General features: G+C 42.1%; 2 pseudogenes; both read right to left on the bottom strand.

Annotated features, from left to right (window-relative positions):
- Positions 1–10,392: 10,392 nt before the first annotated feature.
- Positions 10,393–18,704, bottom strand: LOC147342112 (pregnancy-associated glycoprotein 1-like; annotated as a pseudogene).
- Positions 18,705–48,951: 30,247 nt separating this feature from the next.
- Positions 48,952–57,779, bottom strand: LOC147342111 (pregnancy-associated glycoprotein 1-like; annotated as a pseudogene).
- Between the last annotated feature and the right edge of the window lie 14,310 nt (positions 57,780–72,089).

Below are 72,089 nucleotides of genomic sequence, written 5' to 3'. Positions count from 1 at the left end.
TCACAATTTGTATGGAAATAAAATAAACCTCGAATAGCCAAAGCAATCTTGAGAAAGAAGAATGGAACTAGAGGAATCAACCTGCCTGACTTCAGGCTCTACTACAAAGCCACAGCCATCAAGAAAGTATGGTACTGTCACAAAGACAGAAATATAAATCATTGGAACAAAATGGAAAGCCCAGAGATAAATCCATGCCTCTATGGACACCTTATCTTTGACAAAGGAGGCAAGGATATACAATGGAGAAAAGACAATCTCTTTAACAAGTGGTGCTGGGAAAACTGGTCAACCACTTGTAAAAGAATGAAACTAGAACATACACAGAAATAAACTCAAAATGGATTAAAGACCTAAATGTACAACCAGAAACTATAAAACACCTAGAGGAGAACATAGGCAAAACACTCTCTGACATAAATCACAGCAGGATCCTCTATGACCCACCTCTCAGAATATTGGAAATAAAAGCAAAAAGAAAACAAAAGGTACCTAATCAAAATTAAAAGCTTCTTCACAACAAAGGAAACTATAAGCAGGTGAAAATACAGCCTTCAGAATGGGAGAAAATAATAGCAAATGAAGCATCTCACAATTAATCTCAAAAATATACAAGGAACTCCTGCAGCTCAATTCCAGGAAAATAAATGACCCACTCAAAAAATGGACCAAAGAACTAAACAGACATTTCTCCAAAGAAGACATACAGATGGCTAACAAACACATGAAAAGATGCTCAACATCACTCATTATCAGAGAAATGCAAATCAAAACCACAATGAGGTACCATTTCACGCCAGTCAGAAAGGTTGCTATCCAAAAGTCTGCAAACAATAAATGCTGGAGAGGGTGTGGGAAAAAGGAAACCCTCTTACACTGTTGGTGGGAATGCAAACTAGTACACCCACTCTGGAGAACAGTGTGGAGATTCCTTAAAAAACGGGAAACTGAGCTGCCATATGACCCAGCAATCCCACTGCTGGGCATACACACCGAGGAAACCAGAATTGAAAGAGACACGTGTTCGTTAGCCATCTGTATATCTTCATTGGAGAAATGTCTGTTTAGTTCTTTGGCCCATTTTTTTATTGGGTCGTCTATTTTTCTGTAATTGAGCTGCACGAGTTGCTTGTATATTTTTGAGAATAGTTTTCAGTTGAATCAGTTTTTATTATTTTCTCCAATTCTGAAGGCTGTCCTTTCACCTTGCTTATAGTTTCCTTTATTGTGAAGAAGCTTTTAATTTTGTCCCATTTGCTTATTTTTGCTTTTATTTCCAATATTCTGGGAGGTGGATCATAGAGGATCCTGCTGTGATTTATGTCAGAGAGTGTTTTGCCTATATTCTCCTCTAGGTGTTTTATAGTTTCTGGTTGTACGTTTAGGTCTTTAATCCATTTTGAGTTTATTTTTGTATATGGTGTTAGGAAGTGTTCTAGTTTCATTCTTTTACAAGTGGTTGACCAGTTTTCCCAGCACCACTTGTTAAAGAGATTGTCTTTTCTCCATTGTATATTCTTGCCTCCTTTGTCAAAGATAAGGTGTCCATAGGTGTGTGGATTTATCTCTTGCCTTTCTATTTTGTTCCATTGATCTATATTTCTGCTTTGTGCAAGTACGATACTGTCTTGATGACTATGGCTTTGTAGTAGAGCCTGAAGTCAGGCAGGTTGATTCCTCCAGTTCCATTCTTCTTTCTCAAGATTGCTTTGGCTATTCGAGGTTTATTTTATTTCCATACAAATTGTGAAATTATTTGGTCTAGTTCTGTGAAAAATACCATTGGTAGCTTGATAGGGGTTGCATTGAATCTAACAAACACATGAAAAGATGCTCAACATCACTCATTATCAGAAAAATGCAAATCCAAACCACAATGAGGTACCATTTCACGCCAGTCAGAATGGCTGCTATCCAAAAGTCTACAAGCAGTAAATGCTGGAGAGGGTGTGGAGAAAAGGGAACCCTCTTACACTGTTGGTGGGAATGCAAACTAGTACACCCACTCTGGGGAACAGTGTGGAGATTCTTTAAAAAACTGGAAATAGAACTGCCTTGTGACCCAGCAATCCCACTGCTGGGCATACACACTGAGGAAACTAGAATTGAAAGAGACATGTTTACCCCAATATTCATCGCAGCTGTTTATACCAGGACATGGAAGCAACCTAGATGTCCATCAGCAGATGAATGGATAAGAAAGCTGTGGTACATATACACAATGGAGTATTACTCAGCCATTAAAAAGAATATATTTGAATCCGTTCTAATGAGGTGGATGAAACTGGGTGAAGTTTCATACAGAGTGAAGCAAGCCAGAAAGAAAAAACACCAATACAGTATACTAATGCATATATATACGATATTTAGAAAGATGGTAACAATAACCCTGTATGCAAGACAGCAAAAGAGACACAGATGTATAGAACAGTCTTTTGGACTCTGTGGGAGAGGGAGAGGGTGGGATGATTGGGGAGAATGGCATTGAAACCTGCATATTATCATATGTGAAATGAATCAGCAGTCCAGGTTCATTGCATGATACAGGATGCTTGGGGCTGGTGCACTGGAATGACCCAGAGGGATGGTGTAGGGAGGGAGGTGGGAGGGGGGTTCAGGATGAGAAACACGTGTACACCCGTGGTGGATTCATGTCAATGTATGGCAAAACCAATACAATATTGTAAAGTAATTAGCCTCCAATTAAAATAAATAAATTTATGTTTTAAAAATGAGTAATTTCCATGCTGGTGGATGGGGACACCACCCACAAATTGCATAGACTTGTGCAATTTGAGACTGAAGGATTTTTCCCTATAATTCAGACTAGTAGTATCAACTCTCTGCAGAAAACTGGAAGGGTATCACCTGTACCTTCCTACAGTTATCTGTATGTAGCTCTCTCCTGTGAACTCTAACTATATAGAGTCATAAATCTCTCTTCTCAGGGAGACTGTCTGTCTCCGCCTAGGTACACCTTCCATGTATGTGCTGGAAACTATTTCTAGAGTTGGGGCAATTGAAGAACTCTCCTTGTTTACTCCCCGCCTCAGGAATCCATTCTCTGCTGCCAGATATTTGATATAAAACAATGCTCTTTCATTTGTCTTTTCTACTTTGGAGTTATTTGAGACAGGAGGATAAATTTGTCCTTTACTCCTTTATGTTGACTAAAATGGAGGTCCCCCTGCAATCAGAACTCACTGAATGCCTTGTGAATGCTAGGCACTGACTTCTGTGCATGGGTGCAAACTTGAATGATTGGGGATATATGTTGGGGCCTTAGGGAGCCCCCAGTCTTGCTGGAGGAACATGCCCATTACAAATAGTATTTGCTATGTGATATGTTCAGTTAAGTTGAGTCGCTCAGTCATGTCCGACTCTTTGAAACCCCATGGACTGCAGCACGCCAGGGCTTGCTGTTCTTCACCAATTCTTGGAGCTTGGGCAAACTCATGTCCATCGAGTTGGTGATTCCATCCAACCGTCTCATCCTCCATCATCCTCTTTTTCTCCTGCCTTCAATCTTTCCCAGGAACAAGGTCTTTTCTAATGAGTCAGTTCTTCACATCAATTGGCCAAAGTATTGGAGGTTCAATTTCAACATCTGTCCTTCCAATGAATATTCAGGATTGATTTCCTTTAGGATGATTGGGTGGATCTCCTTGCAGTCCAAGGGACACTTAAGAGTCTTGTCCAACGCCACAGTTCAAAGCCATGAATTGTACATCACTCACCATTCTTTATGGTGCAACTGTCACATTCATACATGACAACTGGAAAAATCATAGCTTTGATTATACTGAACTTTTTCAGCAAAGTAATGTCTCTAATTTAAAAAAAAAAATTGTGTAGGTTTGTCATAGTTTTTCTTCAAACGACCAAGCATCTTTTAGTTTCATGGCTGCAGTCATCATCTGCAGTGATTTTGGAGCCCCCAAAAATAAAGTCTCTCACTGTTTCCATTGTTTCACCATCTATTTGCCATGAAGTGATGGGACCAAATGTCATGATCTTCATTTTCTGAATGTGAAGTTTAAACCAGATGTTTCACTCTCCTCTTTCACTTTCATCAAGAGGCTCTTTAGTTCCTCTTCAATTTCTGCAGTGAGCGTGTTGCCTTCTGCATATCTGAAGTTACTGATATTTCTCCCAGAAGTCTTGATTCCAGCTTGTACTTCATCTAGTTGGGCATTTCTCATGATGTACTCTGCATACCATTTATATAAGCAAGGTGACAATATACAGCCTTTACGTACTCCTTTCCCGAATTGGAACCAGTCTGTTGTTCCGTGTTCAGTTCTAACTGTTGTTTCTTGGCCTGCATACAGATTTCTCAGAAGGCAGGTAAGGTAGTCTGCTATTCCCATCTCTGTACGTTTTCTACAGTTTGTTGTACTCCACATAGTCAAAGGCTTTTCCATGGTCAGTAAAGCAGAAGTAGGTGTTTTTCTAGAATCCTCTTGCTTTTTCTATCATCCAACTAATGTTGACAATTTGATCTCTGGTTCCTCTGTCTTTTCTAAATCCAGGTTGAACATACGGAATTTCACAGTTCATGTATCGTTGAAGATTTGCTTGGAGAAATTACTCTGGTAGCATGTGAGATGAGGGCAACTGTGTGGTAGTTGAACATTCTTTAAAATCACCTTTTATAAGGACTGCAATGAAAACGACCTTTCCAGTCCTGTGGTCACTGCTGAGTTTTCCACATGTGCTGGCATATTGAGTGCAGCACTTTAACAACATCATCTTTTAGGATCTGATATAGCTCTACTGCAATGCCATCACACCCATTAGATTTGCTCTTAGTGATGCTTCTGAAGATGCCTTTGACTTCGCATTTCAGGATTGTCTAGCTCTAGGTGAGTGATCACACCATCATGGTTATCCTGGTCATTAATATCTATTTGTCCAGTTCTTCTATGTATTCTTTCAACCTCTTCTTAATATATTCTGCTTCTGTTAGGTCCATCCCATGTCTCTCTTTTATTGTGCCCATCTTTGCCTGAAACATTCCCTCCATATCTCTAATTTTCTTGAAGAGATCTCTGGTTTTTACCATTCTAATGTTTTCCTCTATTTCTTTGCACTGATCACTTAGGAAGGCTTTTTTTAAAATCTCTTCTTGCTATTCTTTGGAAATCTGCATTCAGATGGATATGTCTTTCTTTTCTCCTTTGCCTTTTGCTTCTCTTCTTTTCTAAGTTATTTGTAAGGCCTCCTCAGGCAACCATTTAGCCTTTTTGCACTTCTTTTTCTTTGGGATGGTCTTGATGTGGTATGTACAGATCAATAAGTGAAGATCATGGCATCCAGTTCCCTGACTTCATGGCAAATACCTGGAAAAACAATGAAAACAGTGACAGGCTTTATTTTCCTGGGCTCCAAAATCACTGTGGATAGTGACCACATTTGTGAAAAAAAAAAAAAGATGCTAGGTCCTTGGAAGAAAAGCTATGAAAAACCATGCAGCATACTAAAAAGCAGAGACATTACTTTACCAGCAAAGGTCTGTATAGTCAAAGCTATGGTTTTACCAGAAATCGTGAGTGGATGTGAGAGTTGGACCATAAAGAAAGCTGAGTACCAAAGAATTGATGCTTTTAAACTGTAGTATTGGATAAGACTCTTGAGAATCCCGTGGACTGCAAGGAGATTCAACCAGTCCATGCTAAAGGAAATAAGTCCTGAATATTCACTGGAAGGACCAATGCTGAAGCTGAACCTCCAATACTTTGGCCAATTGATGGGAATAACTGACTCATTAGAAAAGACTCTGATGAAGGGAAAGATTAAAGACAAAAAGCAAAAAGGAAGACAAAAGATGCAATTGTTTGGTGGCATCACCAACCTGATAAACATGAGTCTGAGCAAGCCCAGGGAGCTGGACAGAGAAACCTGGCATATTGCACCACATGATATAGAAAAGAGTTGGACATGACTGAGAGACTTAACTGAACTGATGTACAGAGGACATCAGGGAGCAGGCAGAAGTCTTTGGGGTCCAGTCAAGCCTGTGGCCCTGGTGGGAGTGGTGTAAGATTTAGGTAGAAGGGGAGGCTTCCCATCCTCTGGTACAGGTCCTTGAATCCAAGGCAAGGAGCACAAGATTTTGAATGTGTTACCAAATATTGTTTGCTAAAAAAAAAAAAAAAAAAAACAAAAACAAAAAAAAACAACCTAAAAATACTTCTTTCTGCAGGAGTGAGAACTTTGACTGAGTCTGTTCTCTAGATTTTACTGAGGGATGTGGAAGGAATCTGGAGTGGGCTGAGTCTGCAAAAGTTAGGTGACCACCTGCTGGAAGGCCAGGCTTATGGCAGACATTCTGCACTAGGTGGAAAACAAATCCAGAGAAAAAGTGTCTCTTTTGGAGTGTGCATGCCAATGTATCACATTGTTTCAGTAGATCAGTTCAATGGTGTTTTGGGGCAAGCAAGAAATGCATGATTGGTGGTTTGATTTTGTCAGTTCCTGTGTGTAGTTAGATGACTAAATGTTTGGTTACTTAATTGCATGGTTGAAATTATGCTTGGGAAAGAAAACTCCATCAGGTCCACACATATTTTGACATTAAACAGCAAGCATAGGATGATTACAAAGGCAACTATAGGTAATTTAAACATGAGGGGCCAAATGGGGAAAGATTCACTTAACAGGCTGAGATTGGACTGTACAGGTTGCCATAGTTGTTGCTATGAAAAGTAGCCATAACAGCTACTTCTTGCTACGCTGGAGATGTGGTAAACTCACAAGAGAGCAAGAGTTTTTACAACTTTCCTTGCAGTGTGATTTCAGGGGAGAAGCAGTTGACAAGAAAAGGCTGACTGGTAAGGCTGAGGAAGGGAGTAATCTGAGACAGTAATCATTAACTCTTATGTAAGCCCAGAAAACAGAAGCATAGGCTCAGTCAGAGTTCTGGATCAGGGTTCAGAAACAGGTCAATATTTAGCCTTGTGGATGGCAGCCATAACCTCTAAACAGATGATTTCCTTCTCCCCAGGTGGCAGAATAATTCATATTTGTTCCAGACTCAGGAACCCAGAAAGCCCTCTCAGGGCCACTTGTTCTCAGCAGGCACACATGCAATCTAGAAGGTGTAATAATCATCATGGTGCCCATTTTCCAGATGAGAAAACTGAGGTTAAGAGACTTGATCAAGCTCACACAGCTAAGCATGTGAAAAGCCAAGCACAAACCCAGGGTTACTGTCCTAAAATTGTGTGTTTTTGCTCCACACCCACTCGGAGTGGTGGATGGTGATCTGGAAGCAATGCTTAGGCATAAGTAAACAATATTCACGTTTAAATTGAAGAAAGTAAGGAAAACCACTAGAACATTCAGCTACGACCTAAATCAAATCCCTTATGATTATATAGTGGAGATGAAAAATAGATTCAAGGGATTAGGTCTGTTAGACTGAACAAATATGGATGGAGGTTTGTAACATTGTACGGGAGGTGGTCATCCAAAATCATCCTCAAATAAAACAAAGGTGATAAGGCAAGGTGGCTGCCTGAGGAGGCCTTAAAAATAGCTGAGAAAATAAGAGAAGTGAAAGGCAAAGGAGAAAGGGAAAGATATACCCAATTAATGCAGACTTCCAGAGAATAGCAAGGAGAAATAAGAAAGTCTTCATAAGTAAATAGTACAAGAATTAGAGGAAAACAATAGAATTGTAAAGAGTATAGATCTCTTCAAGAAAAGTGGAGATACCAGAGGAACACTTCATGCAAAGATGGGCACAATAAAGGACAGAAAAGTCAAGGACCTAACAGAAGCAGATGAGATTAAGAAGAGGTGGCAAGAAAGCACAGAAGAACTATACAAAAATCACCATAATGAGCAGGATACGGATGATGCTGTGCTCACTCACATAAAGCCAGATACTGGAGTATGAAGTCAAGTGGGCTTTAGGAAGCATCACTACAAGAAAAGAAAGGGAAGGTGATGAAATTCCAGCTGAGCTGTTTAAAATTTCTAAAGAATGAGGATGTAAATATGCTGCATTCAATATGTCAGCAAATTTGGAAAACTCAGCAGTGGCCACAGTGCTGGAAAAGATCAGTTTTCATTCCAATCCAAACGAAAGGCAATTCCAAATAATGTTCAACCTATCATGTCATTGTGCTCATCTCACTTGCTAGCAAGGTAATGTTCAAAATCCTCCAAGCTAAGTTTCAACAGTACATGAACTGAGAATTTCCAGATATACAAACTGGTTTGAGGAACCAGAGATCTAATTACCAACATCCATTTTATCATGGAGAAATAAGGGAATCCCAGAAAAACATTTCCAACTGCTTCACTGACTATGCTAAAGCCTTTCACTGCGTAGACCACAACAAACTGTAGAAAATTCTTAAAGAAATGGGAGTTGAAGATCACTTTACCTTTCTCCTAACAAGTCTCTTATGTAGGTCAAAAAGCAGCAGTTAGAATCAGACATGGAACAACTGAAAGATTTAAAACTGGGAAAGGAGAATGACAAGGTATACATTGTCACTTGATTATTTAACTTATATGTAGGATACATCATTCAATATGCTGGCCTGAATAAATCCCAACCTGGAATAAAGATTGCTGGGAGAAGTATCAACATCCATAGATATGAATATGACCCTGCCCTAATAGCAAAAAGCAAAAAAAGAGCTAAAGAGCTTCTTGATGAGGAGAGGAGATGAAAAAAAAAAAAAAAAATCACAGCTTAAACTCAACATTCAAATAACTATTCACAGAAAGACACTCAACATTCATGGCATCCAGTCCCAGCACTTTATGGCATATAGATGAGGGAGCAGTGGAAACAGTGGCAGATTTTATTTTCTTGGGCTCCAAAACAACTGTGGACCTTGACTGCAGCCACAAAATTAAAACACACTTGCTCATTGGAAGGAAGAAAGGCTATGAAAAATCTGCACAGTGTATTAAAAAGCAGAGACTCACTTTGCTACAGGGTTCTGTAGTGTCAAAGATATGGTTTTTCCAGTAATCAGATACAGATGTGTTATCTGGACCATAAGAAATGGTGAATGTCAAAGAATTGAGCTTTTGAACTGTGGTGCTTGAGAAGATTCTTGAGGGTCCCATATACAACAAGATCAAACCAGTTAATCTGAAAGGAAATCAACCTCTGATTCCTGCTGTCTCAGCTGAGGCATCTACTAAGGGCCTCCAGGTGGAAAGAATGGATGCTTCCACTGCAAAAGTGCCTAACCATGGCAGCTCCAATCAAACAGTTTGTAGCCCCACCCATGGAGAAGCTCAGAAAGGCTGAGGGCTTTGTGTACCCTATGTCTCTCGACACATGCATTGCATTCTCCCCAGCAGCATGGTGGCCAAGGAAGGGACATTATGGGCCCTGGAAGAGGGGTTGGCTCAGGGATCCACTGGGACCACCACTTACCAAGTAAGACTGGAAAGGACAGAGCAGGCATATGTGGCAGAGAGCTGGTGAATGGGTGTGGGACAAAAGGGAACCAGCTCTCCATGAAGTACCTCACCCAAACTCCCCTGAGGAGAAGCCCAGTGATAAGTACATATAAGATGGGATGAAGATAGTCTATTTCATTGCCTCTTATAATTCCTCTGAATGAGGATGTGGTGGAGTTGATGGGTCATCACAAACTTTTCCGTGGCCTAGACCACCCACCAGGCATTATCTTTAGGGCTGCCTCTCCCAAGCTTCAGTCATGTAGTTCTGGAGGAAATTGACAATCATGTGTGCTGCTGGGTCAGGGCCACAAGACCATGTAAAGCCAAACATAGGACCCTATGGCCCTGCCAGAATGGCTGATCTAGGACTGTACATGTGATCTGAGGTGGGTCATTCAGAGAACACCCTCGATCTCTGAGGTCTTCAATCTTTTCTTTCCTTATTGGAGATGCCTTCAGGATGTAAAACCCTTGGGTGGGTAGCTTGGACTCCCTCTCTAAGTGTAGATGCCTTAAGGAAGAAAGTTTTCAGGCTAAGACCATCAGAGAAAAGGGGTGGGAAAGAGCGAAGGTGTGAAATAGAGAACTGATGACTTCTGATTTCTTGTGTCCAGTCACTGAGATCTTTGTATTTGCTCTGAGTCTTGTGTCCTGGATTCCCAGAATCATTTCAATGAGTCTCCCCTTTCCTTGAAGCCAGTTGGAGGTGGGCTCCTCTCAACTGTGATTCAGACTTTGTTCTAGATCCTTCTCCATCATAGTACAACTCCCAGACAGAAACAGAGACATTGGATTTTTTCACCCCCATTACGAGTGAAACACTTTAATCTTTATTGAGAACAGAGTGTGCAGACCACCAAATACAGTTCACCAGCATTCTGGGCAGGAGTACCCTAAGTGTGATTTACTGTTTGCTCGGAGCCGCCTTACTGGTTCCTGAACCACACCAAGAATTTATACTGCCTGTGCCAGGCCAATCCTGTCATTTCCTCAATCAAAGACAGAAATACAGCCTCAGGAAGACATCACCCAGGATCCAGGTCTCTCTAGATGTCCTCACTCTGTTCCCTATAAAGGTAGTATAGCAGTGGCCTCTAGAATTCTGGGGGAGGCTGACACACACCAGTCAGCCTGAGCCCTTATCTGTGACTCCCACAAATATACAGACCCAGCACAATTCTTGGTTTTATTTCCCTCTTTTGGTAAGTGTCAAGGGATTTTCTCATTAGCAGGGGATATGAGAGTTCATCCACAACCAAAAAGGGCCAAGACATGAATTTGCCATGAGGTAGGGTGTGGGGGATGGGAGGACTGGGAGTTGGGGATACAGAGGAATGATAAACAACAAAGTCCTACTGAAGATCATAAGGAAATATATTAACTATCCAGTCATAAACCACATGAAAAGGAATAAGAAAAAGAATATATATTTCTCTATGTGTATAACTGAGTCAAATTGCAGTGCAGCAGAACTAACACAACACTGAAGGTTAGCCACACTTCAATAAAAATTTTAGAAAACAAAAAGAGTGTCCATAGTTCTTCTTTCTCCCTGTTTCTTTCCTTCTGATTCCTGCTCATTTTTTTCTCTGCGGAGAATGCTGCTTCTCCTCCTGCATCCCCACAATTCATACTTTATTAAAAAACTTTATTTTGTATTGGAGTATAGCTGTTTAACAATATTCTGAGTTTCAGGTGGACAGTATATGGTCTCAAACATATGTATCCATGAATCCTGGTCCCCAAAATACCCCTCCCATACAGGTTGTTATATAAATAAGCGGAGTTCCCTGTGCTACACAGTAACTCGTTGTTGGTTATCCATCTTAGATACAGCACTGCCCACAAAAGTTTCTTGAAGACTTAACTCAGGTACTCTAGGAAGCCTCCTTCAGCCCACACTCACCCTCTTTGGCCACTCCAGGCTTGGTTGGGTAACATACTCTGGTTCCCCATCTCCACTGGTCAGTCTGTAGCCCTCATCACTTTGAGTAAGTCCCCAGTTCCCCAGTGCAGAGCACCTTGGGATGCCATTTGCATGGAATCCAGTGCAGTTTTGCCTAGAACCAAGCAACCCTCCATATGGCTCCATGAGTTTACAGTTTTAGAATTCCTGAAATTCCCTCCCTACCTCAAAGTTCTTTGAGCCCATCAGCCAGCTCTGACCTCCCCTAGGGAGCTGACATGAATCCTCCACCCTGTGCCAGGGCTGAGCAGTCACTGTGAACCCTTTATTCACATTGGGATCCAGCCTCCCCACAGACAGGTCAGGTAGCCTGACTCACAAAGGGTGCACCCAACCAGAGCTAGGGGAAGATGCATCTGAGAACTAAGGTGACCATGTAATTTATCATCCAAGCCAGGAAAACTGCAAGAAGGGAAGGGAGACTGTTAATCCCTATGGTGGGACAGCACACTGGGACTATCCCCAGCCATTCTCCTTGTCACATGACATATTTCAAGGACTGCTAGAGCTGACTTTCCATGTTCATCCATCTGAGGATTCAGATTGAATTTAAGCTCTTTGAGGACTGAGGACCTGAGCATTCCCCTCTCCTTGTGACTCCCACCATGCCAGCATGGCGTGGTGTCTCCACATTTATTTCAGGATGATCAGTGTCCCAGACGGCCCTTTACTCTCAAGTGGTTTGTTTTGTGGGAGGCTCTGGCCAGCCCCAGGGCTCAGCATCTGCAATAGTGATAGATGGAGTGCAGAGTGCAGCCTCCTCCCCACAGCAGCCCAAGGGTTCCTGCAAGTTCCTATTTGAGAACCACCCCTCAGGGTTCTCCCCTCACCTTGAGGATGTAGGTTGAGCTGGGACTGGGTAGTTAATGCCATCAATGGTGAAGATAATAGAGGACAGGATATTGACTGCAAAACATGAAACGTAGTGCTGTTAGAGACAGAGGCAGAGAGATTGGCCCTGGAGATCCTTCTTGTGTGTGGAGACTGGGAGTGACCGTGGGGCATGATCTTCACCTCAGAACCCCGTGGCGTGGCACCGATGCGCTTCTGGATGTTATTGACCAGTCTTCTTGGGCCAAGGATCAGTGATGTCCTGGTATTCACAAGGGCCTCGTAGCCGCCAGAACAAGCAATAACCTTTCTTTTCATGGAGATGCTGCTAGACAGTATGAATAGCAGGGATCAAGGTCACTCTGAGTCTCCCCAGAGCTGCCCCCTTCCCGACTGTCTTCTAAACAGCCCTTTGTCGCTTGCCTTCTTTTCCTTTGCTCTCGACATGGCACCTTCCTTGACATTCTTAAATACAGTACTTGAATACAGCAGGCTCTTTTCCACCTTGACACAAGCTGGTCTTCCTTCCTAGAGGAGCCCCCTCCCCTTTGACTAGCAAATTTCTTCTCATCTTCCAGATTCCAGATTAATTGTCATGGTTTTAGGGAAGTGTTTCCCCTGGGTTTATCAGTCTCCTTTCTTGACAGTCTCTGTAGACACTTCCTCATGTCTAGCATGTACCAAAGTCCAATTCACTATGTGTGTATTTCATTTCCTGTGCATCTGCCTTCTTAGATGTGAGGGCAAGTTTTATTCTCATTGCCTCCCTAAAGTGCCTGCACACAGTGGATGCCCAAGGCTTGTCTGTTGAGTGAGTGAATGAAGACTGTGAAAATAATGAATGAGAAACATCCAGAGAGCTGTTTCTGGTGGGAAACAAATAATGGGTCAATCGCAGAGTGAAGATAGAGATTCACTGGGGCAGCAGATTCTCATAGTGATAGGAGAGAGGGGCTCCTCTGGGAGAGGGTGTCTGCCAGCACTGGTCCTACAACCAGCTCAGACCCTGAGACTCTGGCTAGGAAATACATGACTAGTCCACAGAAACTCCAAAAGACGGGTCAGCTTTTGTCTGAGGGTATCACACAGAATCCTATCAATTATGCCTCTTGTCCTCAGGTCACTCCTGGATCCCACCTTCCTGATTCTCTGTTATAACCCCTGCCCCACTGTGTGCCCATGAACATGGGATGTCTTTTTTATTATTTGTTTTCACATCTTATGACTTCAGCAAATCTCTCTACACTGCTCAGTAGTTTCTCCCTTAGAGATCAGTTCTCCACATTTGCTCAGGACTTTCCCTGTTTTTAAACAGACATTTATCTGTACTGAGAACTTCCTATGTCCCAGGTAGCCCCGGACAGTTGGTCATCTTATACCTCTGCTCAGGGTGGAGAAATTCTCCGTGATCCTCTGTTCACCACACTGTAGAGTCCTCTAACCATGCTCCACGCCTCACAGTGCAGTGAGTGCAATCCTTCCCAGCTGCACAGACCTCTCCAGACCGTTTTAGGACCCATGTCAGAGCCCTGGTCAGAATGCCTGGGGATTATGAACCCATGGGTTGTTTGTATATCTATCTGCTTGTGTTTTAGTTTGTATATGTGTTTGTATGTGTGTTTGTATGTGTCTCTGTGAGTGCTTGTGTGTCTCTGACTAGCTATGCATGTTTATATGTGTCTGTGTGTTTTTGTGTGCCTGCTTGTGTGTTTCTATGTGTCTGTGTGCCTGTCTATGTTGTTGAGGGTGGTGTATATGTCTGTGTGACTATGTGTCTGAGAATGTATTTTTGTGTGTCTGTCTGTGTCCATGTACAATAGCAGCAGCATCACTTGGGCTGACCTTCAGAGGGAGAGGTTACCAGTCCATATGTATACTCCAGTCACCTGCGTGGATCGATGGTACCCAGTTGAGCACTCCCTGGTAGTAGGATTTATCCACCCCACAAACATCACTACACTGCCTTTTTCCCAGCATGTGTAGAGAGAAGAGAAGGGAGGGATCCTTGGAGGACAGTAACAATAGCACTGTCTTAGAGCTGTGCTGATCCACCCATCAAGGCCCTAATAAGTCCCCATGAACAGCTGCAGAAATCGAGCCTAGAAGTGATTAAGATCCAGACCAAGGTCTGTTACTGGCTAATGAGTGGCACAGAGGAGGTTAGAAGCTGAGTCACCTTGCTGGGCTCCACCCACTATAACTTCTGAAGATGCCTTACCTCCTGCGACCTGAGTGCTCAGACACACTCAGAGGACACGGTGCTGAAGTGTTTTGGCTTTCCCCTTGTCCAGCTTGTCCTTTTTTCAGGAAAATCAAAGCCTGGGAGTTCTAAGGGTGTGGGTTCAGATCACCCAGAGTTGGCTCCACTGGCCTCTACTGTTCAAAGGGCTCCACACTCAGAAGGGACCCCACTTCTGCTCTCCCTGTCTTGAAATGCCTCATAATTCTTGAACAAGGGGTCCCACATGCTTGTTTTGTGTCCCACACTTTCATTTTCCCTAGCTCCTGCAAATTGGGTAGCTGGTCCTCGGCTCCCAGTGGAATGCTAATGAGAAAGGAAAGATATCCACCATCTTTCTCTTTCCTTCCTTATCAAATTCATAAGCAAATCATATTGCTTTTTCCTCTAACTTGTTTCCTGTTGCCTTCCACTAGTCTTCCTCCTCACTCACCCCTCTAGACCAGGTTACTGGTTTTGAGACCAGGAGCAGCGTTGTGCTCCAAAAAGTTATTTATAAAAGCCAGTGGTGAAGCCAGGTACAGCCCTGGGGCTATATTTATCCTGGGTTAGATTATCTCTCAGGATTATTCTTTATCATGTGTTCTATAATTTTCGTGCAACTGAAAGCATCTAAAAGCTAATTTGGAGAAAAGTATTGTCCATCTCAAACTTACTTGCTCAAGTAGAAGGCAAAAACAGGCTCAGAAATGGCACCTTGATTCTTCAGGTTGTCAAAGATGGGGATAGCTCTAAAGACAGATATGTTGGGGTACTTCAAGCCCAAGACACCATCAAAAGGTGCACCCTCACAACCATATTCCACAATGCTTGGACTGAACAGCTGATCAGTACTTACAAGGTCCCCAATCTGTGGGAGAGAAGAGTGTTCCCACTTACAGATATGTGAAGTGGGGCTAGGACTGGACTGGGGTGCATTGCCATTAAATTCTCAGAGAAGAATTGAGGCTGGGCTCTGACTTTTGTGGACCTCAGACGGTTAGACCAAGCTGGGAGGGGAATTTGGGTTCCATCTGTGAGAGGCTGTGAATGTTAAAACATCTTCCCCTCTGAAAAACACCCCCCACGTCAGTCAAATTGGCCTTGTGGCTTCTTTCCAGGTGGGACAACCAAGAGTCAGGCCAGGATCCATTGGTGCTTCCTTGTGGACAAAATGAGTCGAGAGCAAGGTAGCCTTCTCTGGCATCACTATGACCTAATGACAGGAATGGACTGAATTATCTGTAAGATTCTGTGGATTCTGCATCTGTCCAGGAAGACAGAAGCCAAAAACACAATCGTGCTGGCAGGGATCTATGAAACTACTGCCTGGGAAATTCACTTTTGGGGATATGGGTGTATTTGTGTGAGTGTGTATGAGAGAGAGAGGGGAACTACTCAAGTACTTTGGGAAGGCAGGCCATACGTTTTATGAGACTCTCAAAGGCACCCTAGAGAGAGAACTCATTTATCAGGCCCCTTGACATCTCTGGCCTCCAGTTTCCCATTATGGATACCTGAAGCCCTTGACTGCCCCCAGGGTCCCCAGTTCAGTTTTATCCTGTCCCTAAACACCTTACAGAAACTTCCATCCTGAAAAGCCAACCCAGCTCCACCATTTACCACATGTGTGACCTCAGCAAGGCCCTTGCTGTCTGCACCTCAGTTTCCTCATATGTCTCATGAGCTAAACAGACTACCTGCTGTGTGGGGTTGTTGCAGGATTAAAGCAATTATTACCTGAAAGTGCCTGGAACAGTCTGTGAATATAAAGGTGGGTGCTTTTTTTCCCCTCTTCTCACTCCAAGAAAAATGAACCTTCAACTGCTCATGGGCAGAGGAGCTGCAAGTCCACACCTCAAGCCACTCTCTGGGTTAGCTATCTGTTTGCTCATGTGTCACCACAGGCACTGCCTCCCCAGGGAGATGATCCTGTGGCTAAGATGGCTGATATCTATGGGAGTAAGGCTAGGAAGGGTCCTGCCAGATGGTCCTGTATCTGTTTTGCAAGCAGGGGTCAGTCACTCCATAGCCATTCCTGATTCAGCTTCTTTTTACACATTACACAAACAGTGTCATAAGCAAGAAATCCATTCATGCTCCCAGATCCATAGGCAACGCTGAAGGTCTTTTGGGTAGGCCGGAAGGTGGAAGACTTGTAATGTCTAAACCTAATTTGTGTAGCTGCAGACACAAGAGATGAGTGTCATCAGGTGCCAAGGGTGGAAACAGGGCAGCAGGGCAAGTGAAGGATGGTCTGGGTAGGGGGTGTCTGTACTCGCAACAGGCTGGACTGGGCCAAGAGGGAGGGCACCTACAAGTCAGATGAGCCTGAGTCATAGATAACCTGGAATTCCTGAGCGGGTGTTCCAATGGTGATGTTACCCTTATATTGCATCTACAGGGAGAAGGAGGGAGTGGTTTAGTGTAGAACTGGCTACCCTCTATTCCCACACTGATGGCTCCCTCTGGGTTCTATATATCTCTTGAGATCACTTTCCAACCACTGTGAAGCTCACAGCCTTTGATCACACAGGTGCTTGCATTTGATTTTTTTTTTTTTTTTCCTATGCTACATTGTAGGTAGGATATTGATTCTATGACCAGGCATTGAAGTGGTACCTCCTGCATGAGAAGCCCATAGACATAACCACTGGGTCTTCAGGACCGTTGGACACCCAGGGATGTCCTGGTGCCTTCATTTGAGAAACTCCGTAGTCTCTTCAACCCAGCCTTATGACCCCTTTCTGCAGGAGGTCCTTCTTGATCAACCCCAGCCACTCCCTCCAAACTCAGACCACATCCAATCAACAGGACACAGTTGACCTTTTAATTTGACATGTATTTACTCTTTGCCTATCTCTCAGACTGGCATGGGCATTCTTGAAGACAAAATAAGCCCTTTTTCTAATCAAAAAACAGTAACCACTGTGTGAGATTCTTATGGCCTTACACAGAATACGGGTTCAGTAACTTTTTACTGTTCTGGTTCTTGCACCTGTGGAAACTGAATTCCTCTGCCTGGTTATTCACAATTGCTTTGCAGTTGGTTCTTGCGGGGAGCTGCCCATGAGAACGGGGTCCTTTGTCTGAAGGACACAGCTCTGGGAGCTGCCTCAGTCCTTGAGGGTTTGCTTGCAAACATAGCTCTCTGTCCCGCCACCCCAGAGATTAGGCGATTATTTACTGCAGACACCTGGAGTTCTGTGCAAACTTCTCACGCACAGGAAAATGTTATCTGGTGTAAGAAATAATAACAGGGTGCCATTCCCATGCTCTCAAGCTTTCTTGTAACTGTTTGTAAGATGTATAGGTCAACCAAGAAAAAAGTTAACTGTCTTGTCTTTCTCACGCCCTCCTGTATAAATATAAGATGCTGAATAAAGTCGTGGTCAGACTGCTTCCCTTTGTGGAGACGTGTCTGAACCTCTCAACCCCATCTTTGTTGTAGAATTCTTTTGCTGTAGTTTTCCTTCTCAGCTGCACTGTGCACATTCTTGGGACCTGATCGACTTTGCCGGCTGGCACTGGCAGGTTCTATCTTCTGATCAGAGATGGTTCACTCTTCATCTGTAACTAGTTCACTCCCTTAGTTCAGAAGGAACTGCTGCTGCTGCTGCTAAGTTGCTTCAGTCATGTCCGATTCTGTGCAACCCCATAGACAGCAGCCCACCAGGCTCCACCGTCCCTGGGATTCTCCAGGCAAGAACACTGGAGTGGCTTGCAATTTGCTTCTCCAATTCAGGTAGTGAAAAGTGAAATCGAAGTCACTCAGTCATGTCCGACTCTTAGCGACCCCATGGACTGCAGCCTACCAGGCCGCTCTGTCCTTGGGTTTTTCCAGGCAAAAGGACTGTATTGGGTTGTCATTGCCTTCTGCTCAGAAGGAACAATCTCCCTCAAGCTAATAACACATCTTTGACACAGAAATGGATGCTTACCTGCCACATGGTAATTTCGGGGCCCAGTCACCAAGACAAGAGTTGAGGATGATAGTGTCTTCTCCTCTGTGTGGGGCCCCTTTTGCCCAGTGTTTCTGCCTCCGGCAGGAGCCCCAGCCCCAAAATCCCACATGGCATCTCCAGATGAGCCCCATTGGTAGGCTAGAGCACCAGGGGGCGCTGTGGAGCACCATCCTCCCAAAACACTCACATCCATGATGTTCCTCAGGGGGTGAATATTTGTATTTGAGCCACGAGAAGAAATCTGAGACAGTGTGTAAGCATGTTCCTTGAGGAAATTGTTCAGCATTTTTTTTCACTGAAGATATTTCTCATGGGTTCACTTTCCTTAGAGGTATTCTTTCACAGAACATTTGACAAAGAAAACAAAGAAGATGCTACAATTACCTGTCAGTGTTAAGCTATAACTGTCATTGTAATGGCACTGTGTATTTTCTAATCATTTTTATGAGTCACCTCATTATAAGAATTTTCAGCATATTCCATTGGAAAGACATACGACATACATTTGAATAAAGATTCTGTTCTGTAATGTTGGGTAAGCCATATGACCATGTGGAGTCTCAGTCTCCCCTTCAGTAAAATGGTGAATACAATGGTTCAAACCCTCTAAATAGGATATTGTGGGGATAGTGAAGTGATGGATATAATGTGCCTGATAAATAGGAAGTCTCAACAATGACAGCCACTAGCACTGCTGCTGCCACCCCCACTGTATCCTTCTCATAGAAGCTCAGGGAAGGAAGTAGAAGGGGGATGCCTATCCTCTTTTACAAGGGAGGAATTTGAAATGCAAGAGGTTTGTGAATTGTCTGTGGTCACACTGCTTGCCAGATATAAAACAATGTATAAGTAGATCTCTCAATTTTTCTCCAAGTTGAAAGAGATGAGATAGTTGAAAGAAGAATCCAGGAGATAGGGAACAAGTTAGGGAAATGTAGAAGCTTGAGAAGGAAGGATGAGTCAATTGAAAAATTAAAAGAAAACAATACAGAGAGAAATGCATTTACAGAGACTTCCAAAGGGATGGAGAGATAAATGATAGTGATACAGAGATGCAGACATAGACATATACACACTGAATTAGAGAGGGAACAAAGAGGACATTCTAAATAAAAGGGAGAAAAGTGCTATTCCACAGGACCACACCTACATCTGCACTGACTGTGCACTGAGCAATTGCAAGGAGTTCCAATTTCAATAGGTCATGACATGACTGGACTCCAGAGTTACGCAACTATGAAAATCTACACCAAGAACCTTGGGTCCCACAGTTCCTATAACAAGGTACTTATCATTAAGTAAGGGTTGAACTTTAAGATTGTCAGGGAAATATTCCATTCTGTTCTAAACCTGATGAATAGAAGAATAATCAGATGAAAAGAAAAATCACAGAAAGGAAGATGATGTGGCATACAGTCTCCATAATTAAATGACTCTGCAATCTGAAAAGGCCACCAGCTGAGGAGCTCAAGCCAATTCATGCTTCTTTGCTGGATCCAAGTACTCAGGGAAATACAGATTCTTAGCATGTAGTGGTGACCGGGAGCCGCTAGTTATATATGCTCTGACATGCCCTAGTTTAGCTTGTTAGGCCAATAATAGGTCTTAATAAACACAAAGGTCTTGATAAAATCTTTACCTTCATCAGTGTCCTTGGTGAGTGGACTTTGAAGCTTCACAGAATACAGAAAATTGAACTGTAATCTTTTCCTTGAAGTTTGGCTGGAAAATCAAACTAATCTGCATGGACATCTAAGAAGATGGAGAACCCTGACTACTTGGAGAAAAAAACTGCTAAGAACATCATGAAAATGGATACTAAGGGACATGCTTGACATTTGTGGTTTCATGTCATCTTCATAGCCACTTCATGAGATATGCATTGCTATCTTCATTGGAGAAGAGATTGCTAGGAGGATAAGTTGTCAAATGGCAAAGTGAAGACTTCAGGGACAGCCCAGGGACATACAACTGGCTTTAGGTAGTGGGTCTAATGGCAGACATCAGGGGCACCTATGATGCCAGTCTGCATCAAAGATTTAGGGCAGAGAAGCACTTCAGTTGCATGCTTTCAGTATTGGAAGAAATGTCATATGCATCCACAAGATATTTTATAGCATCCAACAAACATACAAGGAAGAACTGTGTGCTAGGTTCTGGATTAAAGGCTTCAAAGTCAAAGTTGATGAAGACAAAAGTAGTCTTTATCTTAAGAAAGCTAGCAGTCTAGTTCCCACAAACTCATGGCCCCAGGACGCAGGAGATATGATACTAGGAGGAGGTGGCCATGTTGAACACTGGGCCGCACAGGCCTTACCACTGGGAGTAGCCTTTCCTCCACTTCACCCATGCTAGAAAGCAGGTCAGTCGACCATATTTTCAAGAGAATCGGCAGTTTGGATATTCATGTACAATCTACTGATTTTAATGTTAGCAACTAATTTTTTACCAAAAAACAGTGCGAACAAAATCTCTACAGCAATGCGCTAGAATCAGTCTTCAGTCCCTGCAGGTTTTTATTTCCTGCCTAGAGTTGGGAGTGTAGTGGTGACAGAGAGGAATTTAATTCATGTTGGTTGATTTACAAAGAGACTGAATGCATACTGAACATGTGCGTTTCCTTTCTACTTATAAAGAAAGATCATCAGGGACATACAAACCAACAAAATTTAACTGCTGAAGATAATGGATATATTTCTGATATACTTTTCCCATAGGGTCTATGTCATGAAAAATTTTGTCTGCCAAACCAAACATACAAAAACAAATTTTGAAATGTCTTCCCAATTCAAGAAGACAAAACAACTGTGGCAGCCAAAGTAAAGACAATCGTGTTTAATGACTCATCCAGGACTCTCAGGGCCTATTCCTGCATGAGATCTATCCATGCCTGTCCCTTGAATACAACAGGAGCCTCTTCTTTTGCCAGGGGTGTTTAGATGGGGCACTGTGACTTAATCCTCATTTTTCATGTTTGTTTAAATTCAGTTCTGGTGGTTAAATCCCAACAGGAGGAATATTACATCACTGAAAAATGACACAAATATACACCCTTTGAAATGTGTTGGAGAAGACTCTTGAGAGTCCCTTGTACTGCAAGGAGATCAAACCAGTCCATCCTAAAAAAATCAGTCATGAATATTCACTGGAAGGACTGATGCCGAAGCTGAAGCTCCAATTATTTGCCCACCTGATGGGAAGAACTGACTCATTAGAAAAGACCCTGATGTCAGGAAAGATTGAAGGCAGGATGAGAAGGGGAAGACAGGATGAGATGGTTGGATGGCATCACCAAGTCGATGGACATGAGCTTGAGTAAGCTCCAGGAGTTGCTGATGGATAGGGAAGCCTGGCATGCTACAGCCCAGGGTGTTGCAAAGAGACCGACATGACTGAAAGGACTGAACTGAACTGAACAAATTGAGAACAAAGAGACTGATAAATCTAATTGCATCAAGTTGGTGACTAGCTGCCCATAACAACACATTATTTAAGTGGCTTTAAAATTCAGAATGATGACTACATTGAGAGTGGAATATCTTCTAAGGCAAAACAAAACTGTCCATACAAAACAAAACAAAAGAAAACAGGAAAGAAATCTGAAACTAAATTCAACAACTTATTGTTCCTCATAACTTCTGTTATTGTGACAGAATCATATGTATGTTAAGAGGTAAAAGCAAGACAATAATTAAAACTAATGTTCTGAAATAAGACTTTCAGTGGCCAGATAAAGAGGGTAACACATAACATAAAGAGCATTAATTCAAACCCTGCTGTCTTAAATCTTGAACTGAAAGCATAAGTTTGTACCAACTAATTATATTTATTTTTATTTTATTTTTTTAAGGAAAATGTATACTTCTTACTCTGACCATTGTAAAGCCTACAAGCAATGACAACTTGGTAACAGTGACTATTCTGAGGTCTAACATGTACCTTCTAAATACATTTCCCATCAGACAATGCATGGATTCTTAACTTGATGGCTGACTTCAGACTGGGTAAAGAAATTCACAAAATAAACTTGGGAATTGTGTAGGACCAGAAAGGTAAGGGACTTCAAAGACCAATGGGGACTGGACAGAAATTTTAGGAATCCAAATGAAAAGGCCAAACATCTACCAGTTTGTTGGGCAGAACAATGTTTCTGCTTCTCAACACACTGTTTATGTTTGTCATAGCTTTCCTGCCAAGAAGCAAATGTCCTCTGATTTCATGGCTGTGGGCAGCATCCACAGTAATTTTAGAGGCTAAGATGAATAAATCTGTCATTGCTTCCACATTTTGTCCTTCTATTTGCCATGAAGGATGGGGCTGGATCTCATGATCTTAGTTTTTAATATTGAAATTTAAGCTGGCCGAATGTGTCCAAATGTTAATAGGCAACATCTAATTTGTCACTGTGATAAATTGCTAGGGCACCAACTCAACATTCTGAGCACTGAGAAAGGGAAAAAAATCAACAATATTTGTGCTATTTTTGTTTCTATTAAGCATAGGTTATGTAACTACAAAAGTTCCAGGAAAACAAGCTAGAGTGTCCCTTCTGGGGGTGATGAGAGAGTGATGGAGAGTAGCTATAATACAGATGAAGCCTCACTCACTGGCTTGCAGCTCACCTCCTTCTGTGGAGGTCTGATTCCTAATAGACCAAGGACTGGTACTTGTCCTGACCCACTGTGCTGGTATTGTGGACTCCTGCTCTAAACCCAAGAGTGGGACATTCTGTAAGACAAACCACGCTGCTTCTTCCCAGTTTCTGAACAGATAAATGGCATTAAAATTGGAAGAGAAACAGTTGCTTCATCTTAAAAAAGAACAACCAAGTACAACATATGACTACATTCTTTCAATAAACTGTGAAAACTGCTTTTTGAGAATCAGGGAAATTTGTACATGGACTGGATATTAGATGTTAATTTTATTGGAAACAAGTGAGCATTTTTTTCACATCCTATCATTTTACCCCAAATACTCATTATGTACATTTTGTGAAATATTCATCTTGTCCCTAAAACACTTCAGGAAAAATGAATAAGGAGTAAAAGAGAGAATGAAATGACAGTCTGTCTTGATTTAAAAACAGATTTGCATAGCTGATAAGGATTTAATTGTGTCTACCCTAGATTCCCAATGTGATGGTATTAGGAAGTAGGGCCTTTGAGAGGTACGCAATTTGACATGGGGTTTTGATGGTGGTCCCTCGTGATGGGATTAGCCTTTTCCTCTTTTTCTGTCTATTCTCCCTCTTCTTCCTTTCCTTCCCCCACCACAAATGAGAACATAGCAAGAAGAGAAAGACCTGATGCAAGTCATGAATGTCTTTACCGGCAACTCATTTGGCCACTACCTTGATGTTGCATAGTCTCCAGTCTATGACAACCTGTGGGACAAAGAGGCTAGTTTTGTAGTTATTGATGCCAAATGATGAAATATAGGGTTCATGACACTCATCTTTATTATATTTGTTATGTTTGAAATCGTTTGTAGTAAAAAGTTTATAGCAAGTACATTTTGAAATTTCTGTCTTAGAGATACCCTGAGGAGCCCAAAATAGCAGATTCAGGCAGGTTCCCAACGAATGTTTGGAGGACAACATGCTCCTTACTCCAACTCATCTCTTGTCATCTGAAAACCATCCCCCACACCTGACAACCTTACTGCACCCCCCCCCCATCCCCATCTGCATCTCTATTACCCTGTTAAGCTAAGTCATGTAGCTGGAGATGTTAATGATCCAGCACAGGGTCTGGAAGCAGAAGGAATGCAGACAGTTTTAGAAAGAATGAACTGGGCAGACCTGTCCTTGGTTTTCCCTTCTTTAGTGCCATCTGCATGTGAGGGATTGGGCCTGGGTAGACAGGAAGCCACAAGTGGGGCTGCATGGATATTTGCAAGAGAAGGGAGGAAGAATTCAGAACCCAATAACCAGGAGTTGGGCAGGTTGCCCAGGACACAGGATGGAGGGAAGAAGCACTGGGAAAAGACTAGCACCTACCTGAGGGCAAGACCTACCTGAGTCTTCCTGTTAAACTTGGAGGTTTTGTCCTTCCTGCTTTAATTTCTGCTCCAGATGTGGAGGGAATAGCGCTGTACTCACTGTTAATAAGTCACGGGGAGAGGGACAGCCTTCCCCAGGAGCCTTTTGACTCCAGTCAAATTGTGGATATCATCCCAAACCAAAGAGCAAATGGCAGGTCATCCAAAAGATGAACTACTTTAAATAGTATTTAAAATACTGCAAAATGTGTCTAAGAGTCCTAGCATATCTTGTTCACAGAGTTTTTTTAGGAGAGCTGATTCATTAGCCTAATTTGGGTTCTGCTAAGGAATCTACAAGCTTCCCCATTGGTAACTTCTGACTTATAACTACCTGATCTCATTCCACAGAACCCAAATGATGGTAAGCTCCACAGGGCAAGGCCTCTAAGGTCCTGTGTCAGAGCAGCTGTGTGCCAAGTGGTCTACCACTCCCAGTCCTGAGCCCAGGACGCATGAACATCACCAGACAGTTACAGCCCCCTGCCCACCAGAGGCAGCCTCAGCATCTTCAGCAATACCCACCTCAGAGCCACTGGTCCACTGATTGGCACTGAGCTTCAGTCTGGAACAAGTGTTCTGGAGCAAGTCCAGTCTCCCTCATCCAAGAGATGGGAAACTGAACCCTGGGGTGTATGACTCACCTTAAGGCTGCAGGTAAGTTAGTGAAGACTTGGGATACAGGAACTATGGTTCCTAGGCTAGGAGACTTCCAGGAAGGGAAAGATGAGAGAAAGCTCAATTTCATCCAATGCTGGGTAGATCTCAGATGTCTGCAAGCACCAGAGTGGAAGTTCCTTTCCCTTTGCCCCTCAAGTCTGGTTCTGATTTTATCAGCAGACCTGCCTCCATGTAAAAGCAGGAAAGCAATATTTAGGGCTGTTTCTTCTGGGTTTCAGGCACAGTGGTTTCAGCCCCAGCTGTAGTCACCCCAGGAGGCAGTCCTGTAGGTGGTGACTGACTCACTCCCAACTCAGAATCCAAAGAGCTCCCACTCCTCATTCACACAACAGAGACCTTGGGTGACTGGATAACATGCATCTGCATTTAAGCGAGAAGCATTCCTTTCTCAGCCTTCTGATAACTTAGATAAATGTCTTATGTTTCCTCAGGGAACCCATGGCTGAGCGTGGCTGGGGTCTGAGCCTAGCCTGGATGAAACAGAAGTGTTCCCTCTTTGATCCTCAATATATACCTTGGAAAGTCAAAGGCCTTGAGAGGGTTACAATCACACTTATGTTTTTTCAGGACTTTGCTTTATGAATCTGGTTGGAGAAGAAGGACAGAAACACAGGACAAGGCTGGACTTCTCTGAGTCCCAGCAGACTGTGAGTTGAGTTCCATCCACAAGGCTTCAGAATCAGGTGCTGATGTTATTCACAAGCCACCTTTGAAGAAGGAATAGAGGAAAGAGTTTTTGGACAGAGAGCAATGTGTTCAAAGGGTCATGGGAATCACATGGGGCAAGATGAAACAAGAGTCATTACTTGTTTCTTTGCTCTATTTGTTCCTTGGCGTTTCTACTCCTGAGAATAAGTACATGGAGATAGTCAGAGGCATTGGTGCTGCCCCTGGCACCTGATGCTCCTGGTGATAACCAGTTTGACGTCCCTGAGTCCAGAGCATATTCAGCCTCATGATAGCCCCAGGTTCTCCCTTCTTGGGAAGGCTGACACGGCTCATTGCTGCTAACTCACAACTGGAGCATGGGATGAGGTCATGGTTGTTGACCTGTAGGCCAAGTTCCAAGCATGGAAGAAAAGTTGGGAGTGGAAGGGCAGCCATTTATTAAGCTTGGTTACCTTGGTCCTTAGCAGGGGCTACTTCCTACATTTACAATAGTTTTCTCCCAGCTTTTTACATGGCCAGGCCCTTCTCAACATTTAGCATCCTCTCAAATGAGTCTCTCTCAGGCTTGCTTTCCCTGGCCACTCCAAACTCACAAGCACTGACCCTGATCTCAAAGTACGTATAGACACTTTCCTCCATCAAAACAATAATTGTAGTTACCAAAGTGGAAAGGTGGGATAGGGATAAATTGAGAGTTTGAGATTAATACCTGTATGCTACTTAATTTAATAGATAATCAACAAAGACCTACTGTACAGCACAGGAATTCTGCTCAATAGTCTGTAATAACCTGTACAGGAAAAGAACCTAAGAAAGAATGGATACATGTGCATGTATAAGGAATTAATTTCCCATAAAACTAATATTAATACAATACTGTATTGTAATTTACAATACTGTAAATTAACTATACTTCTATATAAATTAAAAGCTGAATTTTGAAAAACGCTTATGTCTAGAGACTCATGGAGTTCTTTAAACTCAAAGGATTCCAGATATGATGCTGGAGATGCCAGAGTGGGTGCAGAAATCGAGACATTATCTGAGGTTGCATTTTCCTGAGCTTTGGTGTCTTTTTGCATCTAGTGTCACCTTTGATTTGTCTTTGGAGGATCTAATACAAAGGCTTTGAGACACCAGTTCGGTGTTAGTTGAAGGATGAGAGGGAAGTGCTAGTGGAAGGCTGAAATCCCAGCTCCCTAGTTTTGGGTTGGGCTACCTTTGAGGCACAACTTATGTCCCAAGTTCCCTATGAAAACAAGCTGTAGCGTCCCACTCCACGACTTGCATGATATCAAACCCAGACTGATTCATCCGTTTTCATGTCCTGCTTCCCCTGAAACCTCACTGATTTCTCTATGATAATATTTTTAATATAAATTGATTTACTTTAACTGGAGGCTAGTTACTTTACAATATGGTAGTGGTTTTGCCATACATTGACATGAATCTGCCACAGGTGTACATGTGTTCCCCATCCTTAACCTCCCACCCCCCTCCCCATCACATCCCTCTGGGTCATCCCAGTACACCATCCCCAAGCACCCTGTCTCATTCATCAAACCTGGACTGGTGATCCATTTCACATATGATAATATACATGTTTCAATGCCATTCTCCAAAATCATCCCACCCTCGCCCTCTCCCACAGAGTCCAGAAGACTGTTCTACACATCTGTGTCTCTTTTGCTGTCTTGCATATAGGGTTATCATTACCATCTTTCTAAATTCCATATATATGCATTAGTATACTGCATTGTTGTTTTTCTTTCTGGCTTACTTTACTCTGTATAATAGGCTGCAGTTTCACCCACCTCATTAGAACTGATTCAAATGTATTTTTTTAATGGCTGAGTAATACTCCATGATGTATTTGTACCACGGCTTTCTTATACATTCGTCTGCTGATGAACATCTAGGTTGCTTCCATGTCCGGGCTATTATAAACAGTGCTCAACATTGGGGTGCATGTGTCTCTTTCAATTCTGGTTTCCTCAGTAAGTATGCCCATAAATGGGATTGCTGGGTCATATGGCAGTTCTAGTTCCAGTTTTTTAAGGAATCTCCACACTGTTCTCCAGGGTGTCTGTACTAGTGTGCATTCCCACCAACAGTGTAAGAAGGTTCCCTTTTCTCCACACCATCTCCAGCATTTATTGTTTGTAGACTTTTGGATAGCAGACATTCTGAATGGTGTGAAATGGTAATTCACTGTGATTTTGACTTGCATTTCTCTGATAATGAGCGATGTTGAGCAACTTTTCATGTGTTTGTTAGCCATCTGTATGTCTTCTTTGGAGAAATGTCTGTTTAGCTTTTTGGCCCATTTTTTGATTCAGTCATTTATTTTTCTGGAATTGAGCTGCAGGAGTTGCTTGTATATTTTTGAAATTAATCATTTGTCAGTTGCTTCATTTGCTATTATTTCATACCATTCGGAAGGTTGTGTTTTCACCTTGCTAATTCTTTCCTTCATTGTGCAAAAGCTTTTTAGTTTAATTAGGTCCCATTTGTTTCCTTTTGCTTCCATTTTCAATACTCTGAGAGTTGGGTCATAGAGGATCCCACTGTGATTTATGTCGGAGAGTGTTTTGCCTATGTTTTCCTCTAGAAGTTTCATAGTTTCTGGTTGTAATTTTAGATCTTTAATCTATTTTGAGTTTATTTTTGTGTATGGTGTTGGAAGGATTCTAGTCTCATTCTTTTATAAGTGGTTGACCAGTTTTCCCAGCAACACTTGTTAAACAGTTTGTCTTTTCTCCTTTTTGTATTCTTGCCTACTTTGTCAAAGATAAGGTGTCCATAGGTGCGTGGATTTATCTCTGGGCTTTCTATTTTGTTTCACTGATCTACATTTTTGTCTTTGTGCCAGTACCATACTGTTTTGATGACTATAGCTTTGTAGTAGATCCTGAAGTCAGGCAGGTTGATTCCTCCAGTCCCATTCTTCTTTCTCAAGATTGCTTTGGCTATTCAAGGTTTTTTGTGATTCCATACAAATTGTGAAATTATTTTTTCTAGCTCTGTGAAAAATACTGTTGGTAGCTTGATAGGGACTGCATCGAATCTATAGATTGCTTTGGGTAGTATACTCATTTCCACTATATTGTTTCTTCTGATCCATGAACACAGTATACTTCTCCATCTATTAGTGTTCTCTTTGATTTCTTTCACCAGTGTTTTATAGTTTTCTATATATAAGTCTTTTGTTTCTCTAGGTAGATATATTCTTATGTATTTTATTCTTTCCATTTCAATGGTGAATGGAAGTGTTTCCTTAATTTCTTTTTTATTTTCTCATTATCAGTGTATAAGAATGAAAGGCATTTCTGTGTGTTAATTTTATATCCTGCAACTTTACTATATGCATTGATTAGCTCTAGTAATTTTCTGGTGGAGTCTTTAGGGTTTTCTATGGAGAGGATCATGTCATCTGCAAACAGTGAGAGTTTTACTTCTTTTCCAGTCTGGATTCCGTTTATTTCTTTTTTTTTTTTTTTTCCCCTCTGATTCCTGAGGCCAAAACTTCCAAAACTTTGTTGAATAGTAATGATGAGAGTGGGCACCCTTGTCTTATTCCTGACTTTAGGGGAAATGCTTTCAATTTTTCACCATTGAGGATAATGTTTGCTGTGGGATTGTCATATATAGCTTTTATTATGTTGAGGTATGTTCTTTCTATTGCTCCTTTTTGGAGGGTTTTATCATAAATGGATGTTGAATTTTGTCAAATGCATTTTCTGAATCTATTGAAATAATCATATGGTTCTTATATTTCAATTTGTTAATGTGGTGTATTATGTTGATTGATTTGTGGATAGTGAAGAATCCTCACATCCTTGGGATAAAACCCATTTGGTCATGATGTATGATCTTTTTAATATGTTGCTGCATTCTGTTTGCTAGAATTCTGCTAAGGATTTTTGCATCTATGTTCATCACTGATATTGTCCGATATGTGGCATCTTTGTCTGGTTTTGGTATTAGGGTGATGGTGGCTTCATAGATGAGCTTGGCAGTTTGTCTTCGTCTGCAATTTTCTGGAAGTGTTTGAGTAGGATAAGTGTTAAGGCTTCTCTAAATTTTTGGTAGAATTCAGCTGTGAAGCTGTCTGGTCCTGGGCTTTTGTTTGCTGGAGGATTTTTGATTACAGTTTCAATTTCTGTGCTTGTGATGGGTCTGTTAAGATTTTTTATTTCTTCCTGGTTCAGTTTTGGAAAGTTTATTTTTCTAAGAATTTGTCCATTTCTTCCAAGTTGTCCATTTTATTGGCATATAGTTGCTGAGAGTAGTCTCTTATGATCCTTTGTATTTCTGTGTTGTCTATTGTGATCTCTCCATTTTAATTTCTAATTTTGCAATTTTATTTTTCTCCCTTTGTTTCTTGATGAGTCTGGCTAATGGTTTGTCAATTTTATTTATCCTCACAAAGAACCAGCTTTTGGATCTGTTGATTTTTCTTATGGTCTCCTTTGTTTCTTTTGCATTTATTTACGCCCTAGTTTTTAAGTTTTCTTTCCTTCTACTAACCCTGGGGCTCTTCATTTCTCCCTTTTCTAGTTGCTTTAGGTGAAGAGTTAAGTTATTTATTTGACTTGTTTCTTGATGTAAGCCTGTATTTCTGTGAACCTTCCCCTTAACACTGTTTTTACAGTGTCCCATAGTTTTGAGGTTGTTGTGTTTTCATTTTTATTCTTTTCTATGCATATTTTGATTTCCTTTTTTATATATTCTGTGAATTGTTGGTTATTCAGCAGCGTGTTGTTCAGCCTCCATATGTTGGGATTTTTAATAGTTATTCTCCTGTAATTGAGATCTAATCTTACTGCATTGTGGTCAGAAAAGATGCTTGGAATTACTTCAATTATTTTTTATTTGCCAAGGCTAGATTTGTGTCCCAGGATGTGATCTATCCTGGAAAAGGTTCCATGTGCACCTGCAAAAAAGTTGAAACTCATTGTTTTGGGGTGAAATGTCCTATAGATATCAATTAGGTCTAACTGGTCTATTGTATCACTTAAAGTTTGTGTTTCCTTGTTATTTTCCTGTTAAGTTGATCTATCCATAGGTGTGAGTGGGATATTAAAGTCTCCCACAATTCTTGTGTTATTGTTAATTTATATATATATATATATATATATATATATATATATATATATATATATATTTATTTATTTAAATTTGGCTTCACTATGTCTTCATTGCTGCTCAGGACTTCTCTTTTTGCAGCTAGCTGGGGCTACTCTGTAATGGCAGTGCATTGGTTTTTCAATCCTGTGTTTCTCTTGATGCAGATCACAGGCTTTGGGCCACTCAGGCTCAGTCCTTGTGGCCCGCGGGTTTAGTTGCCCTGCGGTATTTGAAATCTTCCCAAACCAGGTTTCAAACACATATCTTAAGCACTGGATCAAAAGGGAAAATAGTCTGGAAGGAATTTGAAATACATTACTTTTACATGAAATTTGGCACCATGTCCTATTTTTAAGGAGACCAATAGAGGATTGTAAGCTACTTCAAGCAACCTCCTGAGACCAGGATTGATTTAGGTTCCCCTCCCAAGTGTTCCTACAACATCTTGAAGCTGTCCCCTCCATGTCGCTTTGTTCTTGCTTGAATTTCTGAAATGCACACTAGACCACAGCTTCCAGAGGGCAGGGCTGTCACTTGGCTCACTTGTAAGTATACGTCAGTAGATCTTGTCTCGTTATACCAGACTCCAATGTCAAGACAAGGCTAACAAAAAGATCAGTTATTCTATTATGAGTGTTAGGTTACAGGTTAAACTACTGTAATAAAACCTTATATAACATTGTCTTAAATACAATACAATTTCAATTCTCTTTCATATATTAGTGCAGGTCTCTCCACAGAAATGCAGACCCACTTCTTTCTAGTCACATCTTCCACTTGTGTTACTTACCACTGGTCTAATATGGCAGTTCCAGCCCCTGTCATTACATCTGCATTCCAGCTAGTGGGACAGAAAATAATACTTCCATTTGGAAGTGACATATCATCTCTCCTCAAATTCCACTGGCTGAAGTATCTTCCATGGTCATGGCAAACCTGGTGGTGGTGGGTCCACAGAAGGGCAGGGGAATGTGATCCTACTACAGAATATTCATGATGAGTAACAAGGGCCACCACCCTTCATTCATTTCCCTGTAATTCATTCTTCTTTGATTCTCCCACATAGTTTTCAGCTTGTTTTGGCCTGCAGATATGGATATGGATGAGGTTATAAGAGAGAAAATTTCCCAGGTTGTACCAATATGGAGAAAACACTAAAGGGAAGAAGATTAGAAAGTACGAAAATGTAAAATCTATAGGAAAGTATGCTTATAATCATAATTTTGCATTTATACAATTTAGGAATACCTGTGGTTGATTAATCAATTTATGAAATAAAAATAAGATAAATGTAAAATATAAATATATTCACTAAACCCAACAAAATAATAAGGCTATATCACATTAAACACATAGTAAACACATAAAAAAATAAAATAAAATAAAATCTAAACTCTTAAAAATAAATAAATAAATAAATCAGAGGTCCTAGAAATCCAGTTTGTAAGCTTCATACTTTTTGAAAGAACTGCATTCTGACCCTTTAAAGAGTCTATAGCCATATAAGAAATTCCGTTATGCTATGTGGATTTTTAGAAAAGATGACAGTAAAAAAAAATAAATAAATAAAAAATAAAATAAAATAAAATTGTTAGTAAAAAAAAACACAAAAAAACACATAGTAGTATCAGGATTAGTTTGGATGCACATTGCAAAAAACTGAACAACCAAAACTTTAGCAAGATAAACTTGATTTTCATCTCCCAATGAAACAAAGCTGGAGGTGGGCCAGTGAGAGCTTGGGTGGTATCCATCTCCAAGGTTACATGATTGTCCAATACAACTGCAGGCGTTCCAGCCATCACAACTAAAATCCAGGGAGCATCTAGGAAGAAGGTAGGGAAGGGAAGAGAATCATCTCTCACCTAAATTAGCTCCTTGAAAGCAGTCTTCCAAGAAATCCCTCTTACAGGTCTGCTTGCATCTCAGTAACCAGTCATGACCAAGAGCACAGGTGGGTAGGAAATGCAGTCCTGTAGCTACTGGGCTCATGGCTATGTAACAAACTATTTTCAGTTTTGAAAGAGAAGCAGAGAATATATCATTTTGTAGACAGCCAGCAGTGTCTGCCTTAAAGAACAAACCTTTTCTGAATATATTAGGCTGAACAGCTGGGCACAGTGTGAGAGCTGATTTCAGGACTGTGTAAAGAAATGCACAAAATATTCTTGGGAATCGTGAAGGACCAGAAAGCTAAGGGACTTCAAAGACCAATAGGGACTGGACAGAAAGTTTAGGAATCCAAATGAAAAGGCCAAACATCTACCAGTTTGTTGGGCAGAATAATGTTTCTGCTTCTCAACACATTGTTAATGTTTCTCATAGGTTTCCTGCCAAGAGGCAAACGTCCTCTGATTTCATGGCTGCAGGCAGCGTCCACAGGGGTTTTAGAGGCTCAGGTGAAGAAATATGTCACTGCTTCCACCTTTTCTCCTTCTATTTGCCATGAAGGGTGGGGCTGGATCCCGTGATCTTAGTTGTTTTTTTTTTTATATATTTAATTTTAAGGGCACCAATGTGTCCAAAGGTTAAGAGGCAACATCTAATTTGTCACTGATAGATTGCTAGGGCACCAACTCACAATTCTGAGCACTGAGAAAGGAAAATAATCATCAATATTTAAGCTATTTTTGTTTCTATTAAGCATAGGTTATGTAACTACAAACAGTTCCAGGAAAACCAGCTAGATTGTCTCTACTGGGGGTGATGAGAGAGTGATGGGGAGCAGCTATAATACAGATGAAGCCTCACTCACTGGCCTGCAGCTCACCTCCTGCTGTGGAGGTCTTGTTCTAATAGACCAAGGACTGTTACTGGTCCTGACCCACTGTGCTGTTAGTGTGGACTCCTGCTCTAAACCCAATAGTGGGACATTCTGTAAGACAAACCAACGTGTTTCCACCCAGTTTCTGAAGAACTGAATGACATCAAAATTGTGAGAGTAACAGTTATTTCACCTAAAGGAGAACAACCAAGTGCAACATATGACTACATTCTTTCAGTAAACTTGGAAAAGATATCTTTGTTTTGAGAATCAGGGAAATTTGCACATGGACTGGATATTAAATGTTAACATTTTGGGGAACAAAGAGCATTTTTTAATATTCCAATATATTACCCAAAATACTCATTATGTATATTTTGTGAATTGTTCATTTCGTCCCTAAAATACTTCAGGAAAAATGAATAAGAAGTAAAAGAGAGAATAAAATGAGTGTCTGTCTTGATTTGAAAACAGATCTGCATAGCTGCTATGAATTGAATTGTGTCTACCCTTGACCCCCAACATGATGATATTAGGAAGTAGGGCCTTTGGGAGGTACCCAGGTTGACATGGGGTATTGATGGTGGTCCCTCATGATAGGATTAGCCCATCCCTCTTCCCCCTTCCCTTCAACCACCACATGTGAGAACATACCAACAAGAGAAAGACTGATGCAAGTCAAGAATGTCTTCACTGGGAACTCAATTGGCCACCACCTTGATGTTGCATAGTCTCCAGTCTATGACAACCTGTGGGACCAAGAGGTTAGTTTTATAGTTATTGATGCCAAATGATAAAATATAGGATTTATGACACTCTTATTTATTATATTTGTTATGTTTGAAATCATTTTGTAGTAAGAAGTTTATAGAAAGTCAATTTTGAAATTTCTGTCTTAGAGATGCCCTGAGAACCCAAGATAGGACATGCAGACAGGTCCCCAGTGAATTAGTGGTTGGAGGACAAAATGCTCCTTATTCCAACTCATCTCTTGTCATCTGAAAACCGTTCCACACACCTGACAACCTTACTACACCCCCTCTACCCCCCGCCATTCTGCAACTCCATTACCCTGTTAAGCTGAGTCATCTAGCTGGAGATGTTAATGATTCAGGACAGGGTCTGGAAGCAGAAGGAATGCAGACATTTTTAGAAAGAATGAACTGGGCAGACCACTCCTTGGTTTTCCCTTCTTTAGTGCCATCTGCCTGTGAGGGATTGGGCTTGGGTAGAGAGGAAGCCACAAGTGGGACTGAATGGATATTTGCAAGAGAAGGGAGGAGGAATTCAGAACCCAGGAACCAGGAGGTGGGCAGCTTGCTCAGGACCCAGGAGGGAAGGAAGAAGCACTGGGAAAAGAATAGTGCCTACCTGAGGACCAGACCTACCTGAGTCTTTTGGTTAAACTTAGATGTCACATGCTTCCTGCTGGAATTCCTGCTCCAGATGTGGAAGGGAGAGAGCTGTACTCACTCCTACTGAGTCACAGGAGAAAGGACCGCCTCCACCAGAGCACTTTGGTTCCACTCTACGGTGGGTATCATCCCAAACCATAGAGCAAATGTCAGGTCATCCAAAAGATAACCTACTTTAAATAGTATTTAAAATACTACAAAATTTGTCTAAGAGTCCTGGAATATCTATTTCCCCGAGTTTTCTAACAAAGATGATTCATCATCCTAATTTGGGTTTCTGCTGAGGAATCTATAAACTTCCCCATGGGTAACTTCTGACTTTTAAGTACCTGATCTCATCTCACAGAACCCAGATTATGGTAAGTTCCAGGAGGTGAAGCCTCTAAGGTCCTCGGTGTCACAGCAGCTGTGTGCCAACTGGTCTACCACTCCCAGATTGATCCCAGGATCCATGAACATCACCAGAGAGTTACAGCCCCTGACCACCAGAGGAAGCCTCAGCATCTGCAGCAACACTCACCTCTGAGCCTCTTGTCCACTGATTGGCACCGAGCTTCAGTCTGGAACAAGTGTTCTGGAGCAAGTCTAGTCTCCCTCATCCAAGAGGTGGGAAACTGAACCCTGGCGGGTATGACTCACTCTAAAGCTGCAGGTAAGTTAGTAAAGACTTGGGACCCAGGAACTCTCGTTCCCAGACTAGGAGACTTCAAGGAAGGGAAAGATGAGAGAAAACTCAATTGCATCCACTACTTGGCAGCTCTCAGATATCTACAGGCACCAGAGGGGAAGTTCCTTTCCCGTTGGCCCTCAAGTCTGGTTCTGATTTTATCAGCACACCTGCTTTCTTGTAGCATCAGGAAAGCAATACTGCGGGCTGTTTCTTCTGGATTCTAGGCACAGTGGGGAAGCCCCAGCTGTAGTGACCCCAGGAGGCAGTCGTGCAGGTGGTGACTCACTCACTCCCAACTCAGAATCCCAGAGCTCCCGCTCCTCATTCAGACAACATAGACCTTTGGGTGACTGGATAACATGAAGCTGCATTCACAGTGAGAAGCATTCTCTTCTCAGTCTTCTGGCAACTTAGATAAGTGTCTTATGTTTCCTCAGGGAACCCCTGGCTGAGGGAGGCTGAGGTGTGAGACTGGCCTGGATGCAGGGGAATGTGTTCCTTCTTTGATGCTCCAAATATAACTTGGAGATTCAAAGGCCTTGAGAGAATTACAATCACCTGTATGTTTTTTTTAAGGGTCTTTGCTTTATGAACCTGGTTGGAGAATAAGGACAGAAATACAGGACAAGGCTGGATATCTCTGGGTCCCAGCTGACTGTGAGCTGAGTTCCAGCCACGAGGCTTCACAGTCAGGTGCTGAGGTAATTCACAAGTTACCTTTGAGGAAGCAAAAGAGGAAAGAGTTTTGGACAGAGAGTAGTGAGGTCAAAGGGCCGTAGGAATCACACAGGGCAAGATGAAACAAGGGTCATTACTTGTTTCTTTGCTCTATCAGTGCCTTGGCATTTCTACTCCTGAGAACAAGTACATGGAGTTAGTCAGAGGCATTGGTAGTGCCCCTAGCCCCTGATGCTCCTGGTGATAAATAGTTTATGGACACGTCCCTGAGTCTAGAGCATATTCAGCCTCGTGATAGCCCCAGGTTCTCCCTTCTTGGGAAGGCTGGCATGGCTCATTGCTGCTAACTCACAACTGAAGCATGGAATGAGTTCATGGTGGTTGGCCTGTAGGCCAGGTTACAAGCATGGAAGGAAGACTGGCAGTGGAAGGGTATCCATTTATTAAACTTGGTTACCTTGTTCCTTAGCAGGGGCTACTTCCCAAATCTAGAACGTTTTTCTCCCAGCTTTTTGCATGACCGAGTCCTTCTCAACATTTAGCATTGTTTCAAATGAGTCTCTCTCAGGCTTGCTTTCCTTGGCCACTGCACTGTCACAAGCACAAACCCTGATTCATAAATTGCCTAGACACTTTGCTCCATCAAAACAATAGTAATAGTTATCAATGTGGAAAAGTGGGAGAGGGATAAATTGTGAGTTTGAGATTAATATCTGTATACTACTTTATTTAATAATCAACAAAGACCTACTGTAGACCATAGCAATTCTGCTCAATATTCTGTAATATCCTATATGGGAAAAGAATCTAGCAAAGAAGGGATACATGTCTATGTATTAGGGAATTAATTTCTCATATAACTAACATTAATACAATGCTTTAAATGAACTAAACTCCTATATAGATTAAAAGCTGATTTTTTTTTAAATGTTTACATGTAGAGACGATGGATTTTTTAGATTTGCAGGATTTCAGATATTATGCTAGATATGGCAGAATGGGTGCAGAAATCTAGACATTTTCTGAGGTTGCATTTTCCTGAGCTTTGGTGTCTTTTGCTTCTATTGTTACCTTTGATTTGTCTTTGGAGGGGACACCAGCTGGGTGATAGTTGAAGGAAAAGAGGGAGGCACTAGTGGGAGAGTGAAATCCCAGCTCCCTAGCCTTGGGTTGGGGCATGTTTGAGGCACAACTTATATCCCAAGTTCCCTGTGAAAACAGGCTGTAGCTTCCCTCTCCATGACTTGCATGAAATCAAACCCAGACGGGTTTCATTCTTTTTCATGCCCTGCTTCCCCTGAGACCTCACTGGACTCTCTGGGATAATTTTTTTTTTTTTAATTTTGGTTGCACTAGATCTTCATTGCTGCTCAGGACTTCCCTGTTTGCAGCAAGCAGGGGCTACTCTATAATTTCAGTGCACTGGCTTTTCAATCCTCTGCTTCTCTTGATGTAAATCATAGGCTCTAGGCACTCAGACTCAGTAGTTGTGGCCCACCGGCTAGTTGCCCTGGGACATATTGAAAAGTTGTTGTTGTTGTTGTTGTTGTTGTTGTTGTTTTTCTTTTTTTTTTTCTAATTTTATTTTATTTTTAAACTTTACATAATTGTATTAGTTTTGCCAAATATCAAAATGAATCCGCCAAAGGTATACATGTGTTCCCCATCCCGAACCCTCCTCCCTCCTCCCTCCCCATACCCTCCCTCTGGGCCGTCCCAGTGCACCAGCCCCAAGCATCCAGCATCGTGCATCGAACCTGGACTGGCAACTCGTTTCCTACATGATATTTTACATGTTTCATTGCCATTCTCCCAAATCTTCCCACCCTCTCCCTGTCCCACAGAGTCCATAAGACTGTTCTATACATCAGTGTCTCTTTTGCTGTCTCGTACACCGGGTTATTGTTACCATCTTTCTAAATACCATATATGCGCGTTAGTATACTGTATTTATGTTTTTCCTTCTGGCTTACTTCACTCTGTATAATAGGCTCCAGTTTCATCCACCTCATTAGAACTGATTCAAATGTATTCTTTTTAATGGCTGAGTAATACTCCATTGTGTATATGTACCACAGCTTTCTTATCCATTCATCTGCTGATGGACATCTAGGTTGCTTCCATGTCCTGGCTATTATAGACAGTGCTGCGATGAACATTGGGGTGCACGTGTCTCTTTCCCTTCTGGTTTCCTCAGTGTGTATGCCCAGCAGTGGGGTTGCTGGATCATAAGGCAGTTCTATTTCCAGTTTTTTAAGGAATCTCCACACTGTTCTCCATAGTGGCTGTACTAGTTTGCATTCCCACCAACAGTGTAAGAGGGTTCCCTTTTCTCCACACCCTCTCCAGCATTTATTATTTGTAGACTTTTGGATCGCAGCCATTCTGACTGGTGTGAAATGGTACCTGATAGTGGTTTTGATTTGCATATCTCTGATAATGAGTGATGTTGAGCATCTTTTCATGTGTTTGTTAGCCATCTGTATGTCTTCTTTGGAGAAATGTCTATTTAGTTCTTTGGCCCATTTTTTGATTGGGTCGTTTATTTTTCTGGAGTTGAGCTGTAGGAGTTGCTTGTATATTTTTGAGATTAGTTGTTTGTCGGTTGCTTCATTTGCTATTATTTTCTCCCATTCTGAAGGCTGTCTTTTCACCTTGCTAATAGTTTCCTTTGATGTGCAGAAGCTTTTAAGGTTAATTAGGTCCCATTTGCTTATTTTTGCTTTTATTTCCAATATTCTGGGAGGTGGGTCATAGAGGATCCTGCTGTGATGTATGTCGGAGAGTGTTTTGCCTATGTTCTCCTCTAGGAGTTTTATAGTTTCTGGTCTTATGTTTAGATCTTTAATCCATTTTGAGTTTATTTTTGTGTATGGTGTTAGAAAGTGGTCCAGTTTCATTCTTTTACAAGTGGTTGGCCAGATTTCCCAGCACCACTTGTTAAAGAGATTGTCTTTAATCCATTGTATATTCTTGCCTCCTTTGTCAAAGATAAGGTGTCCATATGTACATGGATTTATCTCTGGGCTTTCTATTTTATTCCATTGATTCATATTTCTGTCTTTGTGCCAGTACCATACTGTCTTGATAACTGTGGCTTTGTAGTAGAGCCTGAAGTCAGGTAGGTTGATTCCTCCAGTTCCATTCTTCTTTCTCAAGATCGCTTTGGCTATTCGAGGTTTTTTGTATTTCCATACACATTGTGAAATTATTTGTTCTAGCTCTGTGAAGAATACTGTTGGTAGCTTGATAGGGATTGCATTGAATCTATAAATTGCTTTGGGTAGTATACTCATTTTCACTATATTGATTCTTCCAATCCATGAACATGGTATATTTCTCCATCTATTAGTGTCCTCTTTGATTTCTTTCACCAGTGTTTTATAGTTTTCTATATATAGGTCTTTAGTTTCTTTAGGTAGATATATTCCTAAGTATTTTATTCTTTCCGTTGCAATGGTGAATGGAATTGTTTCCTTAATTTCTCTTTCTGTTTTCTCATTATTAGTGTATAGGAATGCAAGGGATTTCTGTGTGTTGATTTTATATCCTGAAACTTTACTATAGTCATTGATTATTTCTAGTAATTTTCTGGTGGAATCTTTAGGGTTTTCTATGTAGAGGATCATGTCATCTGCAAATAGTGAGAGTTTTACTTCTTCTTTTCCAATTTGGATTCCTTTTATTTCTTTTTCTGCTCTGATTGCTGTGGTCAAAACTTCCAAAACTATGTTGAATAGTAATGGTGAAAGTGGGCACCCTTGTCTTGTTCCTGACTTTAGAGGAAATGCTTTCAATTTTTCACCATTGAGGATAATGTTTGCTGTGGGTTTGTCATATATAGCTTTTATTATGTTGAGGTATGTTCCTTCTATTCCTGTTTTCTGGAGAGTTTTTATCATAAATGGATGTTGAATTTTGTCAAAGGCTTTCTCTGCATCTATTGAGATAATCATATGGTTTTTATTTTTCAATTTGTTAATGTGGTGTATTACATTGATTGATTTGCGGATATTGAAAAGTTGTTGTTGAATCATGCAAAGATGCTGGGATTCTTGGCCCCGGAGGAGAAGAATTCAATCCAGGGCCAGAGACGAGGCTTGATCACTCAGAGCTTTTGTGTAATAAAGTTTTATTAAAGTATAAAGGAAATAGACAATAGTCATCAGAAGGAGGCAAAAAAGTACCCCCTGCTAGTCTTCAGCTGGAAGTTATATAGTCACTAGCGGTCTGTTAATGAATGGAGAAGGCAATGGCACTCCACTCTAGTACTCTTGCCTGGAAAATCCCATGGATGGAGGATCTGGTGGACTGTAGTCCATGGGGTCGCTAAGAGTCGGACACGACTGAGCGACTTCACTTTCACTTTTCACTTTCATGCATTGGAGAAGGAAATGGCAATCCACTCCAGTGTTCTTGCCTGGAGAATCCCAGGGATGGGGGAGCCTCGTGGGCTGCTGTCTATGGAGTCGCACGGAGTCAGACATGACTGAAGCGACTTAGCAGCAGCAGCAGTCTGTTAATGAAAGAAAGGAATGTCTTAAAATTCAGAATGGCACCAAGCCCTTCACCTATAAGATGCATTTTGGGATAATCTTGGCACCAGATGGTTCATCCTGGGCCATAAAATGATTAACTTGAATCTTGAAGAAAGCCAGATCACCATACAAATAATTTCATTTACATAGATTAGGGTAACAATATCTGAGTATAATATACTGGTTTGTTAACTAGGTTCTGAGACAGGAGGGGGAACCAACCTGAAGACAGAGTTTGGGGTAAATGCATAGTACATTAACATAGCTTAAGACAAATATTTCCATAAGAAAAAGGCATTGGTTATCTCTAGGTTTGAGAATAGTTAACTTTAGGTGAAACCAGGTGTCATTATGGCAACACAGTATTTTAAAAGAAATCTCTTTTTAAATTTATATAGAGAAGGAAAAAATATTGCTAGTTTGTTTCTGCTGCTTAAGAGAGATAAACATGTCGGACACTTGTAGGCTATTTCCTCAGTTTGGAGACCCCTGGCCTTCCTGCCTATTACCCTCTCAATGTGCAATCTTCCCAAACCAGGACTCCAACACATATCTTAAGCACTGGATCAAGAGGGAAAACACTCTAGAAAGAATTTGAAATAAATCACTTTTACATGAAACTTGGCACCATGACCTATTTATGAAGAGACTGATAGAGGATTATCCCTGCTTCAAGTAACCTCCTGAGATCAGGAATGATTGAGATTCCCCTCCCAAGGGTTCTTACAAGATCTTGAAGCTCTCCTGCCAATGGGCTTTGTTCTTGCTTCAGTTTCTGAATCCCACACTAGAGCACAGCTTCCAGAGGGCAGGGCTGTCACTTGACTTACTTCTAAGTATACGTCAGTAGATATTGTCTCATTCAGACCCTAATGTCAAGACAAGGCTAACACAAAAATCAGTTATTCTGAGTATTAGGTTACAGGTTTAACGGCTGTAATCAAACCCTAAATAACATTGTCTTAAATACAACACAATTTCAATTCTCTTTCATATAATGTTAGCGCAGGTGTCTCCAGAGAGATGAGGGCCCACTTCTTTCTTGTCACATCTTCCGCCTGTGCTACTTACCTCTGGTCTAACATGGCTGCTCCAGCTCCTGTCATTACATGTGCATTCCAGTTAGTGGGACAGAAAATAATACTTCCATTTGGAAGTGACATATCGCCTCTACTCAAATTCCAATGGCTGAAGTATCTTTCATGGTCATGGCAAACCTGGGGTGATGGGCACACAGAAGGGCAGGGGAAGGTGATCCTACTTCAGAACATTCATGACAAGTAACAAGGGCCACCACCCTTCATTCATTCAATATATAGCCTTTATGTACTCCTTTCCCGATTTGGAACCAGTCGGCTGTTCCAAATTGAGTTTTAACTGTTGCTTCTTGACCTGCATACAGATTTCTCACAAGGCAGGTAAGATGGTCTGGTATTCCCAACTCTGTAAGATTTCCACAGTTTGTTGTGATCCACATAGTCAAAGGCTTTTGCATGGTAAAATAAGGCAGAAGGAGGTATATTTCTGGAATTATATTGCTTTTTCTATGATCCAATGGATGATGGCAATTTGATCTCTGGTTCCTCTGCCTTTTCTAAATCCAGCTTGAACATATGGAATTTCACAGTTCATGTACTGTTGAAGACTTGCTTGGAGAAATTACTTTGGTAGCATGTGAGATGAGTGCAACTGTGTGGTAGTTGAACATTCTTTGAAATCGCCTTTCTTCAGGATTGCAATGAAAACGACCTTTGCAGTCCTGTGGCCACTGCTGAGTTTTCCAAATTTGCTAGCATATTGAGTGCAGCACTTTAACAGTATCATCTTTTAGGATTTGAAATAGCTCAACTGCAATTCCATCACCCCCACTAGTTTTGCTCGTAGTTATGCTTCTTAAGGCCCTCTTGACTTCACATTTCAGGATGTCTAGCTCTAAGTCAGTGATCACACCATCGTGGTTATCTGGGTCACTAATATCTTTATTGTATAGTTCTTCTATATATTCTTTCAACCTCTTCTTAATATATTCTACTTCTTTTATGTCCATGCCATTTCTTTCTTTTATTTGACCCATCTTTGCATGAAATGATCCTTCCCTACTTCTACTTTTCTTGAGCAGATCTCTGGTATTTCCCATTCCATTATTTCCCTCTATTTCTTTGCACTGATCACATAGGAAAGCTTTTTAAAAATCTCTTCTTGCTGTTCTTTGGAACTCTTTCAGATAGGTATGTCTTTCTTTTCTTGGAAGCCTTCTGCTTCCCTTCTTTTCTAAGTTGTTTCTAAGGCATCCTCAGACAACCATTTTACCTTTTTGCATTTCATTTTCTTGAGGATGGTCTTAATGGGGTTAGTACAGATCAAAAAACGAAGATCACTGCATCCAGTTCCTTTATTTCATTGCAAGTACATGGAGAAACAATGAAAACAGTGACAGACTTTGTTTTCCTGGGCTCCAGAATCACTGCAGATAGTGACTGCAGCTGTGGAAAAAAAAAAAAAAAAAGACGCTTGCTCCTTGGAATAAAAGTTATGGAAAACCTTGACAGCATACTAAGAAGCAGAGACATTACTTTGCGAGCAAATGTCTGTATAGTCAAACCTATGGTTTTTCCAGAAGCCATGAGAGGACATGAGAGTTGGACCATAAAAAAGCTGAGCACCAAAAAATTGATGCTTTTGAACTGTGTTGTTGGACTAGACTCTTGAGAGTCCCTTGGACTGGAAGGAGATCCAACCAGTCCATCCTAAAGGAAATCAGTCCTGAATATTCATTGGAAGAACCTATGCTGAAGCTGAACCTCCATTACTTTGACCAATTGATGGGTAGAACTGACTCATTATAAATGACCCCAATGCTGGGAAAGATTAAAGGCAGAAGGCAAAGTGTAATACAGAAGATGAAATTGTTTGGTGGCATCACCAACTTGATGAACATGGGTTTGAGCAAGCTCTGGGAGTTAGTGATGGACAGGGAAGCCTGGCGTGCTGCACCCCATGATATAGCAAAGAGTGAAACATGACTGAGAAACTGAACTGAACTGATGTACAGAGGACAATCAGGGAGCAGACAGAAGTCTTTAAGGAAGGAGGAAGGAACAATTCCTGGACAGCTGACAATGATGGGTCAAGAAGCGGTTTCAGGCTGGAGAAACAGTAGGGAAACAATTCTATGCCAGGTGGAGAGAATGGTAAGAGAAAGGCAGGGTGGCAGTGCTGGGATTTCCCAGAGGACAAGATCCCTGTTCTACTAAACTTTATCAATGCTCAATATTGTTAGGTGTTTGGAAACATGAGTTTTGTTTTGGAAGTGGTAGAGCAATATTCAATGGAAGGACTGAGGCTGAAGTTGAAGCTCCAACATTTAGGCCATCTAATGTGAAGTCCCAGCTCACTGGAAGAGAGGCTGATGCTGGGAAAATTGTGAGCAGAAGGAGAGGGAATAAAAGGATGATATTGTGAGATGGCATCACCGACTCAAAGGACATGAGTTTGAGAAAACTCCGGGAAATAGTGAAAGACAGGGAAGCCTTCTTTGTTACCAAACATGTAATCACAAAGAGTCAGACATGACTTAACAACTGAACAATACCAATGAGGACACAGAGTCCACTGAAGGCTCTTGTCCTGGTTGGAGTGGAGAAAGATTTAAGAGGAAGGGGAGGTTTCCCATCCTCTGTTGCAGGTCCTTGAATCTAAGGCAAGGAGCACAAGATTTTGAATGTGTTACCAAACCTTGTTTTCTAAAAAAAACAAAAAAAAAAAACTTTTCTGTGTGAAAGAGATCTTTGACTGAGTTTGTTCTTTAAATTTTACTGAGGTATTTGAAAAGGATCGGGGGCGGGCTGAGTCTGCAAAAACTAGGTGACCAGCTGCTGGAGGGTGAGACTTTTGGTAGACATTCTGCACTAGATGGAAAACAAATCCAGAAAAAGTGTCCCTTCTGGAGTGTGCATGCCAATGTATCACATTGTTTCAGCAGATCACTTCAATGTTGTTTTGGGCAAGCTATGTAGAATGAGTGGTTTGCTTTTCTCCATTCCTGTGGGTAGTTAGATGGCTAAATGTCTGGTTACCTCATTGGATGGTTGGAATCATGCTTGGGAAAGAAAACTAGATCAGCTCCACACATATTTCATCCTTAAACAGAAAGCATAGGAAGATTTCTAAGGTAATGGTAGGTAATTTAAACATGAGGGGCCAGATGGGGACAGTTTCATTTAACAGGCTGAGATTGGACTGTACAGATTGCCATGGTTGTTGCTATGACAAGAAGCCATCACAGCTACTTGTTTCTGTGCTGGAGATGTGGGAAACTGAAAAGAGACCAGAAGTGTTACAACTCTCCTTGCAGTGTGATTTCAGGGGAGAAGTAGTTGACAAGGAAAGACTGACTGGTAAGGCTGAGGAAGGGAGTAATCTGAGCCAGTAATCATTAGGTTTTCTAGGACCCCAGAAAACAGAAGCATCAGCTCAGTCAGAGTTCTGTGTCATGGTTCAGAGACAGATGTCATTTGGCTTGAATCAATAGTTAGCCTTGGGGATGGCAGCCATAACTTCTAAACAGAAGATTTCCTTCTCCCAAAGTGGCAGAATAATTCACATTTGTTCCAGAATCAGGAACACAGAAAGTCCTCTCAGGGCCACTTGTTCTTAGCAGGCACACATGCAATCTAGAAGGTTGGACTATCATCTTGGTGCCCAATTTCCAGATGAGAAAACTGAGGTTAAGGGACTTGATCAAGGTCACACAGCTAGGCACATGAAAAGCCAAGCACAAACCGAAGGTAACAGTCCTCAAATTGTGTGTTTTTGCTCCACACCCACTGGGAGTGGTGGGTGGTTATGTGGCAACAATGCTTAGGCAGAAGCAAGAAGTATTCAGGCTTAAATTGAAGTAAGGAAAACCAGTAGAACATTTGATGACCTAAATCAAATCCCTTATCAATTTATAGTGAAGATGAAAAATAGATTCAAGGGAATAGGCCTGGTAGCCTGAAGAACTATGGGTGGAGGTTTGTAACATTGTATGGGAGTTGCTCACCAAAACAATCCCCAAGAAAAACAAATGTGAGTAGGAAAAGGGGTTGCCTGAGGAGGCTTTAAAAACAGCTGAGAAAATAAGAGAAGTGAAAGGCAAAAGAGAAAGGGAAAGATATACTCAATGGAAAGCAGACTTCCAGAGAATAGCAAGGGGATATAAGAAAGTCTTCATAAGTGAACACTGCAAGAATTAGAGGAATATAATAGAATTGTAAAGAGTATAGATCGCTTCAATAAAATTGGAGCTACCAGAACAATACTTCATGCAAGGATGGGCACAATAAAGGACAGAAAAGTCAAAGACCTAACAGAAGCAGATAAGATTAGAAGACGTAGCAAGAATACACAGAAGAACTGTACGAAAATGGTCATAATGACCGGGATAGGGATGATGCTTGGGTCACTCATTTAAAGCCAGATATACTGGAGTATGAAGTCAAGTGGGCCATAGGAAGAATCAATGCAAACAATGTTAGGAGAGGTGATGGAATTCCAGCTGAGCTATTTAAAAATCCTAAAGAATGAGGCTGTAAAAGTGCTGCATTCAATATTTTAGCAAATTTGGAAAACACAGCAGTGGACACAGTGCTGGAAAATATCACTTTTCATTCCAATACAAAAAAAAGGCAATTCCAAAGAATGTTCAAACTATCATATAATTGCTCTCATCTCACATGTTAGCAAGGTAATGTTCAAAATCCTTCAAGCTAAGCTTCAACACAGCATGAACTGAAAACTTCTAGATGTACAAACTGGTTTGAGGAACCAGAAATCAAATTGCCAACATCCATTGGATCATAGAGAAAGAAAGGGAATCCCAGAAAATATTTCGATCTGCTTCACTGACTATGCTAAAGCCTTTCACTGTGTGGACCACAACAAACTGCGGAAAATTCTTAAGGAAATGGGAGTACCAGATCGCCTTACCTGTCTCCTGAAAAATCTGTATGTAGCTCAAAATGCAGCAGTTAGAATCAGACATGGAACAACTGAAAGATTTACAGCTGGGAAAGAAGAGTGACAAGGTGTACATTCTCACTCTGGTTATTTAACTTCTATATAGGATACATCATTCAATATGTTGGACTGCATAAATCCCAAGCTTGAAATAAGATTGCTGGAAGAAATATAAACATCCACAGATATGAAGATGACACTGCCCTAATAGCAGAAAGCCAAAAAGAACTAAAGAGCCTCTTGAAGAAGAGAGGAGATGCAAAAACTGACTTAAAACTCAACATTTAAAAAAATTCACAAAAATATACTCAACATTCATGGCATCCTGTCACACTGCTTCATGGCATATAGATGAGGGAAAAGTGGAAACAGTGGCAGATTTTATTTTCTTGGGCTCCAAAACCACTATGGACCTTGACTGCAGCCACACAATTAAAAGACACTTGCTCCTTGGAAGGAAGAAAGGCTATGAAAAACCTGTACAGTGTATTAAAAACCAGAGACTCACTTTGCTACAGAGGTCTGCAGTGTCACAGCTATGATTTTGCCAGTAATCATGTACAGATGTGCGATCTGGACCATAAGAAAGGGTGAATGGTAAAAAAAACTGAGCTTTTGAACTGTGGTGCTTGAGAAGATTCTTGAGAGTCCCTTATACAACAAGGAGATCAAACCAGTCAATTTGAAAGGAAATCAACCTGTGATCCCTGCTGTCTCAGCTGAGGCATCTACTGAGGCCCTCCAGATGGGAAGAACAGATGCTTCCACTGCAGAAGTGCCTAACCATGGCAGCTCCAAGCAAATAGTTTGTAGCTCCACCCCTGGAAGAAGCTCAGAAAGGCTGAGTTCTCTGCCTACCCTGGGTCCCCTGATACATGCATTGCATACTCCCCAGCAGCATTGGAGGCCAAGGAAGGGGCATTCTGGGCCCTGGAGGAGGGGGATGGCTCAGGGATCCACTGGGGCAAAGGCTTACCAAATGGGACTGGAAAGGAGAGAGCAGGCATATGTGGCAGAGAGCTGGTGACTGGGGTGTGGGAACAAGAGGGAACCATCTCTGCATGAAGTACCTCACCCAAAATTCCCTGGAGGAGAAGCCCAGTGATAAGATCATCCGAGATGGGATGAAGAGAGTCTATTTCATTACTCCTTATAATTCCTCTGAATGAGGAGGTGGTGGAGTTGGTGGGTCATCAAAATCTCTTCCATGGCCTAGAGTATCTGCCAGTCATTATCCTTGGGGATGCCTCTCCCCAGCTTCAGTCATGTAGTTCTGGAGGAAATTGACAATCATGCATGTGGCTGGGTCAGGGCCAGAGACCATATGAAGCCAGTCATAACACCCCATGTCCCTGCCAGGATGGCTGATCTGGGGCTGTCTGTATATGTGACTTGAGGTGGGTCATTCATAGAACACCCTTGAACTCTGATATTTGCAATCTTTTTTCCTTACTAGGTGATGCCTTTGGGATTTAAAACCCTAGGGCAGGTAGCTTGGACTCCCTTACTAGGTGTAGAAGCCTTAAGGAAGAAAGTGGTCAGGCTAGGACCATCACAGAAGAGGGAAGGGAAAGAGCGAAGGTGAGAGAGAATTGATGACTTCTGATTTCTTGGGTCCAGTCGCTGAGATATTTGTATTTGCTCTGATTCTTCTGTCCTGGATTCCAAGAATCATTTCAGTGAGTCTCCCTTTTCCTTGAAGCCAGTTGGAGTAGGGCTTCTCTCCATTTTGATTCAGACTTGGTTCTAGATCCTTCACTCCCAGATGCAAACAGAGGCAACCGTTTGTGTCCACACCACTAAGAGTGAAACCCTTTATTCTTTACTGAGAATAGGGTGTTCAGACCACCAAATACAGCTCACCAGCATCCTGGGAAGTAGTGCTCAAAGTGTGAGTGAGTGTGTGTTAGGAGTGGCCTTACTGATACCTGAACCACTCCAAGCATTTACACTGCCCATGCCAGGCCAATCATGTCATTTCCTCAATCAAAGACCAAAAAATACAGCCTCAGGAAGACATTACCAAGGATCCAGGTCTCTGTAGATGAACTCACTTTGTTCTGTTCAAAGGTTGTGTAGCAGTGTCTTCTAGAATCCTGGGGCTGCAGAACACACACCAGTGAGCATGAGTCCTTACCGGTGACTCTCCCCAATATCCAGACCCAGCACAATTCTTTGTTTTATTTCCCTCTTTTGGTAAGTATCAAGGGGTTTTCTCAGCAGCAGGGGATATGAGAGTTCATCCAAAACCAAAGAGGCCCAAGACATGTTGCCATGAGGAAGGGTGTAGTGAGTGGAGGACTGGGAAATGGGGAAACAGAGGAATGAAAAACAACACAGTCCTACTGTAGAGCGTAAGGAACTATATTCAATATTCAGTGATAAACCACATGAAAAAGAATAAGAAAAAAATATATTTTTATGTGTATAGCTGAGTCACATTGCTGTGCAGGAGAACTTAATGCAACACTGAAGAGTAGCCACACTTCAATATAATTATTTAGAAAAGAACAAGTGTGTCCATAGTTCCCCTCACTCCCTGTTTCTTTTCTTCTGGCTACTGCTCTTTTTTTTTCTCTTCAGAGAATGTGAGTTCTCCTCCTGCGTCTGCACAATCCATACTTTATTAAAAAACTTTATTTTGTATTGGAGTATAGCTGATTAACAATATTCTGAGTTTCAGGTGAAAAGTTAAGGGACTCAACTCTATGTATCCGGGTATCCTGGTCCCAAAGACACCCCTCCCATCCAGGCTGTTGTATAACTGAGCGGAGTTCCCTATGCTACACAGCAACTCGTTGTTGGTTATCCATCTTAAATAGAGCAGTGCCCACAACACGTTCTTGAAGACTTACATCAGGAAATCTGCGAAGCTGTCTTTGGCCCACACTCACCCTCTTTGACCACTCCAGGCCTGGGTGGGTAAAGTACTCTGGTTCCCCATCCTCACTGGTCAGTCCATAGCCCTCATCACCCCCTAGTAAGGCCCCAGTGCCCCAGTGCAGACCACCTTGAGATGACATTTGCATGGAATCCAGTGCAGTTTTGCCCAGCATCAAGCAACCCTCCATATGGCTCAATGAGTTTGTGGTTTTAGAATTCCTGAAATTCTCTCTCTTCCTCAAATCCTTCTTTTAGCCCATCAGCCTGCTCTGAACTCTCACAGGGAGCTTACATGAAGCCTCCACCCTGTGCTGGAGCTGAGCAGCCACTGTGCACCCTTTATTCACCTTAGTATCCAACATCACACAGAGGGGTCAGGTACCCCAACTCACAAAGGAGGCACCTGGCCAGAACAAGGGAAAGATATAGCCAACAACTAGGATGACCATGTAATTTATCTTCCAAACCTAGAAAACTGTGAGAAGGGAAGGGAGATTGTTAACTTATGCTGGGAAATCACACTGGGACTGCCCCCAGCCATTCTCCTTGTAACATGGCCTATTTCAGGGACTGCTAGAACTGACTTCCATGTTCTTGCACCTAAGGGTTCAGATTGAATTGAAGCTCTTATTGGACTGTGAAACTTAGTGTTCCCCCCTCCCTGACTCCCACCATGCCAGCATGGTATGGCATCTCCACATTTATTTCTGGAAGATCAGTGTCCCACACGGCCCTTTACTCTCAAGTGATTGATTTTGTGGGAGGCACTGGCCCAGCCACAGGGCTCAGCAGCATCTGCAATGGTGTGGCATGGCCTCCAGAGGGCGCCCTCCTCCCAGCAGCAGCCCAAGGGTTCCTGCAAGCTCCAGTTTGAGAACCAACCCTCAGTATTGGCCCCTCACCTTGAGGATGTAGCCTCGAGCTGGCACTGGGTAGTTGATGCCATTGATGGTGAAGATAATGGAGGGCAAGGTATTGACCGCAGAACATGAAACGTAGTGCTGTTAGAGAGAGGGAGAGAGGTTGGCCCTGGAGATCCTTCTTGTGTGTGGAGACTGGGAGTGACCCTGGCGCATGAGCCTTCACCTTGGAACTCCGTGGTGTGGCACCAATGAGCTTCTGTATGTTATTGATTAGTGTACTTGGGCCTTCAATCGCTGATGTCCCAGTGTCAAAAATGGCGTGGCAGCCTCCAGAACAAGCAATAACCTTTCTTTTCATGGAGATGCTGAGAGACAATGGAAGAAAGCAGGCATCAAGTTCACTCGGAGTCTCCCCAGAGTTGCCCCCTTCCCGAATGTCTCCTAAACAGCACTTCGTCTTTTACCCTCTTTTCCTTTGCTCTCGACACAGCATCTTTCTTGACATCCTTGAATGCAATACTTGAATACACCAGGATATTTTGTACCTTGACACAAGCTGATCTTTCTTCCTAGAAGACTCCACTCCACTTTGACTAGCAAATTTCTTCTCATCTTCCAGGTTACACCTCAATTGTATTGTTTTTGGGAAGTCTTTCTCCTGGTGCTTATCAGTCTCCTGTCTTGGTCACTCTCTGTAGACCCTTCCTCACGTCTGCTGCTGCTTTTGCTGCTAACTCACTTCAGTCGTGTCTGACTCTGTGCGACCTCATAGAGGACAGCCCACCAGGCTCTGCTGTCCCTGGGATTTTCCAGGCAAGAGTACTGGAGTGGGTTGCAATTGCCTTCTCCTCATGTCTAGCATGTACCAAAGTCAAAATTCACTATGTGGGTGAGTCACTTCATGTACCTCTGCCTTCTTAGATGTGAGGGCAAGTTTTATTCTCCTTGCCTCCCTCAAGTGCCTGGCACACAGTGGATGTCCAATGCTTCTCTGTTCAATGAGTGAATGAAGACTGAGAAACAATAAGAAACCTCCAGAGAGCTGTGAATGAATGATGGGAAATGAATAACGGGTCACACACACAGTGAAGATGGAGATTTGCAGGGGCAGCAGATTCTCAGAGTAGGGGGAGAGAGGGGCTCCTCTGGGAGAGGGTGTTTCCCAGCACTGCTCCTACAACCAGCTCAGACCCTGAGACCCTGGCCAGGAAATACATGACTAGCCCATAGAAACTCCAAAGGACAGGTCAGCTTTTGTCTGAGGGTATCACACAGAATCCTGTCAATTATGCCTCTTGTCCTCAGGTCACTCCTGGATCCCACCTTCCTGATTGTCTGTTATAGCCCCTCCCACTGTGTGCCCAAGAATGTGTGGTGTCTTTTTTATTAGATGTTTTCACATCTTAAGACTACAGCCAACCTCTCTCCACTCCTAGGTAGCTGCTCCCTAAGAAGACCAGTTTTCCCCATTTTCTCAGGGCTGTCCCTAATTTAAAATGACATTTATATGTACTGAGAACTTCCTATGTCCTATGTAGCCCTGGACATTTGGTCATCTTATCATAACTCTGTTCAGGCTGGAGAAATTCTTTCTGATCCTCTGTTCACCACACTGTAGAGCCCTCTAACCATGATCCCTACCTCAAAGGGCAGTGGGTGCAGCACTCTCCAAGCGGAACAGACCTGTCTTGACCCTTTCAGGACCCTGGTCAGAGCCTTGCTCAGAAGGCCTGGGGATTATTACCCATGGGTTGTTTGTGTATCTATGTGCTTGTGTATTTGTGTGTGTGTTTGTGTATGTCTCTGTGTGTGCTTGTGTGTCTGACTAGCTATGCATGTTTTTATGTGTCTCTGGGTATGTTTATATGTGTCTGCTTGTGTGTTTCCATTTGTCTGTGTGTCTGTGTTGTTGTGTGTTGTGTATATGTCTGTGTGACTGTGTGTCTGAGAATGCATTTGTGTGTGTCTGCCTGTGTCCATGAAAATTAGTGGGAGCATCACTTGGGCTGACCCTCAGAGGGAGAGGCTTACCAGTCATGTGTACAATCCAGTCACCCACTTGGATCAATGGTACCCAGTTGAGCTCTCCCTCATAGTAGCATTCGTCCACCCCACCAAACATCACCACACTGCCCTCCTGCTTGTATCTGTAGAGACAAGTCGGGGGAGAACCCTTGGGAGACAGTAACAACAGCACTGTCTGAGAGTTGTGCTTGTCCACCCATCAAGGCCCTAATAAGATCCCCATGTACAGATGCAGAAATAGCATCTAGGAGAGATTGAGATCCAGACTGAGGTCTGTTACTGGCTAATGAGTGGCACAGAGGAGGTTAGAAGCTGAATCACTTGGCTGGGCTCCACCCACTATGTCTTCTGAAGACTCCCTAGACCCCCAGTGACCTGAGTGCTCAGACACCCTCAGAGGACAGGGTGCTGAAGTGTTTGGCTTTCCCCTTGTCCACCTTGTCATTTTTCAGGAAAATCAAGGCCTGGAGGTTCTAAGGGTGTGGGTTCAGGGCACCTAGAGTTGGCTCCACTGGCCTGTGACCTATACTGTCCAAAGGGCCCTACACTCAGAAGGGACCCCACCTCTACTCTCCCTGTCTTGAAATGCCTAATATTTCTTGAACAAGGGGTCCTACACTTTTGTGTCCCACACTTGGGTTTCTCACTGGTTCATACAAATTGTGTAGCTGGTCCTGGATTCCCAGTGGAATGCTAATGAGGAAGGAAAGATATCCAAAATAATTCTCCATCCTTCCTTATCAAATTCATAAGCAAATCATATTGCCTTTTCCTTCAACTTGTTTCCTGTTGCCTTCCATTACCCTTCCTCCTCACTCACTCCCCTAGACCATTTTATTTGTCTTGAGCCCAGTAGTAGAGTTGTGTTCCAATAAAATTTTATTTATAAAAGCCAGGGGTGAAGCCAGTTGGACCCTGGGGCCATAGTTATCTGTGTTAGATTATCACTCAGGATACTTCTTTATCAAGTATTCTATAATTTTTGTGCATTTTATAGCTATTTTGGAGAAAGGGACTGTCCATCTCAGACTTACTTGCTCAAGTAGAAGGCAAAAACAGGCTCAGAAATGGCACCTTCATTCTTCAGCTTGTCAAAGATGGGGATGGCTACAGAGGAGGATATGTTTGGGTAGTTCAAGCCCAAGATGCCATCAAAAGGTATACCCTCAAACCCGTATTCCACCAGGCTTAGACCAAACAGCTGGTCAGTGCTTACAAGGTCCCCAATCCGTGGGAGAGAAGGGTGTTCCCACTTACAGATACGTGAAGAGGGGCTAGGACTGGGCAGGGGTGCATTGCCATTAGATGCTCAGAGAGGAATTGAGGCTGGGCTCTGTCCTTGGTGGCCCATGGGCAGTTAGATCAAGCTGAGAGGGAAATTTGGGTTCCATTTGTGAGAGGCTGTGAATTTTAAAATATCTGCCCCTCTGAAAAACACCACCCGAGTGAGCCAAATTGGCCTCGTGGCTTCTGTACAGGTGGCATGACCAAGAGTCAGGCCAGGTTCCATTGGTGCCACTTGATAGAAAAAACAATCAAGAGCAAGAGCACCTTCTCTTTGGCATCACTGTGACCTAATGACAGGAATGGACTGCATTCTCTGTAATGTACTCTGGATTCTGCATCTGTCCAGGAAGACAGAAGCCAAAAACACAATCTTGCTTGCAGGGTTCTATGAAATTACTGCCTGGAGAATTCACTTTTAGGGGTATGTGTATGTTTCTGTGAGTGTGTATGAGGGAGAAAGAGAGAGAGAAGGGTAACTCAAGTATTTGGGGGGAAGCAGGCCTTAGGTTTATTAGACTCTCAAGGGTCCTCTAGAGTGAGAACTCATTTATCAGGCCCCTTGACTTCTGAGGCCCCCAGTTTCCAACTCTGGATACTTGAAGCCCTTGACTGCCCCCAGGGTCCACAGATCAGTTTTATCCTGTCCCCAAATACCCCACAGCAACTTCAGTCCTGAAAAGCCAGCCTAACTCCACCGTTTACCACATGTGTGACCTCAGGAAGGCCCTTGCTGTATACACCTCAGTTTTCTCATATGTCTCATGAGCTAGTCAGAGTAACTGCTGTGTGGGGTCATTGCAAGATTAAACCAATTATCACCTGAAAGTGCCTGGAACAATCTGTGAATATAAAAGTGGGTGCTTTTATCCCTTCTTCTCGCTCCCAGCAAAATGAACCTTGAACTGCTCATAGGCAGAGGAGATGCAAGTCCAAACTTTAAGCCACTCTCTGGGTTAGCTAACTTGTTTGCTCATGTGTACCATGGGCCCTGCCTCCCCAGAGACATGACCTGTGGATAAGATGGCCAATATCTATAGGAGTTAGGCTAGGAAGGGTCCTGCCAGATGGTCCTGCATCTGTTTTGCAAGCAATGGTAGTTCCATAGCCAGTCCTGACTCAGCATTTTTTACACTGTTCCCCGAACTGTGTCACGAACAACAATTCCTTTAATTTTCCCAGATGCATAGGTGATGCTGAAGGTCTTATTGGTAGGCCAGAAGGTGGAAGACTGAAGATGTCTGAACCTAACGTGTACAGCTGCAGACACAAGAGATGAGTGTCATCAGGTGACGAGTATGGAAACAAGGCAGCAGGGCAAGTGAAAGATGGTCCGGGTAGGGGGTGTCTGTACTCACAACAGGTTGAGCTGTTGCAAAAGGTGGAGGGCACCCACAAGTCAGATGAGCCTGTGTCAAAGACAACCTGGAATTCCTGAGGGGGTGTTCCAATGGTGATGTTACCCACATAGAGCATCTACAGAGAGAAGGAAGGAGTGGGTTAGTGCAGAACTGGCTGCACTCTATTCCCGCACTGATGCCTCCCTCTGGGTGTCACATATCTCTTGAGATCACTTTCTAACCATCGTGCAGCTCACAGACTTTGGTCACAGATATATCTGCATTTGATATATTTTTCCTGTGCTACATTGTATGCAGGATATTGACTCTATGAACAGGCGAATAAGTGGTACCTCCTGCATGGGAAGCCCAGAGGCATAACCACTGGGCCTCCAGGACTGCTGGACACCCAGGGAAGTCCTTGTGCCTTCATTTGAGAAGCTCTGTAGTCTCTTCAAACCCAGCCTTAGCACCCGCTTCTCCAGGAGGTCCTTCTTGGTCAACCCCAGCCACTCCCTCTAAACTCAGACCACATCCAATCAACAGCACACAGTTGACCTTTTCATTTGACATGTATTTACTCTTTGCCTATCTCTCAGGCTGGCATGGGCATTTTTGAAGACATCTTGAAGACAAAATAAGCCCTTTTTCTAATCTAAAAACAGGAACCAAAATGATTCTTATGTCCATACTCAGAATACAGGTTCAGTAACTTTTTCCTGCTGTGGTTCTTGCATTGTGGAAACTGAATTCCTCTACCTGGGGATTCACAGATGCTTTGCAGTTGGTTCTACCTTTTGATCAGTGATGGTTCACTCTTCATCTGTAACTGAGTGGCTCACTTAGTTCAGAAGGAACAATCACCCTCAAACTAATGACACATCTATGACACAGAAATGGATGTTTACCTGCCACCTGGTAATTGCCAGGCCCAGTCACAAAGACCAATATTTGAGGATGAGAGTGCCTTCTCCTCTGGGTGGGGTCCCTCTTTTCCAGTGTCTCTGCCTCCTGCAAGAACCCCAACCCCAACATCCCTCCGGCATCTCCAGATGAGCCCCACTGCTAGGCTAGAGCACCAGGGGGCGCTGTGGAGCACCATCCTCCCAAAATACTCACATCCCTGATGTTTCTCAGCAGGTGAGTAGTTAGATTTGAGCCACGAAAAGAAATCTGGGACAGTCTGTAAGCATGCTCCTTCAGGCAATTGTTCAGCATGTTTTTTCCACTGATGGTATTTCTCACGGTCTTCACTCTCCTTAGAGGTATTCTTTCACCAAGCATTTGACAAAGAAAACAAAGAAGATGCTACAATTAGCTCTAAGTGTTTAGGTATAACTGTCATTGTAACGCCCTGTATATTTTCTAATAATTTTTATGAAGCACATTATTATCAAAATTTTATGCATATACCATGGCAAAGACATAGACTTCAATACAGGTTCTGTTCTGCAATCTTGGGTAAGATATATGACAATGTGTTGTCTCAATCTCCCCTTTGGTAAAATGGTGGACTGTAACAATACAAACCTTCCAAATAGAATATCTTGGGGATAAGTGAAGTGATGGATATAAGGTACCTGATAAATAGGAAGTCTCAACAATTACAGCCATTAGCATTGTTGTTGCCATCCCACTCATTCCTTCTTATAGAACCTCAAGGAAGGAGGTAGAAGGGGGACTCTTATCCTCTTTTACAAGGGAGCATTTTGAAATGCAAGAGGTTTCTGAGTTGGCTGTGGTCACACTGCTTGTCCAATATAAAACAGTGTAAAACAGTGTATCTTTCTCCAAGTTGAAAGAGAGAGAGAGTTGAAAGATGAATCCAAGATATAGAGAACAAGTAAGGGAAATTCAGAGGCTTGAGAAGGAAGCACGAGTCAAATGAAAAATTAAAAGAAAACAACACAAAGAGAAACACACTCCCAGTGACTTCCAAAGAGATGGATAAATAAATGACAGTGATACAGAGATGCAGACATAGACCAGGAAAAAAGAGGACATGTTGAAAAAAATGTAGAAAAGTGCTATTCCACAGTACCACATTGACATCTTCATAGACTGTACGCTGAACAGTTGCAAGGAGTTGCATTTTCAATAGGTCATGATATGACTGGACCCCAAGATTTGTGCAACCCAAACCTACACCAAGACCTTGGGATCCACAGTTCCTATAGCAAGTTACTTATCCATAATAAAGAGTTGAACTTTAAGATTCTTAATGAAATACTTCATTACCTTCTAAACCTGATGGGTGGAAGAATAATCAGATGAAAAGAAAAATCCAAGAAAGGAATATGATGTGGCTTACAGTCCTCATACTTAGTTGTCTATGCATTCTGAGAAGGCCACCAGCCCGAGGAGCACAAGCCACTTCATGTTTCTTTCCTGGCTCCAAGTAATCAGGGAACTTTGGGTTTGTAGCATGTAGTGGTGACCAGGAGCCCCTAGTTATATATGCTCTGACCTACCCTAGTTTTCCTCTTTAGGCCACTAAAAGATCTGAAAAAAAAAAAAAAAAACACAAAACTCTAGATAAAATCTTTACCTTCATCAGTGTCCTTGGTGAGTGGCCTTTGAAACTTTTCAGAATACAGAGAATTGAACTGTAATCTCTTCTTTGAAGTTTGGCTGGAAAATCAAACTAATCTGCATGGATATCTAAAAAGACAGAGAACCTTGCCTACTTGGAGGAAAAACAGCTAAGAACATCATGAAAATGGATTCTAGGGGCCATGCTCGACACGTCTTCCTAGCCACTTCATGAAATATGCATTGCTGTCTTCATTGGAGAGGAGATTGCTAGGAGGATAAGTTGTCGAATGGCAAAGTGAAGACTTCAGGGACAGCCCAGGGACACACAACTGGCCTAGGTAGTGGGTCTAATGGCAGACGTCAGGGGCACCTATGATGCCAGGCTGCATCAAAGATTTAGGGCAGAGCAGTACTTCAATTTCATGGTTTCAGTATTGGAAGAAATGTCATATGCATCCTCAAGATATTTTATATCATCCAACAACTGTACAAGGAAGAACTGTGTGCTAGGTTGTGGATTAAAGGCTTCAAAGACAAAGTTGATCAAGACAAAAATAGTCATTAGCTCAAGAGAGCTAGAAGTCTAGTTCTCACAAATCCATGGCCCCAGAAGGCAGGAGATATGATCCTAGGACTAGGTGGCCATGTTGGAATCGGGGCAGCACAAGCCTTACCACTGGGTGCAGCTTTTCCTCCACTTCACCCTTGTTGGAAAGCAGGCCAGATGGCCATGTTTTCAAGAGAATCAGAAGTTTGGATATTTATGTACAATCCACTGATTTTAATATTAGCAACTAATTTCCCCCCCCCCCAAAAAAAAACAGTGGGAATGAAATCTCCACAGTGATGTGCTGGAATCAGCCTTCAGTCTCCACAGATTTTTGTTTCTGGCCTAGAGTTGGGAGTGCAGTGGGGACAGAGAGGAATTTAGTTCATGTTGGTTGATTTTTAAAGAGACTGAATTCATAGTAAACATGCTGACTCATTGGAAAAGATCCTGATATTAGGAAAGATTGAAGGCATGAGGAGAAGTGGAAGACAGAGGATGAGATGGGTGGATGGCATCACCAAATCGATGGACATGAGCTTCAGCAAGCTCTGGCAGTTGGTGATGGATAGGGAAGCCTGGCATGCTGCAGTCTATGGTGTTGCAAAAAGACAGACACATCTGAAGGACTGAACTAAACTGAACAAATTGAGAAAAAAGACTAACTAATGTAATTGAATCAAGTTGTTGACTAGCTACCTATAACAACACATTACTTAAGTGGCTTTAAAATTCAGACTTATGAATCTACATGCAGAGTGGAATATCTTCTAAGGGAAAAAAAAATATTGGCCATCAAAAACAAAACCAAAGAAAACCAAAAGAAAAAAAGGAAAGAAACCTGACACTATATTCAACAACTATATTCCCTTGGTATATTTAATTTTCTTGAAGAAATCTCTAGTCTTTCCCATGCTATTGTTTTCCTCTATTTCTTTGCTTTGATCGCTGAGGAAGGCTTTCCTATCTCTCCTTGCTATTCTTTGGAACTCTGCATTCAAACGGGTATAGCTTTGCTTTTCTCATTTGCTTTTTGCTTCCCTTCTTTTCACAGCTCTGCCTCCTCAGACAGCCATTTTTCTTTTTTGCATTTCTTTTTCTTGGGGATGGTCTTGATTCCTGTCTCCTGTACAATGTCATGAACTTATGCCCATAGTTCATCAGGCACTCTGTCTATTAGATCTAGTCCCTTAAATCTATTTCTCACTTCCAGTGCATAGTCATAAGGGATTTGATTTAGGTCATACCTGAATGGTCTAGTGCTTTTCTCCACTTTCTTCAATTTCAGTCTGAATTTGGCAACAAGATGTTCATGATCTGAGCCACCGTCAGCTCCCAGTCTTGTTGTTGTGACTGTATAGAGCTTCTCCATTCTTGGCTGCAAAGAATATAATTACTCTGATTTTGGTTCCAACCATCTGGTGATATCCATGTGCAGAGTTTTCTCTTGTGTTGTTGGAAGAGGGTGTTTGCTATGACCAGTGTGTTCTCTTGGCAGAACTCTTTTACCCTTTGCTCTGCTTCATTCTGTACTCAAAGGCCAAATTTGCATGTTACTCCTTGTGTTTCTTGACTCCTACTTTTGCATTCCAGTCCCCTATAATGAAAATGACATCTTTTAGGAGTTTTAGTTCTAGAAGGTCTTGTAAGTCTTCATAGAGCCCTTCAACTTCAACTTTTTCAGTGTTACTTTCGGGGCATAGACTTGGATTACAGTGATATTGAATGGTTTGCCTTGGAAACGATCAGAGATCATACTGTCATTTTTGAGATTGCATCCAAGTACTGCATTTCAGACTCTTTTGTTGACTATGATGTCTACTCCATTTCTTCTAAGGGATTCCTGCCCACAGTAGTAGATATAATGGTCATCTGAGTTAAATTCACTCGTTTCAGCCTACCTTAGTTCGCTAATTCCTAGAATGTCTATGTTCACTCTTGTCATCTCCTCTTTGACCACTTCCAATTTGCCTTGATTCATGGACCTGACAATCCAGGTTCCTATGCAATATTGCTCTCTACAGCATCGAATCTTCCTTCTATCACCGGTCCCACCCTCAACTGGGTGTTGTCTTTGCTTTGGCTCCATCCCTCATTCATTCTGGAGTTATTTCTCTACTGATCTGCAGTAAATATTGGGCACCTACCTACCTGGGGAGTTCATCTTTCAGTGTCCTATCTTTTTGCCTTATCATACTGTTCATGGGGTTCTCAAGGCAATAATACTGAAGTGGTTTGCCATTCCCTTCTCCAGTGGACCACATTCTGTCAGACCTCTCCACCATGACCTGTCCATCTTGTGTGATTGCACATGGCATGGCTTAGTTTCTTGAGTTAAACAAGGCTGTGATCCGTGTGACAGATTGGCTAGTTGTCTGTGATTGTGGTTTCAGTCTGTCTGCCCTCTGATGCCCTCTCTCAATGCCTACCATCTTACTTGGGTTTCTCTTACCTTGGACGTGGGGTATCTCTTCACAGCTGCTCCAGCAAAGCACAGCCGCTGCTCCTTACCTTGGTAGTGGGGTAGCTCCTCTTGGCTGCCGCCCCTGATTTGGATGTGGGGAAGTTCCTTTCCACCACGCTTTGGCACTGACGTGGCAGCCGCCATACATCTGCACCGCCATTGCAGCTGAGGCCAGCAATAATTCAACAACTTATTGTTCCACATATTGTTTCTGTTATTGTGACAGAATCGTATATATGTTAACAGGTAAAAGCAAGATAATAATTAAAACTAATGTTCTGAAGTAAGCCATTCAGTGGCTAGAAAAAGAGGTTCACACATAATATATAGAAGTTCAGTTCAAACCCTGCTGTCTTAAATCTTGAACTGAAAGTACAAGTTTGTACCAACTAATTATATTCCTTTTTATTTTAATTTTTAAAGAAAATGTGTACTTCCTCCTCCAACCACTGTAAAGCCTAGAAGCAGTGACAACTTGATAACAGTGACTATTCTGAGGTCTAACTTGTAGCTTCTAACTACATTTCCCATTAGATGATCTTAAAGAGATGGCTCATTTCAGGAATGGGTAAAGAAATGCACAAAGTGATCTTGGGAATCGTGAAGGACCAGAAAGCTGAGGGACTTCAAAGACCAATGGGGATTGGACAGAAAGTTGAGGAATCCAAATGAAAAGGCCAAATACCTACCAGTTTGTGTGTGTGTGTGTGCAGAATGGTGTTTCTGCTTCTCAACACAATGTTTATGTTTGTCATAGCTTTCCTGCCAAGAAGCAAACGTCCTCTGATTTCATGGCTGCAGGCAGCATCCACAGTCATTTTAGAGGCTAAGATGAAGAAATCTGTGACTGCTTCCACATTTTCTCCTTCTATTTGCCATGAAGGACGAGGCTGGATCCCATGATCTTAGCTTTTTAATATTTAATTTTAAGCTGGCCATATGTGTCCAAATGTTAATAGGCAGCATCTAATTTGTCACTGTGGTAGACTGCTAGGGCACCAACTCACCATTCTGAGCACTGAGAAAGGAAAATAATCATCAATGTTTATGTTATTTTTGTTTCTATTAAGCATAGGTTATATAACTACAAACAGCTTCAGGAAAACAAGCTAGACTGTCCCTTCTGGGGGTGATGAGAGAGTGATGGGGAGCTGCTATAATAGAGATGAAGCCTCACTCACTGGCCTGCAGCTCACCTCCTGCTGTGGAGGTCTGATTCCTAATAGACCAAGGACTGGTACTGGTCCTGACCTACTGTGCTGGTATTGTGGACTCCTGCTCTAAACCCAATAGTGGGACATTCTGTAAGACAAACCACACTACTTCCTCTCCATTTCTGAACAAATAAATGTCATTAAAATTAGAAGAAACACTTATTTAGTCCTAAAGGAGAACAACCAAGTGCAACATAGGACAACATTCTTTCAGTAAACTGTGAAAAGACATCTGCTTTTTGAGAATCAGGGAAATTTGCACATGGACTGGATATAAAATATTCATTTTGGAGGGAACCAAAGAACATTTTTTTTTTCATATCTTATCATTCTACCCAAAATACTCATTATGTACATTTGTTGAAATGTTCATCTTGTCCTAAAATACTTCAGGAAAAATGAATAAGGAGTAAAAAGAGAATGAAATGATGGTCTGTCTTGATTAAAAAACAGATAGCTGCTATGCTATGCTATGCATAGCTGCTATGGATTGAATTGTGTCCACCCTTTATTCCCAATGTGATGGTATTAGGAAGTAGGGCCTTTGGGAGGTACCCAGGTTGACATAGGGTTTTGATGGTGGTCCCTCATGATGGGATTAGCCTTTTCCTCTTTTTCTCTCTTATTCTCCCTCTTCTTCCTTCCCTTAAACCACCACATGTGAGAACATACCAACAAGATAAAGACTGATGCAAGTCAAGAATATTTCTGCTGGGAACTCAATTGGCCACCACCTTGATGTTGCATAGTCTCCAGTCTATGACAACCTGAGGGACTAAGAGGTTAGTTTTGTAGTTATTGATGCCGAATGATGAAATATAGGGTTCATGACACTCTTCTTTCTTATATTTGTCATGTTTGAAATTGTTTTGCAGTAAAAAGCACCCCACTCCAGTACTCTTGCCTGGGGAATCCCATGGATGGAGGAGCCTGGTGAGCTGCAGTCCATGGGGTCGCTAAGAGTCAGACACAACTGAGCAACTTCACTTTCAATTTTCACTTTCATGCACTGGAGAAGGAAATGGCAACCCACTCTAGTGTTCTTGCCTGGAGAATCCCAGGGACGGGGGAGCCTCGTGGGCTGCCGTCTATGGAGCCGCACAGAGTCAGACATGACTGAAGCGACTTAGCAGCAGCAAGAAGTTTATAGAAAGTCCATTTTGAAGTCTCTGTCTTAGTGATACCCTGAAGATCCCAAGATAACAGATTCAGGCAGGTCCCCAACAATTGAGTGGTTGGAAGACTACATGCTCCTTACTCCAACACATCTCTTGTCATCTGAAAACTGTCCCCCACACCTGAAACCCTTACCACGCCCCTTCCCCATCTTCATCTCCATTCCTCTCTTAAGCTGAGTCATCTAGCTGGAGATGTTGATGATTCAAGACAAAGTCTGGAAGCAGAAGGAATATAGACAGTTTTAGAAAGAACATACTGAGAAGACCCATCTTGGTTTTCCCTTCTTTAGTGCCATCTGCAGGTGAGGCATTGAGACTGGCTAGGGATGGAGCCACAAGTGGAACTGTCTACATATCTACAAGTGAAGGGAATAGGAATTCAGAACCCAGTAACGAGGAGGTGGGCATCTTGCACAGGACCCATGAGGGAAGGAATAAGCACTGGGAAAAGAATAGTGCCTACCTGAGTTCCAGGACTTCTTGAGTCTTCCGATTAAACTTGGAGGTCACTTCCTTCCTGCTGGAATTCCTGCTGCAGATGTGGAGGGGAGAGAGCTGTACTAACTGCTAATGAGTCACAGGGAGATGGACAGCCTCCACCAGAGACCCTTTGATTCCACGCTAACTGCAGGTATCATCCCAAGCCAGAAAGCAAATGGCAGGTCATCCAAAAGATGACCTATTTTAAATAGTATTTAAAATATACAAAATTTGGCTAAGAGTTCTGGCATATTTAGTTCCCAGAGTTTTTTAGGAGAGATGATTCATCAGCCTAATTTGGGTTTCTGCTGAAGAACCTACAAGCTTCCCCATTGCTAACTATTGACTTATACCTACCTGATCTCATTCCACAGAACCCAAATGATGGTAAGTTCCAGGGGGCAAGGCCTCTAAGGTCCTCAGTGTCACAGCAACTGTGTGCCAAGTGGTCTACCACTCCCAGTCCTGAGCCTAGGACCCATGAACATCACCAGACAGTTACAGCCCCCTGCCCACCAGAGGCAGCCTCAGCATCCTCAGCAGCACCCACCTCTGAGCCCCTTGTCCACTGACTGGAAGTGAGCCTCAGTCTGGAACAAGTGTTCTGGAGTAAGTCCAGTCTCCCTCATCCAAGAGATGGGAAACTGAACCCTGGGGTGTATAACTCACCTTAAAGCTGCAGGTAAGTTAGTGAAGACTTGGGACCCAGGAACTCTAGTTCCCAGGCTAGGAGACATCCAGGAAGTTGAAGATGAGAGAAAGCTCAATTTCTCCTGCTACTGGGTAGCTCTAAGATGTCTGCAAGCACCAGAGTGGAAGTTTCTTTCTGGTTGCCCCTCAAGTCTGGTTCTGATTTTATCAGCAGACCTGCCTCTGTGTAGCAGCAGGAAAGCAATATGCAGGGCTGTTTCTTCCGGGTTCAGGCACTGGGAGAACTCTGGCTGTAGTGACCCTAGGAGGTAGTAATGCAGGTGATGACTGACTCACTCCCAACTCAGAGTCCCCAGAGCTCCCGCTCCTCCTTCACACAAGACAGACCCTTGGCTGACTGGGTAACATGAACGTACATTCACAGCAAGAAGCATTGTCTTCTCTGCCTTCTGGCGACTTAGATATATGCCTTATGTTTCCTCAGGGAACCACTGGCTGAGCGAGTTCAGGGTCTGAGACTAGCCTGGATTCATGGGATGTGTTCCCTCCTTGATGCACCAAAGACATCTTCGAGATTCAAATGCCTTGAGAGAATTACAATCACCCTTATATTTTGTAGGGACTTTGCTTTATGAATCTGGTTGGAGCAAAAGGACAAAAACACAGGACAAGGCTGGACATCTCCGGGTCCCAACTGACTGTGAGTTGAGTTCCAGCCACCAGGCTTCACAGTCATGTGCTGATGTTATTCACAAGCCATCTTTGAAGAAGGAATAGAGGAAAGAGTTTTTCGTCAGAGAGCAGTATGGTCAAAGGACCGTGGGAATCATATGGGGTAAGAGAAACAAGAGTCATTACTTGTTTCTTTGCTCTATCAGTTCCTTGACGTTTCTACTCCTGAGAACAAGTACGTGGAGATAGTCAGAGGCATTGTTGGTGCCCCTGACACCTGACGCTCCTGGTGATAACCAGTTTGAGGACACATCCCTGAATCCAGAGCATATTCAGTCTCGTGAGAGCCCCAGGTTCTCTCTTCTTGGGAAGGTTGACGTGTCTCATTACTGATAACTCACAACTGAAGCATGGGATGAGGTCATGGTGGTTGACCTATAGGCCAAGTACCAAGCATAGAAGGAAGGATGGCAGTGGAAGTGTAGAAATTTATTAAGCTTGGTTACCTTGGTCCTTAGCACGGGCTACTTCCCACATCTACAATGTTTTTCTTCCAAATTTTTGCATTGCCGGGTCCTTTTCAACACTTAGCATCATCTGAAATGAGTCTCTCTCAGACTTGCATTCCCTGGCCATGCACTCTCACAAGCACAGACCCTCATCCAAAAAGTGCCTAGACACTTCCCTCCATCAAAACGATAATTATAGTTACCAAAGTGGAAAGGTGGGAGAGGGATAAATTGAGAGTTTGAGATTAATATATGTATACTACTTTATTTAATAGATAATCAACAAAGACCTACTGTACAGCACAGGAATACTGCTCAATAGTCTGTAATATCCTGTATGGGAAAAAAATCTAAGAAACAATGGGCACATGTGTATGTATAAGGGAATTAATTTCCCATACAACTAATATTAATACAATGCTGTAAATCAACTACACTCATATATAATTTAAAACCTGATTTTTTTTAATGCTTACATGTAGAGATCCATGGAGTTCTTTAGACTCACAGGATTTCAGATATGATGTTGGACATGGCAGGTTGGGTGTGGAAATCTAGACGTTATCTGAGGTTGCATTTTCCTGAGCTGTGGTGTCTTTTGCTTCTAGTGTCACCTTTGATTTGTCTTTGGAGTATCTAATACAAAGGCTTGGAGACACCAGCTGGGTGTTACTTAAAGGATGAGAGGGAGGTGCTAGTGGGAGAGGGAAATCCCAGCCCCCTAGCCTTGTGTTGGGGCACGTTTGAGGCACAACTTATATCCCAAGTTCCCTGTGAAAACAGGCTGTAGCTTCCCTCTCCATGACTTGCATGATATCAGACCCAGACTGGTTTCATCCTTTTTCATGCCCTGCTTCCACTGAGACCTCAGTGGTTTCTCTGGGAGAATTTTTTTTTTTTTTTAATTTTGGCAGCATTAGGTCTTCATTGTGAAGAAGGCAATGGCACTCACTCCAGTACTCTTGCCTGGAAAATACCATGAACAGAGGAGCCTGGAAGGCTGCAGTCCATAAGGTCGCTGAGGGTCAGACACGACTAAACAACTTCACTTTCAATTTTCACTTTCATTCATTGGAGAAGGAAATGGCAACCCACTCTACTGTTCTTGCCTGGAGAATCCCATGGACGGGGGAGCCTGGTGGACTGCCGTCTATGGGGTCACACAGAGTAGACACGACTGAAGTGACTTAGCAGCAGCAGCAGGTCTTCATTGCTGCTCAGGACTTCTCTATTTTCAGTGAGCGGGGGCTCCTCTGTAATTGCAGTGCACTGGCTTTTCAACCATGTGTTTCTCTTGATGTACATCACAGGCTCGAGGGCACTCAGGCTCAGTAGTTGTGGCCAATGGCTTAGTTGCCCTGGGGCATTTGCAATCTTCCCAAACCAGGTCTCAAACGCATATCTTAAGCACTGGATCAAAAGGGAAAACACTCTGGAAGTAATTTGAAATAAATAAGTTTTACATGAAACTTGGCACCATGGCCTACTTATAAGGAGAGTGATAGAGGACTGTCCCTGCTTCAAGCAACCTCCTGAGATCAGGACTGATGAACTCCCAAGGGTTCCTACAGGATCTTGAAGCTTTCCTGCCATGTGGCTTTGTTCTTCCTTCACTTTCTGAATCCCACACTAGACCACAGCTTCCAGAGGGCAGGGCTATCACTTGACTCACTTGTAAGTATATGTCAGTAGATATTGTCTCATTCAGACCCTAATGTCAAGACAAGGCTAACACAAAGATCAGTTATTTTATTATGAGTGTTAGGTTACAAGTTCAACGACTGTAATCAAAATCTTAGTAATATTGTCTTAAATACAATACAGTTTCAATTCTCTGTCATATAGTGTTAGTGCAGGTCTCTCCACAGAGATGAGGGCCCACTTCTTTCTTGTCACAGCTTCCGCCTGTGTTACTTACCTCTGGTCTAACATGGCTGCTCAAGCTCCTGTCATTACATGTGCATTCCAGCTAGTGGGGCAGAAATTAATACTTCCATTTGGAAGTGACATATCACCTCTACTCAAGTTCCACTGGCCAAAGTATCTTCCATGGTCATGGCAAACCTGGGGGTGGTGGGCACACAGAAGGGCAGGGGAATGTGATCCTACTGAAGAACATTCATGATGAGTAATAAGGGCCACCAACCTTCATTCATGTCCCTGTAATTCATTCTTCTTTGGTTCTACCCACACAGCTCTCAGTCTGTTTTGGCCTGTAGATATGGATATGGATGAGGTTATAAGAGAGGACATGGCCCAGGCTACTGGAAAAAACAAATATGGAGAAAATATGAATCAAAAGATTAAAAAAAAGTATAAAAATGCAAAATCAAAAGGAAAACATGCTTATAATCATAATTTTGCATTTATACAATTTAGGTATAATGGTTGATGAATGAATTTATAAAATAAAAAAGAGAAATGTAAAATATAAATATATTCACTAAACCCAACAAAATAATAAGGCTATATCATATTAAACACATAGTAGTATCAGGATTAAGTTTGGATGCATATTGCATAAAACTAAAACAACCATAACTTTAGCAAGATAAACTTGATTTTTCTCTCCCACTGAAACAAAGCTGGAGGTGGGCAAGCCAGAGCTTGGAGGCTATTCATCTCCAAGGTTACATGATTGTCCACTATAACTGTGGGAGTTCCAGCCATCACAACTAAAACCCAGACAACAGTTAAGAAGTAGGTGGGGAAGGGAAGAGTCCCATCTCTCAGCTAAATCAGCTCCTTGAAAGCAGTCTTCCAAGGAATCCCTCTTACAGTTCTGCTTGCATCTCTAAGTCACCTGTCATGACTAAGAGCACAGGTGAGTAGGAAGTGCAGTCCTGTAGCTACTGGGATCATGGATATATAACAAACTATTTTCAGTTTTGAAAGAGAATCAAAGAATAGATCATTTTGCAGGTAGCCTGCAGCACCCACCTTAAAGAACAACAACAACAACAAAAAGAATGGAATAGGCTGAATGGCTGGCCACAGTGTGGGAGCCAGGAGGAAGGAACAGCAATGAAAAACAGCTAGATAGATCTGAACTGTGCTCCAGAAAATAGAGGCAGACTGGTCAGTAGAGATCTCCTAATGATTGAAGTGAGGATTACAAATACCACATGACCCAATTTGTTTTGAAAACTGCTTTTCCAACTCAGGTCCCAAATCTCTCTCAATTCTTTAGCTTTTAAATATCTTGTCTTTGTTACCTTACATTCTGACCTTCCTTATTTCTGTTCACATCACTTCTCCATCTAGTCTACCAGCATTACAATATCCAGTATTGAGAACTTAGCAACACTTTCTAGAAGTGGGTAGAAACACAATGACTATTTCTACTTTAATATTAGTTTCTCCTGATCAAGGTCTTTTGAAGAACTGATATGCCTAGAATTATGGAGGTCTCACATTTCCTCTAAAATTCCAACTAAGAATGTGACTTCCTTGGACCTGGAGGGGATGCACTCACTTTTGGATCCACAGGTCTTAGCAGAACAGTAAGTCCCCTGAGTATGAACAAATTACATTTCAAAAGAGTGTTCAAAAATCCCAATTTCTTCATAAGTCCAGCAAAGTTACTTAGACAGCCAACTAAGACAAGTGGCTATATGTTACTGCAATTTAATAGCTTTATGATACTTTTCACACAAATAATACATAAAAAAACAAACACAATATAGAAAACATTTTTAATCTTGCAGTACCTGGATAGGGCATGGCAACCCACTCCAGTATTCTTGTCTGGAGAATCCCCATGGCAAGAGGAGCCTGGCAGACTGCAGTCCATATGTTGAAAATTCAGACATAGCTGAGCAACTAAGCACACCTTTAAAAATAGAATAGTAGTACCATCTACATTACCACTGCATTTATGCTTCCTTTCAGACAGCGTAGGCTTGAAATAAAGTCCTGCACTATTGTACTCCATACAGTTCTGTACAGTAAAGTACACAAATGCACACCAACTTGTCTTGGATTTACCCACGACAATGTGTGTCAGATCTGTGATCTAACTGATATGATTGCACATGCAAATGCACTTTTACATGTTTGAAAGTTTCAACTTGAACGTTTGTATGTAACAAACTTGCTACACAGGTTTTCAGTGAATGTATGTAGTGAAGGAACAAGAGAGCAGAGTAAGGAGCTGCCTGTTCTTTCCCTTTTTGCATGTATTATGGCCACTGTTAATAGGAATTTCACTGGGTGTAACTGAGGCCCGGTGTATGGGAACATGGCTGCAAGTGACAGAGGACCAGAGTCCCAGAAGGTAGAACAAGAGCCGTGGTTGGTTGAAAAGAGCCAAAAGTGCGAAATAGGAGGAAACAAGTTTTCACTGGTTTATGTTAAAGACTCGGCAAATATCATCCAGCTTTGTGTTTAGTGATTGAGATGTGGTTTAAAGGAACAGTCCCTGTTGCCCAGGATGAGCAAGACAGGAGAAGAGAGAGGAGACTGAACCATTTAAATCAAACATAAATGTCTAGTATTGTCTATGTATGTCTAGTATTGAAGAGATGTAAGTCCTGTCAATTTATCTGCTCCCTCCTGAGAAGAATTAGAGTTGTAAAAGAGGGAAGGTCTGCACTATGCTAGCACCTTATTCTTCTTCTGTCTAGTGAACATTGATTTCTAATGCCATTTCTTTATAAACGGAGGATGTACTTTGTATGATTGAAGTCTTCTAATTTACTGTTCCATATAAACTTTTGGTGCTGTTCTGTGCCCAGGCTCAAGGGGCCAAGAGGCCTGGCAGGCTCTGTTTTGGATGCAGAGTGCAGTGTATGGGGATCTGCTGTTGTCTGGGCCCTGGGTTATATCTTCAGTCTGGGTTCACATCTGAGGTGTTAACTCTAATTGGGTTTAATTCGATCATCTTGCTCTTTATCTTCAGTTTGTCCCTTGTTCTTTCTTTCCATGTCTCTTTTTATTCCTGACTTCTCTGTGACTGAGTAGTTTTTCTGATTCCCTATTATATCCTTTGTCATTTTATTAACTGTAACTGTTTTTTAAGTAGTTTTAAGATCCATGGGATGCATCTTTAGCTTGCCAGTCTATCACTATTAAATATGACAATTATTAAATTATATATTTATTATCATTTCTTTGTCTGTGCTGGGTATTAGTGTGGCATGCAGGATCTTCCTTGTGGAAGGAACTCTCTATCTGAGGGGAGCATGCTCAGTATTTGCAGAATGTAAACTCTATTTGAGACATGCAGGCTTAGTTGCTCAGTAGCATGTGGGATCACAGTTCTCTGGCAAAGGAACAAAACGTTGCCATTTGCACATGCTTTGCATTGTAAAGCAGATCCTTAACCACTGGACCACCAAGGAAGTCCCTATATTTACCTTTTAATACATATTACCTGTTTATCATTTTGGGTAATGTTCATTCCCCCTGTAGACCCATATTTTCACTTCGTTTTAAATTCCTTCTCACTTGAGACCTTTAAGAAACATTTACTACATTGGTCTGTTGGTGATGATGCAGTTTTGCATTTGTTGTATGTCTGAGAAAGTATTTTATCTTGTTTTTGATATGTATTTTTCTTGGGTGTATAATTGTGAGTCAGTTACGTTCCTCTCAGCATTTAAGATATGGTGCCAGTGTCCTCTGGCTAACATTGTTTCATTTGCCTAATCTGCTGTCATCCTCATTTTTTGTTCTACCGTGACTGTTTTTCATTCTGGTTACATTTCTTTGGTTGATTGTTTCAAGCCGTGAATTATGATGTGCCTTTGTAGAGTTGTCATATTTCTTGTCCTTGACTTAATTGAGCTTCTGTGTTAATGGGTTTAAAGCTTTCATCATATCTGGAAAATTTTTAGCCAGTAATTATGAAGTTCTTTGCTCTATTCTCCTGTCTTTCACTTCCTGTGGGATTCCATTTACATATATTTTAGCACTCTTAAAGTTACTTCAAAGTTCACTGATGCACAATTAATTTTTTCCACAGTCTTTGCATTTCTATATTACATGTCTCTATTTAACATACTCAATATTCTTCAGCTTCATGAATATAAGCATTATTGATGTAGCAAGCATTTTAATGTCCTTCCCTGCTAATTAAGTAATATATATTTTACTTGTGCTTTGATTATCTTGCTTCTTTACACATCTGGATTTTTTTTTCTTTTTAAATTTATTTATTTATCTTAATTAAAGGAAAATCACCTTACAAAATTGAGATGAAACTAGGACAAATATTTTCACAATGTATATGGAAATTTTAAATTGGATTGTGTATACGGTCACTTTGCCTTTGGATGCTGGATATTTTTTAATTTTTATAAATTGTTCCTTTCACTGTTTGCAAACACTGTTAATTTTTTGGAAACAATTGCATTTTTTGAAGGCTTGCTGTAAAGCTGTTTAAGCTGAGATGAAACCAGCCTTTAGACCAGGTTTACTATTTCCCACTAGCAAGGAA

Source organism: Bos grunniens, chromosome 29 (assembly GCF_055505025.1).
Source record: "Bos grunniens cultivar Pamir isolate PY7600 chromosome 29, Bosgru_T2T1.0, whole genome shotgun sequence".
Taxonomy (NCBI): domain Eukaryota; kingdom Metazoa; phylum Chordata; class Mammalia; order Artiodactyla; family Bovidae; genus Bos; species Bos grunniens.
Note: the sequence above shows the minus strand (reverse complement) of the source record. Positions and strands in the feature narration are given on the sequence as shown.